Source organism: Leucopleurus acutus (genome assembly GCF_964270905.1).
Source record: "Leucopleurus acutus genome assembly, chromosome: 4".
NCBI classification, from domain to species: domain Eukaryota; kingdom Metazoa; phylum Chordata; class Mammalia; order Artiodactyla; family Delphinidae; genus Leucopleurus; species Leucopleurus acutus.
In genome coordinates, this window is record NC_139146.1 from 46101208 (window position 1) to 46173296 (window position 72089).

Below are 72089 nucleotides of genomic sequence, written 5' to 3' on the forward strand. Positions count from 1 at the left end.
ACAGGACTTCGAGACTGTGTTAATGGGGAGAAAATATAGGAGGGAGAGTTCAAGGTTATTCCCAGGTATATATTGGTGTAATCCATGCTGGTGGAAAAGAGGGGGAGGGCAAAAAATGAATAGTTCAGTTTTCTAGTACGACAGCCAAGGGCAGAAATCCAGAAGATATTTGAATGTGAAAGTGTGGAGCTCAGAAAAAATTCTTGAAAGCAACTAATGTTTCTTGGAGTCAGCTTCAGCTTGGTGTGGGAAATAGTTGAAGCAAAAGCAAAGAGAAGATCCCACAGGGGAGATGGGTAGAATGAGAAAACAAGAGAAAAAAAAGAACAGATTCTTGCGCTAATGACCTCTCCAAGTCCTGAAATAAAGAGGACAAATGGCCATAACTGGATGGTTTCAACTATTCAGCGGTACAATAGTTCCACTGGTTTTTAATTGATATTTTACCCATAAAATGGTCTATGGTCAAATATAATTGAACACAGGCTTAGACGTACATAAAATAATTTTCATTGCAGAAGAATTTTGACAGATGCTAACATGCTTTGAGAAATTTCAAAAAGGGAGATATATGTGGCTTTTCTTAGCATTATTTGTAGTTTTCTTCTTGAAGAACCCCAGCAAATATTATTTGGCAAACATTAGCTTAGTTGCACTTGAAGGTTCTTTCTAGTTATAGTATCCGATAATTACATTGTCTATAGTTTCAATGATCTTTAAGAATAGTCTTTTCCTGACCCCCTAAACAGTGAACCTCCAGAATTCAGGGATCCTATAAATTATAATAAATATAAAGAAAGCAGAACTTAATTTTGTCAGAACAAGCCATTACATTAAAACATTATTAGCAAAGTGTAAAGCCTATGGGGAACATGAGAAAATATTCAGGAGTTCAAAGATGTGGTAGGTAAATTTAATAACAAATTGTCACATCCTGGATATCCCTTCAGATTGTGTGGTAAAAACATGGCAGTGGTCTTATCCAGACTCTTACAAGGTGGCGAATGCCAATCCCTGATTATCCCAGCTCCAGGGAGATTCAGCTCCTGCAGGTGCCCAGGCATGCAGAGTTGATCCCATTCAGTGCTTAAACCTAGTGGTCAGATGAAATCTTAAAGTGGTGATCTGAGTCCAGCAGGCAGTGTTCAAACCCCTCATGAGGATATGCTTGACGAGATGTAGCCTGACTCCCTGGTCCTGGCTCTGATTGCTCTCTCTGGCTGGTTGTGCCATTCTGTGATTGACATTTCCATTCTTATCTAGGTGAGGAGCCTTGCCCTTCGTTCTATCCTGTTTTCTTGTGGCTCTAACAACCTGAAAAACTCCTGTTAGTCTCTGTCGAGGGTAAGAATAGAGTATGTGAAAACTGTTCCTATACTTTAGCTTCTGAAGTGGTTAAAGCCAGATGGATTCTCCTGTACCCAAGACATTCTATTCCATTGAGTGTAACTATACTACTGCTCTGCTCATCAGCTATGAAGAGTTACTCCAAAAGAAGTATGAGACAAGACTGATTACCAGTTCTTTCAAGGGCATTGTGATGTGGATGCTATTACCTAGGAGGCATAAAAGCTATATAAATATATAAACATATATACTGCTATAGTGTATTCTCATCATAGCTGAATCTCCTATCCAGATTTTACTAATTGAAACAGAGAGAAAGAGGCAGAGGGAGAGGGGAAAAAACTTGAGAGCATATTGTTCAAAACTTAAGACTGAAAGAGGGTAAGCAAACCAAAGACACATGTTCACTCATTGATTCATTCAACAGATATTCTCTGAGAACAGCTATGTGTCAGACACTACTCTATATTATATTTCACTGGTAATATAGTTATAAATATAGACATAAAATTATCTCCCTTCATGGATGTTAAGTCAGTACATTCACAGCACATCTGCTCTTAAAGTAAATTCAGCTTATTTGGAAAGACCCAATTAAGGACAGTCCATTTGTTCAAGTACCGGATTTGAAACTTGTCTTTCTATAGTAGATAAGAAGGATAAATAAGCCAAGGGTAGTTTTTTTAGGCATAAGAGCTATGATCGCATGATCAGTTTTATTTACCTCTATTCATATTTAATAAACAAAAATTGAATAGAGTTTTTAATGTGGGAATTCCAGAGACAAAGAAAAACAATGAAACAACTGTAAAGTATTACATTTTCTAAAGAATTAGTTTGTTCACAAGCATGATTCATTATCATATAAATAATCACAAATAGCTTTTATTAATCACCAATTTCAGTCTACCAGAAATTGAAATAAAGAGAGAATAATCAACTCAGGTGGGTGTAGGAAATGTTTTAAGCACAAATTTGGGGCTTGTCTATATTTTCTTATCCTTTTCTCTGCTATTTCACTTTTTTCCTTTTCAGATACTCCTCAGTATCTGGAAGGCTTTCTCATTCTATTAAAATTTACTCTCTGCAAAACTCTCAGATTCTTGTGGCACAAACCTCACTCTAACTGCTTAGAGAGGAAATTCACCCATGACCTGATTCTGTTAATGGTCATCTAACCTAATTGATATGTCTCTGGTACTTGATGATGTTTACCACTTTCTCTTTCATAAAATTATTATCTTATTTTGCTTTAACAACACCATTATTTCCTGTTCTCCCTTTACTCATATTTCTTCTCAACTTATTCTTTAATTCTTTATTTAACCACATCTTAAGTATTTATATTACCATGCTCTTTAATTTAGTCCCTTTTTTACTCATCAATGCAACATGATTTCAAGATGTGTAGCTGCATAAGGGAATATATAGTCTATAGCTATGGAATCCACTCTGTCATTAATTAATTAACTCATTAATTGACTAAATCTTTAATGAAATTGTCCTTTTCTATACATGATAATTTCTGGTCCAACATGTGACCTCATTATTCTACCATTACATCTGGAAAGATAATTATGATTAAAGTATCTCAGCAGAATTTTAAGCCTAATAAATTTCAATGGGCAACAAATAACAGAAACTACTCTACTTTGCTTAAGAAAAACAAAGAAAAGAAAAAAGGACTAATTGCAGTAATATTGTGGCAGCTCAGAGAATCAACGGGCTTGCTTCAGACTGAGGCTTGCCTGGGTTTGGCTAGGATTTTCTCCAGGCTGTGGATTGGGTATAGGTATTTTTCCATGAGCTTTGTCATTCTCCTTGGAGCCAAAGCTTCCTGGAACGTCTACTTCTCCTAGTGCATCCTTGGAAAACACAAGTCTGAGCAGAATTGTTATTCTCATTAAAGCCTCAGCCTGCAACTGGCATATTGACACTTCGATCCAAATTTCATTGGCCACAGCAGTTCATTTGGCCAAGCCCAACATCAATGAGACAAGGAAAAATACTCCATCTCCAGTTGGAGGTACTACAAAGTCACCTGGCAAAGGTTTTGGATAGATGCAGAATGATGATAAAGAATTAGAGATTAATGATCCAATACACCATGCTCCTTCATTCTGTCTATTCATTGTGAATTATGTATAATGATTAAGGGGATCACAAATCACTCAGTCTCCCAGGGTAAAAGCCTCAGAAATGTCTTTGACATATCCAGATTCATAATTCCCTACATCCAGTCAATCATAAAGTTTCCTCTAATCTTATCTCTCACTTCTAACCCTTCTTTCATTTTTATTATCACTGTTTGACTTTAGGTTTTATTGCTTTTACACTATTATATAAGTATAGGTTTTGTTGTATTTATATTATCACATAAATTTAAATTATCGTATGGCCATATAAACATAATTTAAGCATAAAGGAATATAACCTAAATATAAATATTATATATAAATAATTGTTATATCCTCTGAACTGGTTTTTCTGTCTCCAGTCTCTTCTTACTGTTATCCACTATCTACATACCACCTAGAATTCCACGTTTCACTTTTTAAAGTGCAATTCTGAGATTTTGTTTCTCTTCTGATAAATTTGTAACTATTTCTTATTTTGAGACTAAAATTCCTTAGCGTGGAATAGAAGTCCATTCACAGTCTTCTCCTAACTCATTTTTCACATCTCATTTTCTTCTTTCACTCAGCATGAACCCACACTCCAATCACAAATAATTACCTGTCATTCTTGTATAGTTCTGTGTACTTAATGGATTTCACTTTAGGACTTCCTGTTACCTACCCCTTAAACCTCTGTCTGTGATTTCCTTTTTAGACCTTACCTCAAATTTCCCAACTTCTGGGGAGCCTTAGCTGAGTTAGTGCTTCCTTCCTATGTCTCACCACAATACTTCATTTATCTAACATATTTTTTGTACATTACCGGAATGTTTACTATTATGCATTTTATATACCATATTTATTCTCATCACTGCTTTGACTCCTTTGATGTGAGCATTTTCTCCACCTTAGTGATGAAGAAGTAATGTTTCAGAAAACTTAAGTAACTTAACCAAGGTCAGTATACTTAGTAAGTGAAAAGGATAGTGTCCAAAGCCAGGTGCATCTCATCTCATGGATCCTGTATTCTTCTCTCTCATTTCCATTCCTTCTTTCATTTTTATTATCAATATTTGACTTTAGATTTTATTGCTTTTATATTTATATAAATATAGTTTTTATTGCTTTTATATTTATAATGTTTCCAAATGCTACATTATAATGCTACACAGTATATAATTGCAGATTGTATGTCAAGGGGCCTAGTTGTCTTGTTTTTTGTGTAGCTACCAGCCCCCAGGTTTTGTCCCCAGGTATCTGTTGGACAAATTTATAGCATGAACAAATAAACACCAAAGTGTAGTAAAACAACTGATTGCCCATCAGCAGGTACCTAGGAACTGTGGTAGAAAAGCAAGGGAGAAATATACAGAAAAGACCTGGAATTGATTAGAGTTGAGAGAGAACTTGGAGGGGGGAAGAATTGTAAGCTTTTTACTATCCAATACCAAAGGAAATTGCCTTATGGCTCCGTACATATGCCTTTCAGAATTTCCCACAGGCTAAAGAAGGCAATCTCCATGTATTATAGTGCATGTTTTATTTCATTTTCTTCCTGTTATAAAAATGAGTCAGTTCTGCTTGGAGAAGGAAAGTGTTTACTTTTGCTTTTTGAATAATTTCCTGGGGAGAACTGTTCTGTTTATGGGGGAGGGGGATGGGAAACTTCAAAATTGGTTTTATTATGCAGAGCATTTTGAAAGCACTGTAAAGACATCATAAAATAACTTTCTTTATAGAGGTCTCATTCTTACCCCTCAGACTGTAATTATTAACATAACCCTCTAGGCACTCTTGTCATCTCCACCTGAATGTCCTATCTTGTTTTATCTGTGATCTTTCTCCTGCTTTATTAGTTTAAAGAGCCCTTGGCTACTCTCTAATGAGAAGAAACTGAATTTCTGTAGCTTAGGTCACCCTCTATTGCTTGAAGGGAGAAAGAAGAAAGTTCACTGGAAGGTAAAGAGGGAAAAAAAAAACCTACAGGCAGACCTAATCTCCTTAACATCCTTTTGTAACTACTAAGAACAACCGGCCTGATAACTGAATTTTTGTTTTTGCTTGACCAAAGTTAAAAAAAAAGAAAAGAAAAGAAATTACATCACAAGCCTACAATATTTCCCCTTGGGGGAATTAGCCTTATCTTGCTGTTCTCTATCTCTCCTGTGATCTCTAAATGCTGACAAATCTGCTGAACAAAAAGCACTGGTGTTTCCTTCTGGACCCCCAAGTCCTCTCTTACAGCAGTTGGCCCTGGGTGAGGTTTTTCAATCAGTGTCAGCTTCAAGCCAGCAGCTTGCATCCTACTGCAAAATTTATGAAGCATGCTGATGAGAACAACGTGGCTCCCTGGGAAGATGACTGGGAATTGGCAGAGGAGTTTTTGTAAGTCTGAGCACTGCAGCTGGGCCATCGATTGTTCCTTCATCTGGTTGGACTTCAAAAGGTTACATGCCTTGTTATGTTTTGCACCCCTAACCAGAAGCTACTTTGGGAGCATGAGGTGCTTCTTAGAATATATTAAAGCCCTTTCCACAACCTCATCTCCCGTTTAGCTGAGACCACTCATCCAATCTTCAAGTTTCTAGGGTGGTAGGGGAGAGAAAAAGAAAGTGATGTGTTTGGTTGGTCAGTTACCTAATCTATCTCAAACACAAGTGTTTAGGAGGGAAAACAAAACAAAACAAGAATGGGTTGTATTAAATGGTGGTGAAATCATCTGGCATAGAGCCTGCTATATAGTATGCACCAAGTGGAGAGGAAATCAGGGGTAGACTCTGAAGCCAGACTGCCTGAATTTAAATCCTGGTTCTGTTCCTTATCAGCTACATGAACACAGGAAGTTACTTACCCTTTTAATGCCTCAGTTTTCTCATCTACAGCATGGGGACAATATTAGTGTCTCCTAGGGTTGGTCTAAGGAAAGTGTGACAAAATACATGCATATTCTTGTACGTATATTTGGCTTATAGCACATGCTTAATTAATGTTAGTTATTTTTTTAAAAAGAGCAATAAATAACAATAAATAGAGAAAATGGATCTCAACCACTTTCAAGGTCTACTGTCTCTCATTCTTCAAATAATATCTGAGCTATGACTGAAAACATCCATACTTTTCCATAGCTATTGCATTTCTGAAAGTGACCTAAGGAGGAGAAAGCTCTGTCTGATATAAAATGTATACAGTATACAATATAGTATATGGTATATATACTATATATTTATGTGTTTATACATAAATTATATATTTATGTGTTTATACATAAATCTTTCTATTTTTATATACAGTACATGCAAATCTGATTTATATATGTATAGGTGTATCACATTATATCATTTTATATTATATATAATCTTATTTTTGAGCTCATTTTTCATATTACTGCTAAATTTCAAATCAGTGTGTTTGTAAAGAGGAGAATGACTATTTTGAAATCTGAGTGTCTAAATTGTGACTATATTTGTATTTGCTGCCTGAGAACTGATGTGATGATATTATTTGGTTTAGAGAGTATTTGTTTTATCAGCTTTTTGGGGTACTATTTCACTTGGGCCAAAAAAGTCTCTTTGAGAAGCACTTTTTTTTTTTTTTTTTTTTGGCCCTGCTGCGCGGCTTGCGGGATCTTAGCTCCTCGGCCAGGGATTGAACCTGGGCCCCGGCAGTGAGAGCACAGAGTCCTAACCACTGGCCCACCAGGGAATTCCCCAGGAGAAGCACATTTTGACCTGCTAATATAACATGGGGAGGCAAATACCATTGGATTCTAAATGTAAAATAGATGGGATGATGTTGGAGGAGATTTACTTTGTATTTGTCCTGGCTTATACTGTCATTCAGTGTGAACTTCATTTCATTTTCTGGTTGGTTTTCTTAAATGCAGTTCTTCCCCAAAAGAAGCTGATGAAAAGCCGTGAGAATTATTGATCATCCTCAGTAATATATACAAGAAAGCAGACCAAAGGACTCTTAGATATGTCTAGATGCACTCAGTTCCTATTAGGGACAGGCTTTGGCCAAATTATACATCAAAAGAGGCACCCAGGTGTGATAGAAAGGACATAGGGTGGGGAATCTGATAGAGATGGGTTCGATTCTTAACTCCATCACTTGCTAGCTCATAACTCCGAAGGTTTAGATTTCAGAGTTTCCTCATTTATGCTTAGAGACTTCCATATTATCCCTCTGAGCCTCACTTTCTATACAGGGGTAATTATACCTCCTTATTGTTAAGTATTATATGAAGTACTGCTGGAGAATTCAGTCAACCAACTTGGCTGAGATTTTTTATAAAAATTTCATATTTTTGAGTGGTATGGATTCTTTCCCTAATATAGTGTCAATTAGAATCGTCAAATTCTAACCCAAGTTTTGATGAAGTCAAAATAGTATATATTTTAGAGATAAGATTAAGTGGACCTGAGTTTTAGACTTTTTTAAAATTTGAGTTTATTATTTTTTAAAGCAATTTTAGGTTCACAACAAAATTGAGGGGGAGGTACAGAGAATTCCCATGTAGCCCTTGCCCCCCACGCAGGCAAAGCCTTCCTCATTATTAACAGCTCCTATGGAGTGGTATATTTGTTACAGTTGATGAACCCACATTGACACATCATAATCACCCGAAGTCCATACGTTACATTTCACTCTTGATACTGTACATTCTATGGGTTTGAACAAATGTATAATAACATGCAACCATCATAATGGTATCATAGAGAGTATTTTCACTGCCCTAAAAATCCTCTGTGCTCTGCCTATTCATACCCCACCCCTACCAACCTGTGGAAACCACTGATCTTTTTACTGTCTCCACAGTTTTGCCTTTTTTAGAAAGTAATAGTTGGAATCATATAGTATATAGCCTTTTTCAGATCGGCTTCTTTCACCTAGTAATATGCATTTAAGGCTCCTCTATATCTTTTCATGGCTTGACAGATCATTTCTTTTTAGCACTGAATACTATTCCATTATCTGGATATACAACAGCTCACTTATTTATTCACCTACTGCAGGACATCTTGGTTGCGTCCAAGTTTTGGCAACTATGAATAAAGCAGCTATAAACCCGTGTGTGGACTCTTTGGAGTGGACGTAAGTTTCTAACTCATCTGGATAAATATTAAGGAGTATAAGTGTTGGATTATAAGCGTGTGTTTAGTTTAGTATGAAACCACCAAACTGTATTCCAAAGTGATTGTACCATTTTGCATTCCCACGATCAATGAATGAGAGTTTCAACAGAAACTCCACATCCTCACTGGCATTTGGTGTCATCAATATCCCGTAGGCTTTATTTTTCAGTCTCATAATCTAGAGCAAATTAATTCATATAATAGCATCTCAGTTTCTTCATTGGTAAAATAGGATGTACTGAACCTGAGGATTTACTAAGTTATCTAGATGGTGTTCAATGTACATTAGTTTTTTTACATTTTCTTCTTAAAATATAAATAAATAGAAATTTGCTGTTTTTTTTTCTTCTTGAGGTAAAGAAAATGGAACTCTAAGTCAATGATCTTGTGGTGTCACAGCTTTGTGCTTTTGCATCTTTTTCTTCTGCCCTGGAATATTCTTATTCCCTTTCTTTTTACCTAGTAAACATTTATTTATTTTTTTAAGGCCCATCAAAAATATCATAGGTCTGGAATATTACCCATATCCTCTAATATTAATATAGTAAAGAACTAACATCTTGGGGAATATGCTTTACCAGATGTCATTTCAGACACATGCATGGATTGTTCTTTTTAATTCTCACAACACCTTATATTTTGATTATCTCCATGAGATTGGAGAAGGAAGGTGATGAACTCAAGATCACATCATTCATAGGTAGAGAAGTGGAGGGTCTGGGATTCTAACTGATTTACTTGCATAACCCTAAACTTCCAAGTAAATTTCTTTTTTTCTCTTATCTTCCTCTGCTCCCAGAGGACTTTGTACTCATCTTTCTTCTCATTATGCAAATTCAGTAGACTCTTTTTCACACACTCATTTTCCTATTAAGATATGAATATCTCAAAGTCAAGGGCTTTAGTCTGTTGATCATTACATCCCAGCTCGCAGCACTCTGTGGCAGATATTAGAAATATAGCCAGTGCTTGGGTTAACATATGTGTGAATATTGACATCCAGTTTCCAGATAATCAATTAGTCTTACAATGGAATTATTAGCAAAATGGTGCTTAGAACAATGCAATCCTTCCTGTGTCATTCAGAAGATTCTACAGACCAAAGGAGAACGTTAGGAGAAATACATCATTATGAATACCACTATCAACATCCAGTAAGAATAAACAGGTTTGTTTAAGGTGATACCTTTTCTGTAACTATCTGTAAATTTCCAAGTAATCTAGTGTTAGTCACATTTCTTGACAGCTGTCAGTATTTAAAATCTCAGTCTGGACAACATAGACTTATACACCTTATTCATGAATCTCCCCAGTGCAGTATTTGTAGAGAGATCACCGAAAAGATGGTTTGTGGGATTTACATAAATAAGTTTTAAAAGATTCTACATGTTTTAGTATCTTATTACTATATAGAAAATTAATTCAATGAAATTAATAAGGAGCCATACTTTTCCATTAATGTTAGCAACTTAAAACTTTAAAAATAACACCTCTTCAACCAAATACAGAAGAAGCAAAAATTACTGATCTTGTTTGATTGGTTATCTATTTTCATAAGTCCCTGAAGTAGCAAACAATTGCTCTTGTCAGTTTTTGTTATAGTCTTGGGAAGATCTAGGGCAACCACCCTTTTTCATTCTTTCTTTCTTCATCATGGTTAAATGCAAACAACAAGGACACTTCACAAGCATATGCCAAAGACATCAATAGTTTTTTAATGAGGCCATAACCCTGAGTAGGTCATGGAATATTAAAAATAAATGAACATATTGCTGTCACTGGGGATTGAACTCTGTCAGCTGAAGGGTATCGATGAGGAAGCACAATACTAGGACACAATACACTGCACTGCCTACATTTCAAAAGGCAGTTGATTATAGAAGCTATATGAATGACCCTTGCCCATGTCCTTGGTGCTCAAGTTATGTGTGTGTCAATGAGAGAACTGTGCACTGCCCTTCTCAATAGAGAGCCAATTCGCTGAGACACATGACCAGGCTTTATCTACACAGTCAATTGTGAGAATTAAAAGGTCATTCAATAGGAAAGATTTCCCTTTTAGTGACCCTGTCTAGCAAGGAGATTATCCTCTTGAATGAGCAAGGAAGAAAACAATAATTTGTGAAGACCTAGACCCAATCAATGAAAATTCTGAGGGGAAGAGGAGTTGAATGAGAAGATAGGGTGTTGCTATAATGACATTTAGGCTCTTCATCTTCAGCTCTTCATCTATCCCTCTAAACTCATCCTCCACTACTCACTACCACACAATTAGTGCAGAAGCAAAATGGGACTCCCTTCTTGTCCTGTTTACATCTGCTCTATCTAACCTACAAACATTGCACATGTTTTCACTTCACCTGGGACATCCTTTTTGCCTGTCCTCCTGGATAATGCCTATTCTAGTCTCAGATCATGTGGCATCACTTCTCCGTAGGCCTCTAGACTCTTTTATGATTTTCTGGAAAAAATAGATATTAATACTTATAATACAATTGTAGAGTAAAGGAGATAAATGATGTATGTTACTTTGCAGAGAAGGTGCTCATTAAAGAGTACTTTTGAGATTATTATTCATTCATCTTATTTTATGGTGTTCCTGTTATTGTGTGGCCAGTTTACTCAGCAGCAAAGCTAGAAAGGTGACAAAACATTTTTCCAAAGTCCACTTGTAAAGGAGATGTGCAAACAAACAGTGATTACATCCTATGCTAATTAGTTTTTAAATGTAAGTTCTACAGCACAGTGTCAACATATTAAACTATCCCTGGATAAGTCATTATTAAGGGAAATCTTAGTTGGTAAAATTAATGAATTCCAAATTTCAATGCAGCTGTTCTATATGGCCCATTGTGGGCATCTGTGGCACAAATAGTTATAACAGTCCATGAAATTTCCCTAGCAAGAAGCTGTCTCTGAGAAGCACCTTCTCAGGCAGGGGTTCCATTTTCCAGATTCCCTATCATCTAGGTAAAATCCTTTATCTAGCTTGCTGTGGTCTATGGACAGAAATGGTATGGATCACTTTCAAGTTAAGATGTTTAAGAAATGGTTGTGTCCTCTTCTGGCTCTCTTCCCACATCCTGAAGATGAATACAGAGATTTAAAGACCCTAGAGGATGACTGAGGAAAAAGGTGGCTGAATAACACATGGAATAAAACCACTTTCTGCCATATAGAACAGCTGCATTGAAATTTGGAATTCATTAATTTTACCAACTAAGATTTCCCTTAATAATGACTTATCCAGGAATAGTTTAATATGTTGACACTGTACTGTAGAACTTACATTTTAAAACTCTAATTATCATAGAATGTAATCACTGTTTGTTTGCACATCTCCTTTACAAGTGGACTTCGGAAAAATGTCTTGTCACCTTTCTAGCTATGCTGCTGAGTAAACTGGTCACACAATAACAGGAACACAATAAAACAAGATGAATGAATAATAATCTCAAAAGTACTCTTTAATGAGCACCTTCTCTGCAAAGTAATATATGTCATTTATCTCCTTTACTCTATAACTGTATTATAAGTATTAATATCTATTTTTTCCAGAAAATCATAAGCTTTTATTCGTTCAATGAGTATATGTTGATTCCTGATTCTGTACCATAAATTTTGCAAGGAACTAGAGACAATACTGTGAAAAGAGACTTGTTTTTTGTTCTTTAAAGACTATAGCTAGTGTAGTGTATTTATTTCCAAATGTTTTATCTTCAATGTCACTGAGGATGCTTTTAAGAAACACAGATCCCTATTGGTCTGAAGGTTTAAAGTCACACGGTTAGACACACAACAGAGTAGTGCTGGATTGTGGACCAGGTTTTTCTACCCCCAAACCAGCACTCTTTCTGAATTAAAAGAATTATCAGATTGGTTTTTGTCCCATCAAGAGTATGGATAGTGAGATCAGTGGACTTGGCTTGCTGGCCATCATAATTTGGTTAACTGTTAAGAGAAGATAGTATTACCTTTCAGTCCACTGAGATTTGACAGGAAATTGAATCGCAATGGTGTTAGCTGTTTGGCTACTTTAGAAGAAGAACCAGATGCTCTTTACCAATGATCTAGCCCTCTCTCCACAGTCACTGTTGGAGATAATTTACGGTCCTAGATAAAGAGGTTAAATAATTTCTCCAAGTACAGATCAAGGATTTGAACCCTGGACTCTTCAGTTCTAGTTCACTATACAATAAAATAAACCACATTTACTCCTTTTAAATGATGGAAAAGCTATCTTTTCCTATTGCTTTACACTGAGGATTTTTTATTCTTCAGAATATATTAAGCTCTTATGGTAAAGAACAGTCTAAAAAACACAATCTCTTTACAATTAATTAAAAAATTTAACTTTTCCAGTTCAATATTAAGGACGCCAAATTGCCAGATGTCTTATGAACAGGGAGAAATTTCTGGCCAATGTGACAGGGTAAGTTAGAGGATAGTTGCTGTATTAGTTTGTTAGTGCTGACATAACAGAATGCTACAGACTGGATGGCTTAAACTATAACATTTTATTTTCTCACATTTTTGGAAGCTAGCCATGCATGATCAAAGTGTTGGCAGGTTTAGTTTCTTCTGAGGCCTGAGCTCTTCTTGGTTTGCAGATCACTGACCCTCTTTTCACTATGTCCTCAAATAGTCTTTTTTCTGTGTGTGTGCATCTGTGGTGTCTTTTTGTGGGTCCAAATTTCCTCTTTTTATATGGCACTGGTCATGTTGGATTAAGACACGCCCTAATCTTCTCATTTTAACTTAATCACTCTTTTAAATGTCCTATCTCCAAATACAGTCACATTCTGAGGTACTGGGAGTTAGGGTTCAACATATGAATTTGAGAGAGGGTCACAATCATCGCATAACAGTTTCTGAGTAGTATTGAATAACATCAATAAAGATGTCATAATAAAGGCCATATCTAACAAACCTACAGCTAACATCATACTCAATGGTGAAAAGCTAAAGGCATTTCCTCTAAGATCAGGAGTAAGACAAGGATGTCCACTCTCGCCACTTTTATTCAACATAGATTTGGAAGACCTATCTACGGCAATCAGAGAAGAGAAAGAAATAAAAGGAATCCAAATGGGCAAAGAAGAAGTTAAACTGTCACTCTTTGCCGATGACATGGTACTATACATAGAAGATCCTAAAGACATTACCAGAAAACTACTAGAGCTCATCAGTGAATTTGGTAAAGTTGCAGGTTACAAAATTAATACACAGAAATGTGTTGGTGCTTCTAAACACTAGATCAGTAAGAGAAATTCAGGAAACAGTTCCACTTACCATTGCATCAAAAAGAATAAAATATCTGGGAATAAACCTACCTAAGAAGACAAAAGACCTGTACTCCAAAAACTATAAGATGCTGATGAAAGAAATTAACAATGACACAAACAGATGAAAAGATATACCATGTACTTGGATTGGAAGAATCAATATTGTCAAAATGACTATACTACTCAATGCAATATATAGATTCCATGCAATCCCTATCAAATCACCAATGGTATTTTTCACAGAACTAGAACAAAAAAATCCTTAAAATTTGTATGGAGACACATAAGACCACAAATAGCCAAAGCAGTCTTGAGGAAGAAAAACGGAGTTGGAGGAATCAGGCTCCCTGACTTCAGACTGTACTATAAAGCTATAATCATTGAAACAGTATGGTACTGGCACAAAAATAGAAATATAGATCAATGGAACAGGATAGAAAGCCCAGAAATAAACTCACACACCTATGGTCAATAAATCTACGACAAAGGAGGCAAGAATATACAATGGAGGAGAGATGGTCTCTTTAATAAATTGTGCTGGGAAGACTGGACAACTACATGTAAAAAAATGAAATTAGAACATTCTTTAACTCCAAACACAAAAATAAACACAAAATGGATTAAAGACCTAAAAGTAAGAATAGACACCATACAAATTTTAGAGGAAAACATAGGCAGAACAATCTATGACATAAATCACAGCAATATCTTTTTCAATCCATCTCCTAGAGTAATGGAAATAAAAACAAAAATAACAAATGGAAGCTAATTAAACTCAAAAGCTTTTGCATAGCAAAGGAAGCCATAAACAAAATGAAAAGACAACCCACAGAATGGGAGAAAATATTTGAAAATGACGTGACTGACAAGAAATTAGTCTCCAAAATTTACAAACAGCTCATGTGGCTTAATATCATCAAAACAATGACCCAATCAAAAATTGGGCAGAAGACCTAAATAGACATTTCTCCAAATAAGACATACAGATGGCCAAGAGGCACATGAAGAGATGTTCAACATTGCCAATTATTAGAGAAATGCAAATCAAAACTACAATAAGATATCACCTCACACCAGTGAGAATGGCTATCATAAAAAATCCACAAAAAATAAATGCTGGAGAGGGTGTGGAGAAAAGGGAACACTAGTACACTGTTGGTGAGAACATAAATTGGTGCAGCCACTATGGAGAAGAGTATGGAGGTTCCTTAAGAAACTAAAAATAGGGCTACCATATGATCCTGTAATCCCACTCCTGGACATATACCTGGAGAAAAACATCTTCTGAAAGGACACCTGCACCCCAATGTTCATTGCAGTACTGTTTACAATAGCAAAGACATGGAAGAATGGATAAAAAAAATGTGGTACATATATACAATGGAATATTACTCAGCTATTAAAAGGAGTGAAATATTGCCATTTGCGGCAACATGGATGGACCTAGAGATTGTCATAATGAGTGAAGTCAGACAGAGAAAGAGAAATATTGTATGATATCGCTTATATGTGGAAACTAAAAAAAAGATACAAATGAACTTATTTACAAAACAGAAACAGACTCACAGACTTAGAGAAAGAAATTAAGTTTACCGGGGGGGAAGGGTGGGGGAGAGGGATAGTTTGGGAGATTGGGATTGACATGTACACACTGCTATATTTAAAATTGATAACCGGAGAGGAGCTTCAAGATGGCGAAAGACTAAGATGCGGATATCACCTTCCTCCCCACAAATACATCAGAAATACATCGAGATGTGGAACAACTCCTACAGAAAACCTACTGAACGCTGACAGAATACCTCAGACCTCCCAAAAGGCAAGAAACTCCCCATGTACCTGATGTAAAAGAAAAAAGAAAAAACAGAGACAAAAGAATAGGGACGGGACCTGCAACAGTGGGAGGGAGCTGTGAAGAAGGAAAGGTTTACACTCGTGAGGAAGCTCGTTTGCAGGCAGAGACTGTGGGTGGCTGAGGGGGGAAGTTTCAGAGCCACAGAAGAGACAGCAGCAACAGTGGTACGGAGGGCAAAGCGGAGAGATTCCTGCACAGAGGAGTGGTGCTGACCTGTGCTCACCAGCCCGAGAGGCTTGTCTGCTCACCCGCCGGGATGGGTGGGGGCTGGGAGTTGAAGCTCGGGCTTTGGAGGTTGGATCGCAGGGAGAGGACTGGGGTTGGTGGCGTGAACACAGCCTGAAGGGGGCTAGTGCGCCACAGCTAGCCCAGAGGGAGTCCGGGAAAAAGTCTGGAACTGCTGAAGAGGCAAGAGACTTTTTCTTGCCTCTTTGTTTCCTGGTGGTCGAGGAGAGGGGATTAAGAGAGCCGCTTAAAGGAGCTCCAGAGACGTGCGTGAGCCACAGCTATCAGCGCGGACCTCAGAGACAGGCATGAGATGCTAAGTCGGCTGCTGCCGCCTATGTGCGAGCACAGGTCACTCTCCACACCTCCCCTCCTGGGAGCCTGTGCATCCCACCACTGCCAGTGTCTCGTGATCCAGGGACAACTTCCCCAGGAGAACGCACGGTGCACCTCAGGTTGGTGCAACATCACACTGGCTTCTGCCGCCGCAGGCCTGCCCCGCATCCGTACCGCTCCCTCCCCCAAGCCTGAGTGAGCCAGAGACCCCGAATCAGCGGCTCCTTTAACCCCGTCCTGTCTGAGCGAAGAATAGATGCCCTCAGGTGACCTACATGCAGAGGCGGGGCCAAATACAAAGCTGAATCCCAGGAGCTGTGCAAAGAAGAGAAAGGGAAATCACACCCAGCAGCCTCAGGAGCAGAAGATTAAATCTCCACAATCAACTTGATGTACCCTGCATTGGTGGAATACCTGAATAGACAATGAATCATGCCAAATTGAGGAGGTGGACTTTGGGAGCAACAATATATATACTTTTTTCCCTTTTTCTCTTTTTGTGAGTGTGTATGTGTATGCTTCTGTGTGTGATTTTGTCTGTATAGCTTTGCTTTTACCATTTGTCCTAGGGTTCCTTCTGTCCGTTTTATTATTTTATTATTTTTTATTATAATATCAGCACTTATTACCATTGATGGATTTGTTTTTTCATTTGGTTGTTCTCTTCATTCTTTCTTTCTTTTTTTTAATTGCATAAATTTTTTTAAAATTAATTTTTGCTTTTTATTTTAATAACTTTTTAAAATCTTATTTTATTTTATATTTTTATTTCTTCCTTTTTTTCTCCCTTTTATTCTGAGCCATGTGGATGACAGGCTCTTGGTGCTCCAGCCAGGCATCAGGGCTGTGCCTCTGAGGTGGGAGAGCCAAGTTCAGGACATTGGTCCACCAGAGACACCCCAGCTCCAAGTAATATCACATGGGGAAAATTTCCCAGAGATCTCCATCTCAATGCCAAGACCCAGTTCCACTCAACGACCAGCAAACTACAGTGCTGGACACCCTATGCCAAATAACTGGCAAGACAGGAACACAATCCCACCCATTAGCAGAGAGGCTGCCTAAAATCAAAATAAGGTCACAAACATCCCAAAACATACCACCAGACCTGGACCTGCCCACCAGAAAGACAAGATCCAGCCTCATCCACCAGAACACAGGCATGAGTCCCCTCCACCAGGAAGCCTACACAACCAACTGAACCAACATTAGCCACTGGGGGCAGACACCAAAAAGAATGGGAACAACGAACCTGCAGCCTATGAAAAGGAGACGCCAAACACAGTAAGTTAAGCAAAATGAGAAGACAAAGAAACACAGCTGGTGAAGGAGCAAGGTAAAAAACAAACAGACCTAAAAAATGAAGAGGAAATAGGCAGTCTACCTGGAAAATAATTCAGAATAATGATAGTAAAGATGATCCAAAATCTTGGGAATAGAATGGAGAAAATACAAGAAGCTTTTAACAAGGACCTAGAAGAACTAAAGAGCAAACAAACAATGATGAACAACAAAATAAATGAAATTAAAAATTCTCTAGTTGAAATCAATAGAAGAATAACTGGCAGAAGGATGGATAAGTGACCTGGAACATAAAATAGTGGAAATAACTACTGCAGAGCACAATAAGAAAGAGGAATGAAAAGAATTGAAGACAGTCTCAGAGACCTCTGGGACAACATTAAATGCACCAATATTTGAATTATTGGGGTCCCAGAAGAAGAAGAGGAAAAGAAAGTGACTGAGAAAATATTTGATCAGATTATAGTTGAAAACTTCCCTAATATGGGAAAGGAAATAGTTAATCAAGTCCAGGTAGCACAGAGAATCCCATACAGGATAAATCCAAGGAGAAACAGGCCAGGACACATATTAATCAAACTATCAAAAAATAAATACAAAGAAAAAATATTAAAAGCAACGAGGGAAAAACAACAAACAACATACAAGGGAATCCCCATAAGGTTAACAGCTGATGATTCAGCAGAAAATCTGCAAGCCAGAAGGGAGTGGCAGTACCTATTTAAACTGATGAAAGAGAAAAACCTACAGCCAAGATTACTCTATCCAACAAGGATCTCATTCAGCTTTGACAGAGAAATTAAAAACTTTACAGAGAAGCAAAAGCTAAGAGAATTCAGCACCACCAAACCAGCTTTACAACAAATGTTAAAGGAACTTCTCTAGGCAGGAAACACAAAAGAAGGAAAAGACCTACAATAACAAACCCCACAAAATTAAGAAAATGGTAATAGAAACATACATATCAATAACTACCTTAAATATAAATGGATTAAATTCTCCAACCAAAAGACATAAAATGGCTGAATGGATACAAAAACAACACCCATCTATATGCTGTCTACAAGAGACCCACTTCAGATCTAGGGACACATACAGACTGAAAGTAGGGGGATGGATAAAGATATTCCATGCAAATGGAAATGAAAAGAACCTGGGGTAGCAATTCTCATATCAGACAAACTAGACTTAAAAACAAAGATTATTACAAGAGACAAAGAATGGCACTACATAATGATCAAGGGCTCAATCCAAGAAAAAGATATAACAAATGTGAATAGTTATGCACCCAGCATAGGAGCACCACAATACATAAGGCAAATACTAACAGCCATAAAAGGGGAAATCGACAGTAACACAATCATACTAGGGGACTTTAACATTCCACTGTCAACAATGGACAGATCATCCAAAATGGAAATAAATAAGGAAACACAAGCTTTACATGATACATTAAATAAGATGGACTTAATTGATATTTATAGGACATTCCAGCCAAAAACAACAGAATACATGTTCTTCTCAAGCGCTCATGGAGAATTCTCCAGGATAGATCATATCTTGGGACACATGTCAAGCCTTGGTAAATTTAAGAAAATTGAAATCGTATCAAATATCCTTTCTGACCACAACGCTGTGAGACTAGATATCAATTACAGGAAAAAATCTGTAAAAAATACTAACACATGGAGGCTAAACAATACACTACTTAATAACCAAGAGATCACTGAAGAAATCAAAGAGGAAATCAAAAAATACCTAGAAACAAATGACAATGAAAACACGACGACCCAAAACCTATGCTATTGAGCAAAAGCAGTTCTGAAAAGGAAGATTGCAGCAAAAAAATCCTACCTTAAGAAAAAAACAAACGTCTCAAATAAACAACCTAACCTTGGAGGCTTCCCTGGTGGCACAGTGGTTGAGAATCTGCCCGCTAATGCAGGGGACACGGGTTCGAGCCCTGGTCTGGGGAGATCCCACATGCCGTGGAGCAACTAGGCCCGTGAGCCACAACTGCTGAGCCTGCGCATCTGGAGCCTGTGCTCCGCAACAAGAGAGGCCACGATAGTGAGAGGCCCATGAACCACGATGAAGAGTGACCCCTGCTTGCTGCAACTAGAGAGAGCCCTCACACAGAGACAAAGACTCAATGCAGCCAAAAATAAATAATTAAATTAATTAATTAAAACAAAATCAAGAAAACCAACCAAACCTTACACCTAAAGCAATTACGGAAGAAGAACAAAAAAACCCCTAAAGTTAGCAGAAGGAAAGAAATCAAAAAGATCAGATCACAAATAAATTAAAAAGACATGAAGGAAACGACAGCAAAGATCAATAAAACTAAAAGCTGGTTCTTTGAGAATATAAACAAAATTGATAAACCATTAGCCAGACTCATCAAGAAAAAAAGGGAGAAGACTCAAATCAATAAAATAAAAATGAAAAAGGGGAAGTAACAACTGTCACTGCAGAAATACAAAGGATCATGAGAGATTACTACAAGCAACCATATGCCAATAAAATGGACAACCCGGAAGAAATGGACAAATTCTTAGAAATGCACAACCTTCCAAGACTGAACCAAGAATAAATAGAAAATATAAACAGACCAATCACAAGGACTGAAATTGAAACTGTGATTAAAAATCTTCCAACAAACAAAAGCCCAGGACCAAATGGCTTCACAGGTGAATTCTATCATACATTTAGAGAAGAGCTGACATCTATCCTTCTCAAACTCTTCCAATATATAAAAGAGGGAAGAACACTCCCAAACTCATTCTACAAGGCCACCTTCATCCTGATAGCAAAACCAGACAAAGATGTCACAAAGGAAGAAAACTACAGGTTAATATCACTGATGAACAGAGATGCAAAAATCCTCAACAAAATACTAGCAAACAGAATCCAACAGCACATTAAAAAGATCAGACACTATGATCAACTGGGGTTTATCCCAGGAATGCAAGGATTCTTCAATATACGCAAATTAACCAATGTGATGTACCATATTTACAAATTGAAAGAGAAAAAGCATATGATCATCCCAATAGATCCAGAGAAAGGTTTGGACAAAATTCAACACCCCTTTATAATAAAAACTCTCCAGGAAGTAGGCATAGAGGGAACTTTCCTCAAAATAATAAAGGCCATATATGAAAACCCACAGCCAACATCGTCCTCAATGGTGAAAAACTGAAACCATTTCCACTAAGATCAGGAAAAAGCCAAGGTTGCCCACTCTCACCACTCTTATTCAACATAGTTTTGGAAGTTTTAGCCACAGCAATGAGAGATGAAAAAGAAATAAAAGGAATCCAAATAGGAAAAGAAGAAGTAAAGCTGTCACTCTTTGCAGATGACATGATACTCTACATAGAGAATCCTAAAGATGCTACCAGAAAACTACTAGAGATAATCAATGAATTCAGTAAATTAGCAGGATACAAAGTTAATGCACAGAAATCTCTTGCATTCTTATACACTAATGAAGAAAAATCTGAAAGTGTAATTAAAAAAACACTCCCATTTACCATTACAACAAAGAGAATAAAACACCTAGGAATAAACCTACCTAAGGAGACAGACCTGTATGCAGAAAATTATGACACTGATGAGAGAAATTAAAGATGATACAAATAGATGGAGAGATATACCATGTTCTTGGATTGGAAGTATCAACTTGTGAAAATGATTCTACTACCCAAAGCAATCTATAGATTCAATGCAATCCCTATCAAACTACCAATGACATTTTTCACAGAACTAGAACAAAAAATTTTACAATTTGTATGGAAACACAAAAGACCCTGAATAGCCAAAGCAATCTTGAGAAAGAAAAACGGAGCTGGAGGAGTAACACTCCTGGACACCAGACTATACTACAAAGCCACAGTAATCAAGACAGTATGGCACTGGCACAAAAACAGAAATATAGATCAATGGAACAGGAGAGAAAGAATAGAGATAAACCCATGCACATATGGTCACCTTATCTTTGATAAAGTAGGCAAGAATATACAATGGAGAAAAGACAGCCTCTTCAATAAGTGGTGCTGGGAAAACTGGACAGCTACATGTAAAAGAATGAAATTAGAACACTTTCTAACACCATACACAAAAATAAGCTCAAAATGGATTAAAGACCTAAATGTAAGGCCAGACACTATCAAACTCTTAGAGGAAAACATAGGCAGAACACTCTAGGACATAAGTCACAGCCAGATCCTTTTTGACCCACCTCCTAGAGAAATGGAAATAAAAACAAAAATAAATAAATTGGACCTAATGAAACTTAAAAGCTTTTGCACAGAAAAGGAAACCATAAACAAGATGAAAAGACAACCCTCAGAATGGGAGAAAATATTTGCAAACGAAGCAACTGACAGAGGATTAATCTCCAAAATTTACAAGCAGCTCATTCAGCTCAGTACCAAGAAAACAAAAAACCCAATCCACAAATGGGCAGAAGCCCTAAATAGACATTTCTACAAAGAAGATATATAGATTGCCAACAAACACATCAAAGAATGCTCAACATCATTAATCATTAGAGCAATGCAAATCGAAACTAAAATGCGATATTATCTCACACCGGTGAGAATGGCCATCATCAAAAAATATACAAACAATAAATGCTGGAGAAGGTGTGGAGAAAAGGGAATCCTCATATACTGTTGGTGGGAATGTAAATTGATACAGTCACTATGGACAACAGCATGGAAGTTCCTTAAAAAACTAAAAATAGAGCTACCATATGACACAGCATTCCCACTACTGGGCATATACCCTGAGAAAACCTTAATTCAAAAAGAGTCATGTATCACAGTGTTCATTGCAGCTCTATTTACAACAGCCAGGGCATGGAAGCAACCTAAGTGTCCATCGACATATGAATGGATAAAGAAGATGTGGCACATATATATAATCAGATATTACTCAGCCATAAAAAGGAACAAAATTGAGTTATTTGTAGTTAGGTGGATGGACCTATAGTCTGTCGTACAGAGTGAAGTAAGTCAGAAAGAGAAAAACAAATACCGTATGCTAACACATATATATGGAATCCAAAAAAAAAATAAAAAGGTTATGAAGAACCTAGGGGTAAGACGAGAATAAAGATGCAAACCTACTAGAGAATGGACTTGAGAACATGGGGAGGGGGAAGGGTAAGCTGGGACAAAGTGAGAGAGTGGTAGTGTATATATGGACATATATACACTACCAAATGTAAAATAGATAGCTAGTGGGAAGCAGTCGCATAGCACAGGGAGATCAGCTTGGTGCTTTGTGACCAGCTAGAAGGGTGGGAGGGAGGGAGATGCAAGAGAGAAGAGATATGGGGATATATGTATATATATAACTGATTCACTTCGTTATAAAGCAGAAACTAACACACCATTGTAAAGCAATTATACTCCAATAAAAACATTCAAAAAATAAATAAATAAAATTGATAACTAAGATGGACCCACTATATAGCACAGGGAACTCTACTCAATACTCTGTAATAATCAAAATGCGAAAAGAATTTGAAAAGAATAGTACATGTATATGCATAACTGAATCACTTTGTTGTGTACCTAAAACTAACAGAACATTGTTAATCAACTGTACTCCAATATTAAATAAAAAGTGAAAAGAAAGGTACCATAAAGAGTCTTTCACATGACATCTACTAAATAAACATGACATTTTTCTGAAAAAGAAAGAAAAGGGAACACTCTTGCACTGTTGGTGGGAATGCAAATTGATATAGCCACTAAGGAGAACAGTATGGAGGTTCCTTAAAAAACAAAAAATAGAACTACCATACGACCCAGCAATCCCACTACTGGGCATATACCCTGAGAAAACCATAATTCAAAAAGAGTCATGTACCACAATGTTCATTACAACTTTATTTACAATAGCCAGGACATGGAAGCAACCTAAGTGTCCATCAATAGATGAATGGATAAAGAAGATGTGGCACATATATACAATGAAATATTACTCAGCCATAAAAAGAAATGAAATTGAGTTATTTGTAGTGAGGTGGATGGACCTAGAGTCTGTCATACAGAGTTAAGTAAGTCAGAAAGAGAAAAACAAATACCGTATGCTAACACATATATATGGAATCTAAGAATAAAAAAAAAGGGTCATGAAGAACCTAGAGGCAAGATGGGAATAAAGACACAGACCTACTAGAGAATGGACTTGAGGATATGGGAGGATAAGCTGGGAGAAAGTGAGGGAGTGGCATGGACATATATACACTACTAAATGTAAAATAGCTAGTGGGAAGCAGCCACATAGCACAGGGAGATCAGCTCAGTGCTTTGTGACCACCTAGAGGGGTGGGATAGAGAGGGTGGGAGGGAGGGAGACGCAAGAGGGGAGAGATATGGGAACATATGTATATGTATAACTGATTCACTTTGCTATAAAGCAGAAACTAACACACCATTGTAAAGCAATTATACTCCAGTAAAGATGTTAAAAAAAAAAAAAGAAATTGATGTGACGTTTCAGACTTTATTTAGCTCCCACACACAAAAACATGTAATATCCTTGATGATGCCGTAGCATTATTATCTTTGAAAGGAACGATATTTTTATGCTAGAGGCTCCAAAATGTATGAAGTCATTGCTGTATATTGATATATTGAAATGAGTCCTTGGTGCTTTTGTCTTGGTGTCTGTTGAAACAGTTTATTATCTGAGTTCTAATTGCATTCTTTCTGGGTAAATGAACTTTTGCAGATGACCTACATGCCTAGAAAAGTAATGATGGTATGAAGTCGGATTTCTTTCTTGCCCAGGTATATGTAGCCTCATAACACTATGCTTATACCCATGTAACAATCTTACTCTTGCTTGGAATCTGAAATTCAGTTGCTCAACAGTTAAAATTCACAGTATAAGGTCAATCATTATGGATGATACTAGCTTAGAGCTAAGCCTCCTCCTTGTCTTTGTTTGTATGTCAGTGGGATTTCTCTGTGAGCGTAAAACCCATCAATATCCATCCAAGGAAACTAGCTTGAAGAATAATTGAGAGTGCATGCGCGCAATGATCAAACAAAGGTTTTTGTACTCTCAGAATAAATTTCAGGGAATGTAAAGTAAATATCCCATTTCAGCAACTAAATGCAAATGTTTATATAGTAGGGTAGACTACAAATATGGACTCTTTCATCAAATGTCAGTAACGGTGGTTATAATAGCTGTCGTTCCCCAGGAGAAGCAATATAGTATAGTTGTTATAAGCATAGGTAGCTCAGTGGTTTCTCTCACAATCCTGCTTCTGCTATTTTTTGGGGGGGGGGTGGGACAAGTTTTCTTAACCTCTTTCTGACTCAGTTTACTTTCCTAATGAATGCAGATGATGAAAATCATGCATGATCGTAATGAGACTTAAATATGAAAATGGATTTAAATGTCTTAGCCACAGTGAACAGCGTATATTGAGTTCTCAGTAAATATTAAGTTTAAATCTTATCCTGTAATGCATTGTAAAATGCAGTTTTCTAGCAGATCTGAAATATATCATAGAGGTCAAGTAATATTCCAGACTCTTTGTATTGAACACCAAGTTTCACGTTATCCTGAGTCTTATTACAAGAGTCCTAAGTTTTACTTCATTCATATGTTATTGTCATGCATGGAAATTTCCCCCAGGGGCATTATGGTTGAGCAATACTTGAACATCCACAGCACAGAAAAGCAGGGGAGATACGCTTTTCCACAGATTTCATTCCATTTATCATTTTCATTAATTTACAAGAAAAATTACTTGGCATATTTTCTATTTGCTCTTTTTTCCTTTACCAATCTTACCTATAGATAGCTGCTTGAAAAGGAAACAAAAAAATTAGTTCTTGTTAATTATTGTCAAATTATTCACAGATGTGCTCAATACTATTGATGACATCTTAATAGTATCTAAATGAGATGTGCTTTTGACTTAAAAAATGGTGCCCAACAATTTGTAATAATAATAATGAGAGAGAGAAGCAGATAGAGAGTGGAAGAAGAGGAGGAAGGGGTGGAAAAGAAGAAGAAGAAGAAAACAAGGGAGAAGAGGTGGAGGAGCAGGGGAAGAAGAACAATAAGAAAGAGGAAGAGAAAAGGAGGGGAAGAGAGATAAGAGAAGATAAATGCCCCAAGTCTGATACTTGGAAGTTCAAAGTAAGAATATGTTTAAACATCTTTTCCTCTCACCTGAAATCATCATCTTCTTCAGGAAGCTATTATGTTAAAAATGCTTATATAAGTAGAAAAGATTCAATTAAATTCCATTCTACAGATAATTAATGAAACATATGTATTCAATTTCCTGTGAGATTTAAAGAAAAAATGTATTTTTGTTTATTGTAAAATTAAAGTGGGTTTTGAGTCACATTTAGGTTCAAATCCCAGCTCCAACATATGTGACTTTCCCTTGGGAAAGTGTCTGTTTCTTCTTGTACATAATGGAGGTAAAGTATTCTATTTTAAAGACTTGTTTTAAAAAAAAGTCAATGTATTTGAAGTACTGAGAAGACCAAATACACACCAGATTTGTAATATATTTTAGTTTTCTGTCTGCCTGCCTTTAAGAAACTTGGATTTTCCTTGATGTGATACAGCATGAGTATCTGATACTTTTAATCCACTACCAGGTTGTATGTGGTTATGGAGCAAGATAAGCCACTCAGTAAGGCATGCAGAGAATTTAGGAAAAGGACCATGCTGGAGCCTCAGGGACCAGAAGGGACTGGGGTTGGTGGCTGAAAGGAAAAGAGGGGGAGTCTTTGCAGAAAGGGAGATTGGTGTTTAAGCAGGGCAATGAAATCAGAGGCAGCTAGGAAAGATGAAGAAGAGGCTAACATTTCTTAATCTCCTGTGGTTGAAAAGTATCATACACAGCTTCTTTGGCAGAATTGTTGGTTCAGATGATGACAAGAAGACAATGCTCCTCTGATGCAGTAAAATCGCCAAATACGAACCTAGGAAAACAATGCCATTGTCGATAGCTCCTGCAGGAGGCTTTCTTCCTGGGACCAGATCATGACATCTATAATTGGGGAATCTGGAAAAAGGGCAAAGGAAGCTATGTTAATTTTCCTTTTAAGACAATGAACAGTATTCATAACCATTTATTGAGTGTTTCTATTTTTCAGCCATGGTACTGAGCACCTCAGAGAATTTACCATTAATTCTTACATTTTTAATTAATTGTTAATTAAAGAGAGAAAACTGAAGCTGTAAGAGTTTAAGCAACTTGATCAAGGATCCACAGTTGTAAGTGGAGTGACCAAGTCTTGAATCATGACTCTTCTTTCCCCCACGAGTACTAAAATTTTATTTTTTAAGTATGATAGTACAGTAAAATTGACTTTTTCACTTTTATAAAATTAATTGACTTTACATTTTTAAAGATGTACAGATTTGTGTGACTACCACTATAATCAAGATTCAGAACAATTCCATCACCCTCAAAAATTCACTTGACCTACATCCTTATAGTAATCCACTAGTCCTACACTTAACCTCTGGTACAAAATCATACAGTAAATAACTGTTTGACACTGGTTTCTTTTACTACATACAGTTCCCTTGTGACTCATACAAATTGTTGTGTGTATCAATAGTTTGTCCTTTTTTGTTACTGAATGGTATTCCAAAGTATGGATATACCACTGGCTTTTTTTGTTGTTTTTTTTTAATCCAGTCACTGAGCAGGATGAATTCAGATTTATTTGATATTTTCTATCACAAATCTAAGGGGACTTTTCTATAAGCCCTTAGGAAAGTTTTATATCTCATTAATAATTCAGAATGTTGATTTTTCTTAATCTTACTTCCTTTGATAACACTCTATCTCTTCTTTCTCGTCTTACGTACATAAGTCAGTAATAGTGTAATGGTTGGAAGTATATATTCTCTAGCCAGAATTCTCAGGTTTAAATATGTGCTCTGCAATTTACTTGCTATGCAACATTGGTAAGTTAATTAATCTTTATGGGCCTCAGTTTCTCTATCTGTAATTTAGGAATAATAATGCCTATGTCATCAGGGTCTTGTTAAGATTAAAAGAAATGATACACACAAAATTCTTTGAAAACTGCCTGCCACAAAGTTATTACTGTAAAATGTCAGCTGTCTCCAGACACCTGTACTTGGGTGTAGTGAAAATATTACACCAACAAATTTTAAAAGTTTTTTATATGTGTATGCATATAGGGAATTAATAGGTTTAAGTTGAATTTCCAATGTTAAGTACTGACCATGAGGCTAAAAAATTAGACATGATACCATATAACAAGCTTTTAGAGTAGATAGAGTATATGAAAATTCATCAACACTACCTATGTCTTTTGGAGAACAGCTCTGAAAACTGACAGTGAGAAATGGATCAGATTTTATGATGGAATTATGTTTCTAAATTCAATTGCATTTCAAGCAGCAAAATAAATGTGCTGTTCTTTGCTGCAGGTTGACAAAATGGCATTGACTCTACTTCCATTTCTTATGTTATCCCCATTCCTTAATTTCTTAAAAGAGAATAGCAAAGAGAGAAGACTGTAAAAGCAAAGACCTCCTTTTCCTTTGTTCTTTGTTGTAAAAAAAAATTTTTTTGGCATCGATCTTTTAAAAGTGGTTATATTTCCTTTCTTCCTAATTCAGAAAGCTAAAGGTGGGCTTGTGTTCTGTATACAAAGAATATTCACTTTTTGTATTTAACTAAAGCTTATATAAATCTATTTGGATCACTAATATATCGTAATTACATTGAAAATCTGTTAAAATATGGATTTTCCTTGAATGTTCAAGTGCCTCTGGTTTACAAATAAAGCCAAAACATTTAACCTGAATACTTTTGGACTAGGACAGAACATGACATATTTACTTTCCTCCTGAAAACAAACAAAACCAAAACTATCTTTCATCATATCCATAAATAAAGAAAATAAATACAGACAAAAAATAGAGTGACACATGCTTACAACACAAAAATCATAATCCATGCTGGTTCTTCCCCATAAAAGGAAATGTATACATGTTCTTTTCTCCTTTATCCATTAATTACTAAAACCATTTACACAGCACTTTTCATATACTTTCACAAATTCCTCATTTCTGAAAAAGATCTCCATTTATCTGTCCCTGACTATAGAACACTTGACATTGTCTTTATGCCTAACTTCATAAACTATAACCATGTTTTCCAAATAATATGACTCTTTGACATTTGACTTGTGTCTTCTTTGAAGTTTTCTTTGATTTACACATGTTATTTTTCTGCCATCCATTCTGAAACTACTCTTAAGAAGGCCAGATTTATCTTATAAATGGATTCTAATCATAGTCTTTCAGTAATCTTCCTGTTTTTAATGTCTCCTGTTTGCTTATCCTACTTACAGCCCCAAATACGTTCCTAAATCTCTCCTTTCTCACCTCTCTGTTCAAAAGCTTATTCCTTCCCCATGCTTCCTCAAACTATAGTCATCCAACAATTCATTTGATAGCAATTCTCACCCACCTCTTTATTGTTTGGGTCAAACATTGTGTAGTCATACTTAAGTTTTGCCTTTTCTCAAGTTCACTTGCACGTCAGTCACTGAGATGATCCATTATGCTCTACGTCAATTGTATTGAGACTCCAAACTATTCTCTCTCCTCTACTGCTACTTCCCTATGGATTAAGCAATAGCTTATACTTTATTTATCTATAGCTTCATAGATTGCTCCAAATTACTTCAAAACTTTTTTTGTGATTTAAAGCAATATTTTACTTTTCTCCATTGTTCTCTGGGTTGAGTGGGCTCAGCAGAGTGATTCTCACTTGAGGTCTTTCATGCATTCACAGCCTGATAACACAGGAAGACTGGATGTCCAAGACGGTTTTTTCACTTGCCAGGCTGTTGATCCTGGCTATTGACTAGAGCTCATCTGGGTCTGTCAACTGGATGATCTACATATGGATTTCCCATGTAGTCTCTGTTTCTCACAGGATGGAGACTAAGCTCTAAGCTGGAGCTTCTCGATAGTGAGATTTAAGAAAATTATTTCAAAGCTGTGGGACTTATGAAGACCTTCTATTACTCCCATATCATTTAATTACTCAGACAAGTTATTAAGTCTGCCCCAGATTCAAGAGAAGGGGGATGAGTGAGCCCCCAGCTCTTAAAGTTGAGAAGCAGCAAGTGCATAAATCAGGGAGGGAAGGAATTAATCTAGATTACCTTGGGGACTCCTGATCATAGCTTCTTACTTGTCTTTGTTTCCATCTTTGCTCCCCTTCACTTAATGGTTGCTGACTCATCAAGAGTAGTTCTAAATGTTTGTCAGAACATATTAGTCCTCTGCTCAAAACCCTGTAATGGTTCCCAATATAAGTCAGAGTAAAAGCCAAAGTCCTTACAATGACCAACAAAACCCTACACATTGGCTCTCTGTTACCTCTTTAAACTTAGATTCTACAACCATTCTATTGCTACTTTTCTTTAGTCACACTGGTTTCCTTATAGTTTTTCTTAAACACTCCAGGCATTTTCCTGACTTAGGGCATTTGCACTGGCTATTCCCACTGCCCAAAATATTCTTCACTTACATACCTACATGGTTACATCCCTCATGTGTTTCCAATCTTTGTTTAAACCTCAGTTTCTCAGTGAGGTCAAAGTGAATATCTAATTTAGAATTACAACTCCATCCCAGTTTAGGGCTCCTCAGTAAGGTAAGCGTCTTCACTAATTTCTGTTTTGATAGGGATCTTGATTTGTTAAACAGTTTGGTGCACTCTTACTTCTATACAATCTATAGGAAATTAGTTTTGGAGAACATTTTTCTTATTTGGAAGTATATATATCTGGTATGTATCCTCAAGTATCTATACATGTCTTAGACGTGCTGCATCAGCATTACCACACTTGAAGAGGCCAGGGTCTTCTAGAACAAGTATTTTAGTCAAGTACTTTCTTTCTACCTTAGTCAAGTACTTTCTTTTCTCCATTCATTTTCTCTTTCTTTTCCTGGTATAAGAAATGTCTTTGACCATTTTCATCAACTTACCCATTTTCAAATATCAGCTTCTAACCCTGCTTTAACTCTTCCATATATATCCATGCTCCAAACTCTTATTGTAAACATAGTTAGTTTCAGGAGAATATCTTTTAATTCGATGGTTTTCAAAGCATGGTCCCTGGTGGTTTCTGAAGCTCTTTCAACAGGTCTTTTGGATCAAAACACTTCAAAATAAAACTAAAATCTTATTTGTCTGTTTCACCCTCTTGCTCTGCAATAAGGCAGCATTAAACCCATACCAATTGATGAATTAGGTTCTGCAATACAGCTCAGAATATCATATCCTGTGGCTTTAAATGGGGTAGAAAAAAGAGAAAAAACCACACATCCATGTTTTCCAAATAGAATGAGCAGAAGAAGAAAAAGTTTAATTGTAAAACTGGTTTAATAAAGTGTAATTTCAAAGTCAGATAAAAATGTAAATTGATACAGCCACTATGGAGAACAGTATGGAGGTTCCTTAAAAAACTAAAAATAGAAGTACCATATGACCCAGCAATCCCACTACTGGGCATATACGCTGAGAAAACCATAATTCAAAAAGAATCATGTACCACAATGTTCATTGCAGCTTTATTTACAATAGCCAGGACATGGAAGCAACCTAAGTGCGCATCAACAGGGGAATGGATAAAGAAGATGTGGCACATATATACAATGGAATATTACTCAGCCATAAAAAGAAATGAAACTGAGTTATCTGTAGTGAGGTGGATGGACCTAGAGTCTGTCATACAGAGTGAAGTAAGTCAGAAAGAGAAAAACAAATACCGTATGCTAACACATATATATGGAATCTAAGAAAAAAAAAAGGGTCATGAAGAACCTAGGGGCAAGACAGGAATAAAGACACAGACCTACTAGAGAATGGACTTGAGGATACAAGGAGGGGGAAGGGTGAGCTGGGAGAAAGTGAGAGAGTGGCATGGACATATATACACTACCAAATGTAAAATAGATAGCTTCTGGGAAGCAGCCACATAGCACAGGGAGATCAGCTTGGTGCTTTGTGACCAGCTAGAGGGGTGGGAGGGAGGGAGACGCAAGAGGGAAGAGACATGGGGACATATGTATATGTAAAACTGATTCACTTTATTATAAAGCAGAAACTAACACACCATTGTAAAGCAATTATACTCCAATAAGGATGTTTTAAAAAAAATTCAGATTAAAAAAAGATCTTGTGTAAAACTTTGAGAAATAGATTGCCAAAATGTTTGTTTCAGTCAGAGGAGTTCCTGTCCTAATTATTAACACCTAATCGTGGTACTTCAGTCTTTGACTATGTTTCCTGATTGCCCCATTGTCAACGATACTTGGGGTGTTAGAATGAGAACAAAGTTAAGACAAGGTGTCAACTACCACATCTGGTATGGATTGAACCCGCCTTCTACCCCTACTGTTAACACCCTCTTTACACCTTTCTTTTGATACTGCCTAGGCCATGAAGGGGTAAATTGGTGGACAGGTAAGATTGTACAGCTGGAAGTACTTGTCTACTGTATTTATAACCTTCTTGATGGGAAGAATTATTCTATACTATGGATAGAATTGATTTCTGCTTCTGTGGACAGTTTCATCTACTTAATTGTCAGCCCACTCTCCTTTGCTGCATGTATCCCCAAATAATTCAATGGGACAACTGAATCAAATAAAATACATTGAGTCCCTGTTTTATAGATAAAATGAGAGATGTTTTATCAGAAAACATATTGAGAGATTAAACAAACACAGGGAGTAGATTTTGAACAGCTTTCCAGAAAGATAATGGGATTATACTGAGTCACATTTTCTTTTAAAGTTCTCCTTATACATCACCTGTTCATACTTGCAAGGCAGCTTGAGTGGTGTAAGAGGGAGACTGTAATCTAAAAAGAAAACAACCTCTACTCATACCAAGGATGTACCTAAGATTCCAGCTGTCCTGGTCCAGAGCTGTAAAAAATGTAACATTAAGGGACTATGGAGAGAGCCTTGTTTCTATCGGTACTGAGAGCCAGCAGATATAAGTTGTCCAAGTCATGACATTTACCAGGCAAAAGTGCCCCTTCATTTCTGTAGGTGCCATTTTCTTCGAGTGTAAAGTAAGAAGGATTCTAAGCTCCTATGCAGATCTGAAAATCCTATAACTTTAAGTAAATATGTACTTTTAAGCCCATGGATATGGTGGAAGTGCCAGCTACAGGCACTTGTCCTCTGAAGCACATCAGTCTGTGATGATGTGTCTGTTTTGAGCTAAGCTGTCACTCTGATTTCTGTCTCCCAGTCCCTGTCCCTGCAGCCACTCAAAGGACAGACCCACTCAACTGTGCAACGTAAACCAAAGAGAAGTGACAGTCATGCAGAGGTCTCAGCCACCAACACGTGTCTTGCAGGGCGTTGCCATAAGCATTCAACCCTTGGAGCCACAAGGGCAATAAACTAAGTCAAAGGAGGCAAATGCATCTGCTTAAAAATATGGCTGGCTGACACTTCATAGTGTATCTTGAAAGGAAAAGAGAAATTCAGTGATCTAAAATGATGGCAAAATGGATACCTAAAAGATCATATAATCTTTGGATACTTTTGGTTTCACTGTAGGACACTAATATTTCCAAATAAGAGGAATATAATTGGTATTTACTTCCTTTGTCATTCACTGGATTCATATTAATCAAATAAATTCATCAGAATGCATTTTGATATAACCTGACTCCATAGAAACTTTATTGCAACTTAGCCTTCCTTTAAATGTTTGCATGCAATATGTGACTGATATTTTTAATCAAAACCACATTCGTGTACCCTAAATCCCCTACAGCCCTCATTAAAAATGAAAAGTCTTCTGTCTTATAACTTCTGAGGTCATTGAATTTCCCAAACTCACCCTTACCCCTTCCTGAATTTTATTTTACTACTTGGTCAACAGGAACTGTTTGCTGCGTTTGGAGATTTTAGGTCTTATTTGTCCGGTGTAAAAGTTGGCACTGAATCCTAAACTAGATTTGCCACATGGGCTTTATGGGGAGATTCTAGGTGAAATGAAATATTTTGCAAAGATAGTAATACTCTCATAGTCTCCATGTAGTAAATTGTCAAGTGTAGTGACAGTCTTTAATAGCATTTTCTCCTTTTATTTTTTTAGCAGTGAGCAATAACTATTTTCTCCTACGCCCAACACACACATAAGTTGACCATTATTTTCTGATGAGAGGGATTTGTTTTGCTTAGACACATAAAGCCTTTTAAAAATAAATATATATATATATACACACACACAAGGCATATGAAAAGGCATATCTCTATGTGATGGTATAAATTGGCTGACTGTTTAATCGTCTGTATTTTCCAATTTTCTCTTATTATACATTATTTACAAAGTTTCTCTAGAGAAGATTCTTCAGATGTTGTACACATTTATACACATCTATTGCTGAAAATTTCTCCAAATAACAATGGACGATGCTAGGATATTTTTGATTGTTGGCATAGATCTTCACAAGAAGCTGAGAGGGGATGGAAGCATTTGGGATTCAGAGGTAGAAGAATTGGCATCTAAAAGCAACACAGAGGATTTTTTCTTAGATGCCCATGATTAGGAACATTTTCTCCCTTCTTTTACCTTCCAAATCATAGCAGGTTAATGACATTGCCTCCATAGGGAAGCATGAGCCTGCCATCTCAACAGTTGGAAGAATTAACTTGACTTCCAAGGGAAGCTGCACAGTAGTACCAAGCAATAAAGAGCCTGGAGCCCAGGAATGAGAAACAATTAGACATCACTTTATTAATGCTTAATGATGCAGAGCAGGCATACAGCAGAGCTGATTTGTGTTCTGTCTTGGCCAATGATTCTCACATAATGCCAGTGTGCTATTATAAATGTCTCTGTTCTGTTGGCTAGAGATCAAAGAAGCCAGGAGATGAAATTATCCGGGGAACCTTAGTATGACATATTGGAGAAAAACCAGAAAATGAGCAGTGTGGATACCACTGTCGATCTCAGTGCAGGTTGGGGAAATGTTATATACTTTTTATATTTGGTTTCCTAAGCCTAATTCTTAATAGGCATGGTTAAATCCCACTGAGAATTTCTGTTCCTAATAATGCATTAAGCATCTCAGTTGGAAGTTTCCATAAAACATTTTCCCCTCCTTTTTTCCCTATCATACTGCAGTGAAAAAGGATTAAGAATATACTGCACAGGTGCAAGTTGCAGCTGTTGAGGGTAAACTCTGTTCTACTATATTAATTCATATCCCACCAGGGGAATTGAAGAATAGTTTAGTTCCCATAAAAAGAAAAAAAAGTTGTCTTCATCAAGGAAGAAAGAAATTTCTTATCCAGAGTAAAACACTGTTTGTGGCCAGAGGGGTCTTTATAAATACAATTTCCTAACCCAGTCAAACAATCATAGAAATAAAAACTCCTTGGTTTTGGTTAAAAATTATTTATTTAAAGTTATATATGTGTGTGTGTGTGTGTATGGGTGTACGTGTACACATATACAGTATGCTGTACATATATGGTATAATGACACATACACAGAAAACCTCAAGAAGCTACATTTTAATAAAATGTTTAGTGATCAAGGCCAAATAAGCAGAATCACATAGTCAGAGCCTTTTATTGTGCTTAATTCCTGGGTCAAAAAAAATCAATGACAAAATATACATTTATATTACATATTCATTTCAAAAGTAGATCATATATCAAGGCATCCTTGCCATAAAAATATGGTTCCATCTTCTTTATTTCCTGTAGTCTCATGTATAACTGTGTATGTTTATTGCTTGTGTTCACAGCCATGACCTCCAATGTATAAGCTTTGAACTATTAAATGAAGGTTCACATATGCTCAGTCTGGTAGGAAAGAAAGAAAGAGAAAGAGGGAGGGACGGAGGAGAGAGAGGAAGGAAGGAAGGAAGGAAGGAAGGAAGGAAGGAAGGAAGGAAGGAAAGGAAAGGAAATAAAGGGAAAAAGAGAAGAGGAAGAGGAGAAGGGAAGGGGAGGGGAAACGGAAAAGGAGAGGTCTTGCAGCACATTCTCCTTCCCAGACTCTCTGGCTCCAGGGTGATTTTTAACTTCTAGGAGCCTCAGTTACTTCAGAATGGATAATAGTTCCTGACCTGCTTGTCTTCCAGAATAGTCATAAGAATCCAACAAAATCATGATCAAAGATCTACTGTAATCTATAAAGATGTATATAATCATATTATGCTCTTTGTAACCCATATCACCCTGTGCTGTGATATTTTCATAAAGTCTTCTTGGCTTTCCTATAATGTTTCAGAAGAATCCATTGCCTCTCCAAGAATTGTGTAACTTTTACATTGCTATGGTCACTTCCAGCTCTATTTTCCTCACAACTACACTAAACTCTCTAACCTACGGGAGCCATTTTATCTTGTGACTATTCTCTTCTCTCACCTGACTCAGATTTTAGTTGAAATCCCTTGAGTTCATGAAACAGCAGTCACACAGGGCAGGTTTGCCACAGAAGTTGACATTCAGTGTCTGTACATCCTTTGACCTTCTCTGTCAGGGACAGTTCTCACACTTCATATTTCTTTGTCCATCTCCACTAAGTCATCTTTCATTCCCCCTCTCTTTCCCTTTTCTCTTTTCTCATCTTTCAACAACTCCCAAGTTCATGTTTATTTTTAAAGAGCCATATATCTGCCACTGATTTCTTATCTCATCTAAATAAGGACATGTGAGAAGATGAAGGACATCTCAATTTTAGCACCCAACATAGCAAATAGAAAAAAGACCATGCGTTCTAGGAAGAAATGGTGACAGTCCATTTTGGATAGGAAAACTGATTTAAAGAACTGTTTTATATAATGTTTTATTTTATTTTCATATTTTATATTCCGAAGGCTAAAAATCACAAGTATGTGGTGCATATGTCCTCATTTCCTCTTTACTAAACCATGACAGACGTTCCTAAACAAACATGACCTTCTGTCTAGAATTCAGAAATGACATTAGAATTCTTGTGAATAGAGAGCTTCTGACCAACTCTGGTACTCTATAGATTGTACCTTTTCCATCCATACCTTAGAACATCTGTACCAAGGCAGGAATGAGAAGTACTGCATTAATTTCTTCAATAAGTATATACTTATATGTTGGGTACTTTGATAATTGCTGAGAATACACAGGTAATGTTTTCACAGAGATGATAGTCTAGTGGAGGAAACACCAATGCCAATAAATAAGTGGCAGGAAATTTAACAGATGATGTGACTGAAGTATGGTTGAGGCCTTGTAAAGGCACATAAGAAGGGGTGATCAGTGTACAACTGAGATTAGCAAAAAACTCACAATGGAAGAAGTACTTTATAGCTGCCTTGAGAGTAAATGGAAGTTTAAAAGATGAATAAGTTAAGAGACCAGGAAAGGCATTCTGGGAAAGAGAAATAATATGAAAAGTGTACACACACACACACATACACAAACACACACACATATATGTATATTACCTCTACATATATAAACAAATGCAATGATAGTGATTTTAAAAATAGGTATTTTACAAATAAAACTCGAACAGTATTTTTGCTATTCAATATTTTAATTAAATTATATGGTAGGTATGCTCACACCATATTCTTCTCAATGATAGTGATTTTTTTATATTGTGTACCAATGCATCTTTAACGTCAAAAAGAGTAATTGGCACAGAGAGGGTGCTTAATAAATATCTGATTAATTTAATTGAGAGATATATGAAGAAATGTCCTCTTTCTTTGTAGGCTCTATTTACCTAGTTCTTATACCACTCCAATGGGAAACTATTTTGGGTTCTATGTATATCCTCACAGAACTTTTAGGTAGCCAAATGCAAAGTATAATGCTTTTTGATCTGTTTGATTTTTTGCCAGCTTTATTAAGGTATAATTGGCATATAGTAAATGACAAGTGTTTAACATGCATAATTTCATAACTTACAGACACACCCACGAAACCATCTTCAAATCAAGGGAGAGAAAATATTTATCACCTTCAAAAGCTTCATTGCAGCCCTCTGTTATTTCTCTTTCCCCCAATCCCTGCCACCCCTACCTCTATCCCCAGGCAACCACTGATCTACTTTCACTATAGATTAGTTTGTATTTTCCAGAGTTTTATATAAATGGACATACAACATATATTCTTTTTTTTTCTGGCTTCTTCCATTCAGCATAATTGTTTGAGCTTCATCCATGGTGGTACATGTTCCTTTAACTGCTGAGTAGTGTTCTGTAGTACTGTAGACCCATTTGTGAATTTTAAGCAATTGGATGAAATTGTCATTTTACATGCATTGAATTCAAAATGAGCTAAATCTAATCCTATTGCTAGGCTAGTTTTCTACTACTCTCTGCTCTTCTTTGTAGGAATACTATATTATTTTTTTCCCATGAACTGACTATTTTGGTTAAAGGCCTTTAATCTTTCCATGTGCTAATCACTAGCTTAGAAAAACATCCCCTTGGCTGTTCATGTAGTGAATGCCTATTTATCATTAGGAGCTCTGCATTTGAACATCTCTAAAATACACTCTATCTGATGGGAGTGTTCAACTTCTGTTCTTTGTTATTTCAGAAACTTGTGACGATGCTGGAATTACCCAAGTTATCCAGTTCTGTGGGTATGCCACTTAGGAATTTCTGTGCATTTCTTTCTTACAGAGCTGCAGCAATGCTAAGGTTTTATAGCGCTCCAGAGATTTTGGCAAGAAAGAGAACTACTGAATTTTAATTTTAAGATATATTTTAAATATATATTTTAAAATATTTCTTTCAGTATTTTGTATTTACACTTATGGAGTAGTATTTCTTTCCCTTGCCAAAATATTTTAAAAAGTTATCACTGAATTTATATTTGTCATAAAATGGGTTGCATTTGAGAATTAGAGAACTTCACTACATCAGGATCAAGTACTGCTTATAAGAACATTCCTTTTAACCTTAGGACTTCGGATGCAGTGCCTTGAATGTCATCTATAGCAGATATGATTCAAAACTGTGCACTTGGGCTTCCCTGGTGGCGCAGTGGTTGAGAGTCTGCCTGCTGATGCAGGGGACACGGGTTCGTGCCCCAGTCCGCGAAGATCCCACATGCCGCAGAGCGGCTGGGCCCGTGAGCCATGGTCGCTGAGCCTGCTCGTCTGGATCCTGTGCTCCGCAGTGGGAGAGGCCACAACAGTGAGAGGCCCACATACCACAAAAAAAAAACCAAACCAAACCAAACCAAAACAAACTGTGCACTTAGTATTTGCAGAGACTTTGCTGTTTTAAATATTTTTGAGTGTAAACCCCACGTGATAATTTTATGAGCATTGATTTTGTAGACAGACAGACTTAGGTTCTAATTTCCAGCTTCAAGATTTACCAGTCATGTGTCACCACATATCTGACATGTATGTATATATGCAAGTATGTACATGTGTATGTATGTACAATATGTATGTGTGTGTCCAAGGGTTAGTTTAGTACCTGCTATATATTAGGTACTCCATACTTGATAACTATTATTAAGTGTATCCGGGTTTTGCCCTCGCATCCTCCTTCTGTCAAGCATACTTATGTATGTAAGCAGAGGGTTTAGACCAATTGACACTTTGGAGAGCTTCCCCAGTGCTGTGTCTTTCTGCTCCTCTCCTAGCTCTGACTCTACCTATGCTCTTGGACCATTCAGCACCACGGGGAACTCAGACAAATATATCTAATGCATGCAATGACAGCAGAGTCTCCACAGAAACCACCAGGAGACAAAGCTGGAAATGTCTTCCTTCCCCCTGGCATCTTTTCCCTTCCTTCTCCCCAAGCCAAAACACCAGCTGTACAAAGTATAGACAGAATTACATACTGAAAGTTCGGGCTATGGTATTCAAAAAACCCGAAACCAAAACAAAAAACAGTGAAGGATTTTGTGTACAGTGGAGATGGAATTCAGGAAAACTTCCAGCTTAGGCATAGATTCCTCCACTATGATTTTTTGTTCACTGGTTCTCAAATGGACTGGTTCCATTATTACAGATGTCATAACAAGAGATCTGTAGTCCAAATCCAGTCTGAAAAATAAAGAGCTTGAACAAAAATTGAATTACTGATAACTATTCCTTTTAAGATTAGAAGAACTGACATAAAATCTGAAATTCTAGTCTATGTTTAGATATCAGGAGACCTGGTACTCATGAGCTTTATTGTTGCTTGACAAGAATCACCTATAGCTTAGTAGGGACTGCTGTGTTTTAATTAGCTACATTCCTCATCAGTGCCTATGGTTTTATATCAGGTATGTTTCATTTGTTTACATCATCACTTATCTGCTTGCTCCTCTCAATAGAAGGTGACAGTGAATAGTCCAGACTAAAACCTGTTTTTGGAAAGGAAATGTTTCTTAATTAGTAAGGTAACTCAGCTTTCTTCAGATTCAGTGCTCCCATTATCCATTCTTTTTTTATATTTTTATTTAATATTGGAGTATAGTTGATGAACAATGTGTTACATTGTTACAGTGTACAGTAAAATGATTCAGCTATACGTATACATGTACCTATTCTTTTTCAAATTCTTTTCCCATTTAGATTATAACAATGTTGAGCAGAGTTCCTGCTATATTATCCATTCTTAAGAGCAGTATTTCCCATGGGGCAGCACATAACTGCATCAAAAGTACCTGGAATGCTTATTAAAATGCTATTTCCTTGGCTCCTAACTGGGCCTACTAAATCAAAATAACTGAGATTAAGGCCCAGGAATATGAATGTTTAATAAATTCCTAAGATAATCGTACATAAATTTAAAGACTGCTGTCATCCCCAAAACTTTAGAAAATTGATTCTTCTGGGCTGACATTAGGCATGAGTAGTCTGTTATGTTGGAAAGACTCTGGAATTAACATATTTCTGGGCTCTCTGGTGTAAGAGCATTTCAAGGTCTTTTAGGTAAATTATTATAAATCATTTTATTTGCATCATGATTACCATTATCAATTTCATCATCATCTTTATCATAACATGTACTCTGAGTTGGCACACTCAGTACTTTAGAAGAATTCCCTGTACAACCTGAGCACCAAGGACATAGGTGAGAACAACCCCAGGGATCAAATGACAGAGTATATATTTTAGTTTAGAAATATTTTAGTACAGTGGTTCTCAACCGGGGACAATGTTGTCCCTCAGAAAACATTTGGCAATGTCTGGCGATATTTTTGATTGTCTTATATTATGTAAGTGATGTTAGTGGCATTTGGTGAGTAGAGAGGCCAGGGATACTGTTGAATATCCTACAGGGATGCTGTTAAACATCCTAACACACAGAGGAAAGCTTCCCAAAGCAAAGAATTATCAAGCCTTGAAATGTCAAAATTGTTGCGCTTGAGACATCCTGCTTTAGAATTTTCTCTCAGATTGTAATGCACTAAATGCCAAGAGTATTTACTTTGGATCATAGTTCCACTTCGGCTCATAATTCCACTTCTAAGTGACGGCAGCAGAAATTTATCCTGGCTCTTGGGGCACAGGAGCATGGGAACTTAAGGGGGGTCTAGGATTGGAAAATACCTACAGTGGTACTTAATTACATAGAGTGTATAATCCAAACTGTTTGGCCTTGTGGTTCAAAATCATTAGCACACATCAGAACTGCCTAGAGGATCATTAAAACCCAGATTTCTTAGCCTCATCCCCAGAGGTTCCAATTGAGTAGGTCTGCAGTGTTGCCAGTAATTTGCATTTCTTACATGCTCCCTGGAAGTGCTGATGCTTCTGGTCCAGGGACCACCCTTTGGGTACCACCGTGTGTCACTCTCTGTCTGTCTGGTCCCAGTCTGTCTTTGGAACCTTATTAACTGTCTCCAGTCAAGCATTTGCAGCAAAATGAGGTGGAAATCCTCTTTGATTCCTCTTACATATGCCGCTTATTTCTTTATTTGCTCATTTTTACATAGGTACTTTAATTCTGTTTTTATTTTTCTCAGAATGGCCTTTATTGTCATGTTTCACAGCATCTCCTTTTAAGAAAATAGTGCCAGGAAAAAAACAAAGCACAAATCAATAAGCAGCTAACAAAACAATCCTTTTCCTTCCCATTTAGCAGACTTAGTAATTATTGATATAATAACTGACAGTATTTTTCTCTTCATTTGGTTAGAGGCAAATTTACATCCAACCTCCTAAACAAAAATTAACTGAATACTGTGAATTACAATTTGCTAATGTTATACCTTTCTTACTTCCTTTTTCACTCATTTTCCCCTAACTCCTGTTTTCTGCTCCTTGCTATTTTTAAATTTTGTTTTATAACATGTTTATAAGAATTTTATATCTTTTGAAAAACAGGGCAAGGTATAAATTATGAATAATACAGCCTTCATGGTGTCTTAAAATGCTACCACATGCAAGAATTTCCCTGCTTTCACGATCTTAAAATAATATTGTAATGATGCTCTCTTCTGAATGCTCATAGAATGTTATTTATACCCCTTGTATGTCATGTTTTTTAATGTTTTAATGTGTTATATTATTCAGTATTTGATAACTTAGTAGAAAATATGTAACATAAACATAAGTCAAGTTACAGCAATAGGACAGAAGCCCCTGAACTCACCTTGTAACTTAGGTAATCTAGTGGTACAAACACTTCTGGGATCAACCTTGACATGTGACCTTGTCCTGTAAGCAGGTGCTTCTCTAGGACTGATTTTAACTTTATAGCTGAATAGAACTGCCATATTACAGTGTATGTGTATGATCAATTTTGTGACATACTCTGGATTGTTTTCCAAAATGGTTGTGCCACTTTCCACATCTCACGGCACCAGATGAGAGTTATTCTTTCTTTAAGGCTTTAGCAATACATTGGTAGGGTCATATTTCTTAAATTTTGCTAATTCATTCAGAAGGAGTAAAATATTGATAGTATTTCATTATGGTCTTGGGTTGTCTTTCTGTGATTGAAATTGGAAATTAATTTATCTTTATTTTATTTTTATTTTTTGCCTATCTCATTTCTTTCTTTTAAAGAGATTATAAAACAGTTATTATTTTTTTGTGATAACTTAAGTACAACAAATACAACATTTGTTTCATAAGACATTAAATGATGTCACCAACATACTCTCTTTTGCTCTGGTCCAGGCTACTGGTTTCAGAGAAAATAAGCAACACTTATTGCACAATCATTTTATTGCAGGGGAATGATTTTAAAAATGGCAGAATTAGAAGGGCAAGACATTCTTTTAAGCCCTGGTTTCCCAATCTCAGTTGGCCATCTCCTACATTCTCTTAAGATTATAAACACCAGATACAACTCTAATTGTCATGGACATAAAGTGAAAATAATTTTATTTCCAAGGCCAATTTTTGTTAAAATTATCTTCTAATTAAGAGGGATCTGCCAAGCCGATTTCTTCTTTCTTAACCCTGTTTTGTAAGAGATCTTGGGCCTCACAACCATGTTTCTACTACGGGAGCCTGTTTAACCTGTTTCTAAATCTGATTGTATCTGAATGACCCAAGATTTATAATCAGACTATCTCTTCCTGATATTTGGGAGTGGGTTTGAGGGACACTGAAGCGTCTGGACAGGTTGCATGAACAGAGGACACAGAAGCTCAAGAGAGACAGGGCAGCAAAGTAAGACATGCATTCAGAAGGAGGGCAAACCATTCTGCAAAGTCAGGGGGAAGATTAAAGTAGACACACAGAGACAAGCTGAGAGGAAGATAGGGAGCAGTTGCCTGGGTTCATAATGGTTTTCCTTGGGTTGAAAATAATCGCTATTGGGCTTCCCTGGTGGCGCAGTGTTTGAGAGTCTGCCTGCTGATGCAGGGGACACGGGTTTGTGCCCCGGTCTGGGAGGATCCCACATGCTGCGGAGCGGCTGGGCCGGTGAGCCATGGCCACTGAGCCTGCGCGTCTGGAGCCTGTGCTCCGCAACGGGAGAGGCCACAACAATGAGAGGCCCGCGTAGAGAGAAAAAAAAAAAAAAAAAAAAGAAAATAATCACTATTAGTAATGATACTTTTTGAGAATTTACTATATGCTGGCAACCGTTCCAACCATTTTACCCATGATATACTGACTCTTTCAACGCTTACAGCAGTAAGATGACTAAATACTCGTAGCAACCCTAAAAATGGAACGGGAGTTTATCTATCTATGGTCTCAGAGCTTGCAATGAGAAGAGCAACAATCTGAACTTAGGCTGAATGACTCCAGAGCCTAAGTTTGCTCTCTTTCCCTCTCTCTTTTAACTTTTATTTTAACTCTGTTTCTTTTTTCCCAACAAGTTTTATTTTGAAAAGTCCTTCTTGGTCCCTAATATTTTTTTTTCTTTTTACATCTTTATTGGAGTATAATTGCTTTACAATGGTGTGTTAGTTTCTGCTTTATAACAAAGTGAATCAGCCATACATATACATATATCCCTATATGCCCTCCCTATTGAGCCTCCCTCCCACCCTCCCTAACCCACCCCTCTGGGTGGACACAAAGCACTGAGCTGATCTCCCTGTGCTATGCGGCTACTTCCCACTAGCTATCTATTTTACATTAGGTAGTGTATATATGTCCATGCCACTCTCTCACTTCGTCCCAGCTTCCCCTCCCCCTCCCATGTCCTCAGTCCCTCCTCTACATCTACATCTTTATTCCTGTCCTGCCCCTAGGTTCATTAGAACCATTTTTTTTTTAAGATTCCATATATATATGTGTTAGCATACGGTACTTGTTTTTCTCTTTCTGACTTACTTCACTCTGTTTGAAACTCTCTAGGTCAATCCACCTCACTACAAATAATTCAATTTCTTTTTATGGCTGAGTAATATTCTAATGCATATATGTGCACATCTTTATCCATTCATCTGTCAATGGACACTTAGGTTGCTTCCCAGTCTGGCTATTGTAAATAGTGCTGCAATGAACATTGTGGTACATGACTCTTTTAGAATTATGGTTTTATCAGGGTATATGCCCAGTAGTGGGATTGCTGGTTCATATGGTAGTTCTATTTTTAGTTTTTTAAGGAAACTCTATAATGTTCTCCATAGTGGCTGTATCAACTTACATTTCCACCAACAGTGCAGGGTTACCTTTTCTCGACACCCTCCCCAGAATTTATTGCTTGTAGATTTTTTGATGATGACCATTCTGACTGGTGTGAGGTGATACCTCATTGTGGTTTTGATTTGCATTTCTCCAATAATTAGTGATATTGAGCATCATTTCATGTGTTTGTTGGCAATCTGTATATTTTCCTTGGAGAAATGTCTACTTAGGTTGTCTGCCCATTTTTGGATGGGTTGTTTGCTTTTTTGATATTGAGCTGAATGAACTGCTTGTATATTTTGGAGATTAATCCTTTGTCAGTTGGTTCGTTGGCAAACATTTTCTACCATTCTGAGGGTTCTCTTTTCATTTTGTTTATGTTCTCCTTTGCTGTGCAAAAGCTTTTAAGTTTCATTAGGTCCCATTTCTTTATTTTTGTTTTTATTTCCATTTCTCTAGGAGGTGGGTCAAAAAGGATCTGGCTGTGATTTATATCAGAAAGTTCTGCCTATGTTTTGCTCTAACAGTTTTATAGTGTCTGGCCTTGCATTTAGGCCTTTAATTCATTTTGAGTTTATTTTTGTGTATGGTGTAAGGAAGTGTTCTAATTTCATTCTTTTCAAAATGAATTTCAAAAGAATTTCATTCTTTTACATGTAGCTGTACAGTTTTCCCAACACCGCTTACTGAAGAGACTGTCTTTACTCCATTATATATTCTTGCCTTCTTTATCAAAGATAAGGTGGCCATATGTGCGTAGGTTTATCTCTGGGCTTTCTATCCTGTTCCATTGATCTATATTTCTGTTTTTGTGCCAGCACCATACCGTCTTGATTACTGTAGCTTTGCAGGATAGTCTGAAGTCAGGGAGCGTGATTCCTCCAGCTCCGTTTTTCTTTCTCAATATTGCTTTGGTTATTTGCGGTATTTTATGTTTCCACACAAATTGTAAACATTTTTGTTCTAGTTCTGTGAAAAATGCCATTGGTAGTTTGATAGGGATTGCACTTAATCTGTAGATTGCTTTGGGTAATATAGTCATTTTCACAAAGTTGATTCTTCCAATCCAAGAACATGGTATATCTCTCCATCTGTTGGTATAATCTTTAATTTCTTTCATCAGTGTCTTATAGTTTTCTGCATATAGGTCTTTTGTCTTCTTAGGTAGGTTTATTACTAGATATTTTATTCTTTTTGTTGCAATGGTAAATGGGAGTATTTCCTGAATCTCTCTTTCAGATTTTTCATCATTAGTGTATAGGAATGCAAGAGATTTCTGTGCATTAATTTTGTATCCTGCTACTTTGCCAAATTCATTGATTAGCTCTGGTATTTTCCTGGTAACATCTCTAGGATTCTCTATGTATAGTATCATGTCATCTGCAAACAGTGACAGTTTTACTTCTTCTTTTCCAGTTTAGATTCCTTTTATTTCTTTTTTTTCTCTGATTGCCGTGGCTAAAACTTCCAAAATTATGTTGGATAATAGTGGTGAGAGTGGGCCTTGTTCCTGATCTTAGAGGAAATGTTTTCAGTTTTTCACCACTGGCAATGTTGGCTCTGGGTTTATCATATATGGTCTTTACTAGGTTGAGATAGTTTCCCTCTATGCCTACTTTCTGGAGGGTTTTTATCATAGACAGGTGTTGAATTTTGTTGAAAGCATTTTCTGCATCTATTGAGAAGATCATATGGTTTTTATCCTTCAAATTGTTACTCTGATATATCACATTGATTGATTTGTGTATATTGAAGAATCCTTGCATTCCTGGGATAAACCCCACTTGGTCATGGTGTATGATCCTTTTAATGTGCTGTTGGATTGTGTCTGCTAGTATTTTGTTGAGGATTTTTGCATCTATGTTCATCAGGGAAATTGGTCTGCAGCTTTCTGTTTTTGTGACATCTTTGTCTGCTTTTGGTATAGGGGTGATGGTGACCTCATAGGATGAGTTTGGGAGTGTTCCTCGCTCTGTTATATTTTGGAAGAGTTTGAGAAGGATAGGTTTCAGGTCTTCTCTAAGTGTTTGATAGAATTCACCTGTGAAACCATCTGGTCCTGGGCTTTTGTTTGCTGGAAGATTTTTAATCACAGTTTCAATTTCAGTGTTTGTGATTTGTCTGTTTATATTTTCTATTTCTTCCTGGTTCAGTCTTGGAAGGTTGTGCTTTTTTAAGAACTTGTCGATTTCTTCCAGGTTGTCCATTTTACTGGCATAGAGTTGCTTGTTGTAGTCTCTCATAATCTTTTGTATTTCTGCTGTGTCAGCTGTTACTTCTCCTTTTTCATTTCTAATTCTGTTGATTTGAGTCTTCTCCCTCTTTTTTCCTGATGACTCTGGCTAATGGTTTATCAATTTTGTTTATCTTCTCAAACAACAAGCTTTTAGTTTTTTTTGTTTTTTTTTTTTCAGTACGTGGGCCTCTCACTGTTGTGGCCTCTCCCATTGTGGAACACAGGCTCTGCACGCGCAGGCTCAGCGGTCATGGCTCATGGACCCAGCTACTCCGCAGCATGTGGGATCTTCCCAGACCGGGGCATGAACCCGTGTCCCCTGCATCGGCTGGCGAACTCTCAACCACTGCACCACCAGGGAAGCCCCCAGCTTTTAGTTTTATTGATCTTTGCCATTGTTTCCTTCATTTCTTTTTCATTTATTTCTGATCTGATCTTTATGATTTCCTTCTGCTAACTTTAGGTTTTTTTTTATTCTTCTTTCTCTAATTGCTTTAGGTGTAAGTTTAGGTTGTTTATTTGAGATTTTTCTTATTTCTTGAGGTAGGATTGTATTGCTATTAACTACCCTCTCAGAACTGCTTTTGCTGCATCCCATAGGTTTTGCGTCATTGTGTTTTCATTGTCATTTGTTTCTAGGCATTTTTTGATTTCCTGTTTGATTTCTTCAGTGATCTCTTGGTTACCTAGTAGCATATTGTTTAGCCTCCATGTGTTTGTGTTTTTTACAGTTTTTTCCCCCTATAATTGATATCTAGTCTCATAGCATTGTGGTCAGAAAAAATATTTGATATGATATCAATTTTCTTATATTTACCAAGGCTTGATTTGTGACACATGATATGATGTATCCTGGAGAATGTTCCATGTGCATGTGAGATGAAAGTATATTCTGTTGTTTTGGGGTGGATTGTCCTATAAATATCAATTAAGTCCATCTGCTCTAATGTGTCATTTAAAGTTTGTGTTTCCTTATTTATTTGCATTTTGAATAATCTGTCCATTGGTGTAAGTGTGGTGTTTAAGTCCCTTACTATGATTGTGTTACTGTTGATTTCCCCTTTTACAGCTGTTATGGCTGTTAAAATTTGCCTTATGTATTGAGTTGCTCCTATGTTAGTTGCATAAATATTTACAATTGTTATAGCTTCTTCTTGGATTGATCCCTTTATCTTTTTGTAGTGTCCCTCTTTGTCTCTTGTAATAGTCTTTATTTTAAAGTCTATTTTGTCTGATATGAGAATTGCTACTCCAGCTCTCTTTGATTTCCATTTGCATGGAATATCTTTTTCCATTCCCTCACTTTCAGTCTGTATGTGTCCCTAGGTCTGCAGTGGGTCTCTTATAGAGAGCATATATATGGGTCTTGTTTTTGTGTCCATTCAGCCAGTCTGTGTCTTTTGGTTGGAGAATTTAATCCATTTACCTTTAAGATAATTATCGATATGTAAGTTTCTATTATCATTTTCTTAATTTTGGGGGGTTTGTTATTGTAGGTCTTTTCCTTCTCTTGTGTTTCCTTCCTAGAGAAGTTCCTTTAGCATTTGTTGTAAAGTTGCTTTGGTGGTGCTGCATTCTCTTAGCTTTTGCTTGCCTGTAAAAGTTTTAATTTCTCTGTCAAATCTGAATGAGATCCTTGCTGTGAAGAGTAATCTTGGTTGTAGATTTTTCTCCTTCATTGCTTTAAATATGTCCTGCCACTCCCTTCTGGCTTGCAGATTTTCTGCTGAAAGTTCAGCTGTTAACCTTATGGGGATTCCCTTGTGTGTTATTTGTTGTTTTTCCCTTGTTGCTTTTAATATTTTTTCTTTGTATTTAATTTTTGATAGTTTGATTAATATGTGTCTTGGCATGTTTCTCACTGGATTTAACCTGGATGGGACTCTCTGTGCTCCTGGACTTGCTTGACTATTTCCTTTCCCATGTTAAGGGAGTTTTCGTCTATAATCTCTTCAAATATTTTTTCAGTCCCTTCCTTTTTCTCTTCATCTTCTGGGAACCCTATAATTCGAATATTGGTGCATTTAATATTGTCCCAGAGGTCTCTGAGACTGTCCTCAATTGTTTTCATCTTTTTTCTTTATTCTGCTCTGTGGCAGTTATTTCCAGTTTTCTCTCTTCTGGGTCACTTAACCATTCTTCTGCTATTGATTCCTCCTAGAGAATTTTTAATTTCATTTATTGTGTTGTTCATCACTGTTTGTTTGCTTTAGTTCTTCTAGGTCGTTGTTTAACGTTTCTTGTATTTTCTCCATTCTATTTCCAAGATTTTGATCATCTTTACTATCATTACTCTGAATTCCTTTTCAGGTAGACTGCCTATTTCCTCTTCAATTTTTTGGTCTGGTGGGTTTTTACTTTGCTCCTTCATCTGCTGCGTATTTCTCTCTCTTCTCATTTTGTTTAACTTACTGTGTTTGGGGTCTCCTTTTCGCAGGCTGCAGGTTTGTAGTTCCTCTTATTTCTGGTTTCTGCCCCCAGTGGGTGAGTTTGGTTCAGTGAGTTGTTAAAGCTTCCTGGTTGCAGGGAGGGGGGGGGGGGGAACTGGTGCCTGTGTTGTGGTGGATGGGGCTGGACATTGTCCCTGTGGTGGGCAGGGTGCATCCAGTGGTTTGTTTGGGGGAGTCTGTGAACTTAGTATGACTTTAGACTGCCCATCTGCTAATGAGTGAGGTTGTGTTCCTGTCTTGCTAGTTGTTTGGCATGGGGCATCCAGCACTGGTGTTTCGTGGCCTTTCGGTGGAGCTGGTTCTTAGTGTTGAGACGGAGATCTCTGGGAGAGCTCCCAGCAATTAATATTACCTAGGGCTGGGAGGTTTCTGGTGGTCCAGTGTCCTGGACTCAGCTCTCCCACCTCAGAGGCTCAGGCCCGACACCTGGTCAGAGCACCTAAACCCTACCAGCCACATGGCTAAGAAGAAAAGGAAGAAAAAATAATGAACAGACAGAACCCCAAGACAAATGGTAAAAGCAACACTAAGCAGACAAAATCACAAAAAGCAAAATATACACACACAGTCACAAAAAGAGGAAAAAAAGAAAGGAAGAGAGCAACGAAACCAATAAACAAACCACAAATGAAAACAATCACTAAAAGGTAAACTAATATAAACATGAATCCAAAACCAAATCAAACACAGAAGGCAAACCCCAAGTCTACAGTTACTCCCAAAGTCCACTGCCTCAATTTTGGGAACACTCGTTGTATTCAGGTATTCCACGCATGCAAGGTTTATCAAGCAGATTGTGGGATTTAGTCCACTGCTCCTGAGGCTGCACAGAGAAACTTCCCTTTTTCTTCTTTATTCACACGGCTCCTGGAGTTCAGCTTTGGTTTTGCCCCTACCTCTGCCTGTAGGTAACCCTCAGGCATCTGTTACCCACCCAGACAGGAGTGGGTTAAAGCAGCAGCTGATTAGGGCTCTCTTGCTCACTCAGCCCAGGGAGAAGGAGGGGTAGGGTAGTCACAATTGTGATGCGGGGACAGCCTGCGGTGGCAGATGTCAGCGTGTAGTTGCAACAGCCTGAGCTATGCCCTGTGTTCTCCCACGGAATTTGGCCTTAGATCATGAGACCCTGGCAGTGGCATGCTGCACAGGTTCTTGGTAGGGTGTGGGTAGTGACCTGCGTTTGCACACAAGACTCTTGGTGGCAGCGGCAGCAGTAGTAGCTCTCCTTTGCCCACCTCTGGGGTCCAAGATGATAGCTGCAGCTCACGCCCATCTCTGGAGCTCACTTAGGCAGTGCTCTGCCATTTGTGAGCACATGGAGCAAGAAACCCCTCTCCTTGTGCACCTGAAACGATGGTCTCTTGCCTCTCGGCAGGTTCAGACATTTTCCCGGACTCCCTCCCGTCTAGCTGTGGCGCACTAGCCCCCTTCAGGCTCTCTTCATGCAGCCAACCCCAGTCCCCTCCCTGGGGTCTGACCTCTGAAACCTGAGCCTCAGCTCCCAGCCCCCACCAGCCCCGGCGGGTGAGCAGACAAGTGTCTCAGGCTGGTGAGTGCTGGTCAGTGCCGATCCTCTGTGCGGGACTCTCTTCACTTTGCCCTCTGCACCCCTATTGCTGCACTTTCCTCTGTGGCTCTGAAGTTCCCTACTTGGCTGACTCCAAATCTGATAAATTTTTCTGGCTTTCTGCTGGTTGTGTTCAATTTTCTGCTTATGGCATACCTTGATCCCGACTTTTATGCTTCAGTACCAGGTCACAAGCATGTACCTGATTGGGTTTGGATTGTAGTGGGCATCCTCAACTTCATAGCCTGCACTCTAGATGGTGTGGATGGAAAGCAAGCCTGTAGAACCAATTCCAGCACCCCATTAGGGGAGCTTTTTGACCATGGCCTGGATAGTTGGTCATGTGTTTACTTTGTTGTAACTGTGTATTCCATTTTTGGACGAGGATCATCTGGTGTCAGTGTTTTTGTTCTTTATCTCCTGCTCTGGGTAGTTTTATTTTCTTTCATCCTGTACCACTGGGAAAAGTATAACACAGGGATTCTTTTCCTGCCGTGGGGATATGACGTTAGCCAGGTGACTATTTCTTTTGTCTACATAGTGACTGCGATTGTGGGAGTTGAGGCCTGGTATGAACCTTTCCTTTTTAATTTCTTTTATAGAGACCTATTCACTGCAATGATCATTGGTTGTGCATTATGCATGACTCTTCCAATGAGTTTATTAAACTTTTCTAGAAGCTATAAAAATAACACCTTGAAACACAATTCAGTCTATGAAGCTGATGCTAGTGACCCAAGCCTAGCTGATAAAAAAGGACCATGTTGGTTTTGTTTTTGTTGTTAAAAGGAATATGTATGTAATCTAAGTTGGCCAAATGAAGTTCAATTTTATGATTTTCTTAGCACTATTAAGATATAAAACTCTTCTTGTAAATTTGAAGGTAATTTGAAAGGAGTTCAGCATAAGAAATCTGAAAACTCTAACCAACCTACTAGAAAGCATAACTGAGAAAAGTAGAGAGAAAAAGGAAGGAAGGAAGGAAGGAAGGAAGGAAGGAAGGAATGAAGGAAGGAAGGAAGGAAGGGAGGGAGGGAGGAAGGAAGGGAGGGAGGGAAAGAAAGGGCTAGATGGGATGATATTGAGTAATACATGATTATATACTTTTGGCACCTAGATACCCCCATTCCCAAAGGAAGCTATATCTCCTAGGCTTTTCATTTATAAGTGTCATTGACTTTCTTGTTTTATTAAGGCTGTTTCTTTAATTTGCATTTTAAGGAATCTCAATTTCTTGGAAAAGACTGGAAAACTGAGATGAAACTGGAATGCATTTGTTTGAGACAGGGAAATATTCCAAAGTGAAACAGATAATAACTGATAGGAAGAGATTTTACCAACAATGTTCTCATGCTGAAACCCATTACACTTTGGAATTTGGGGTCAAACAAAAGTGTGTGCAAATCTTAAATCCATTACTTACAGGCTATGCAGTCCAGCTCAGAGTCTAGCAGCACATAGAAGGTGCTTAATTCATTATATTGAATAAACTAATAAATAAGTGGGTGAATAAACTTGGCAAGGTTACCTAACTCTCTTGTAGAAAAAAGGCTATGGGACTATAATTTTGCATTGTAATCTAAATGTTAAGTTCCGTGCAATTCCTGAGCACAATACAAAATCTACAATAGCTTCCCTTCGCTACTTCTTAGTGATAAAATTGAATGAAAATGAACATATCCAGGACAAACTTAAAGAAAAAAAGAGAGAGAACGAAAGAGAAAGAGAGAAGGGGAGAAATAGAAAAAGAAAGAAAGAAGAGAGGGAGGAAGGGAGGGGAGAGAGAGAGAGAGAGAGAAGGAGAGAGAGAGAGAAGTAAATCCTTTGCAATTTAACTAAATTTCTGAAAGAGGTTTGCATATAACCCTTACCTTGGGTTTAACAACCTTCTAGAAATGCCTTTTACCCACTTTATCTTCAGTCACTGACTACTTCTGGGCATTGGTTTCTATAGGTAGTATTCAGAAAAGAAACCACTTTATGATATGAGTAAGATTCATATCCTTTGCCATAAGGGAAGTTGATATGATATTTTGTCAAAAGAATTCATCTGTATGCACCATCACTATTCTCCAAGGGAGTGATTGCTGTGCCGCATAGCAAATTATACTGACTGACAAGATCAGAAGGAAAGTGCCAAAATGGAAAAGGTTACCAAAGGTATCAAATAAGATGTCACCCTGATTAACATATACACAGGTTTGTGATACATTTATAGAAAATATTGCACTTGGGGAGTTGCTTTGTGTGAAGATTTCTGCAACAACCTGGTTTCATCATTTTCTGCTGGCAACCCATATTTATAAATGATTTTTCACAGAACAGTTGTAATATTGCAAAGTATACATGTCTCAATTGTGCTCTTAAAATAACTAGTCTTAGAATTAGAAATATACAATTAAAAATAAAACTAGGATTTTAATAGAGTGGAGTTAATTTAGAAGATTTTTAACCAGCAGCCTGGGATAGGCAAGAATTGGCCACATTTCACTTCTTATAATTGACATAAAGGAAGAATAAAGAACTTCCTTCCTGAAGTGGCAGGCCAAGTCTTGATGCATTCCTTTGCTTTCTGGAAGTTTATGTATGCGTGTGTGTGTGTGTATATGCTTTTTGAAGAGTTGGGAGGAGTCCAGGGGCTTTGTAGGACCCCAGGTTCAGCACTTATATATATACATGTGATTCTCCCTGCAACAGCAATAAGTGTCACTAAAACTCATCACAGTAGCTTTGCATTCCCACAAGTGGCCATTCTATGCTTTAGCAGAGTGTTTCTTCAAGTATAATCCCAGGACAGCCCTCTTCACTATCACTTGGAGTGTCTGTTTAAATTGTGTTTCCTGAGCCCCACCATAAACCCATGTCATTTCTGGTAGGGCACTGGAAGAATGTGCAGTGGGAAATTTGCAATTTGAAAACCCCTACCATAAACAACACAAAGTAGTATACTGCAGTGACTAAGGGAAGATATTAGAACCCAATTGCCTGGTTTCAAATTTATTTTCCACCAGCTAGTTATCAGTTGCGAAACACTGAGCAAGTTACTTATCTTCCTTGTACTTCAATTTCTTCATCTTTAAAATAGGCACAGATACATATTATATAACAATACCTACATTACATATACATTGTTAAAATTAAATAAATTGATAGTGTAAACAGCTTAGAGAAATGCTAAGCTCCAATGTTAATCAATATTATTTTAGAGGTTACCAGGTATAGAAATGATCTTAACTCATAAGGGTTTTCCCAAATTCCCCCACTATTTCATAGTATTGCCTTTGTTTTGATTTCTCAGCTCCATGAATGTGAAGATTATGTTAATTTGCTCACCTCTTTGCCCAGTGCCTACGATATTGTACTCTGAATAATTTTTAAAATTTGAGTTAATTTAACACTGCCCGCTGTTTCCTTATTAGAACCAATGGCAAAAGAATAATGGTTAACAGCTTACTGTCTCATAGGAAATTAAACTTAATATTTTAGGATTGAGAAAAGTGTGTGGACTCTTCAAACCCAGAAAGTTTCTGGACTTTAGCAAAACTTTCCTCATAAAAGACTGGCTTGCACCCCTTTATCTTGTTGCTTTTGTTTTTTCCTTCTCCTTTTCTCATAAAAGGCCCTCCATAGTCTTTTGCTTGACTCCCACCTTCATCTACTCTTATTTTCCCCGGTCTCTTGCTCAGCTCTGGGTCTGGACACATGATTTACCTGTTTTACCAAGGACCAAAACTCTTTTAGCTCGGAGTTACCACACCTGCTGCACTTTCTGCCTGAAAAGTTTCTCGAAACCTTCACCATCTCTATTCAAAATTGTTTGTCAATGGATCTCTGTCTCCCTCTGTTCAGTGAGTATCTAGTGGTGAGGAACCTTGTCTCATTCATCCTTACATCACTAGGGCCTGACACTGGGCATCAAACACACTCCCACTGAAAAAAGGAAGGAACCCAGAACACGACAGCATAAGATTCTTCCATTTGCTTATGTTCTCCTCTCAATCATCTTCATGGACATCAATCTAGGTTATGATTATCTTAGGAGAAACTTGGCATTGAACCTGTTAGGGGCCAGACTGGCCAGCGAGAAAGAGAATGATCAGGCTGAGGAACCCTCAGAGGAACCATTCCATAAAGCCCTTTTGACACTGCAAGCCTTCTCCTAAGCTGGTCTCAGAAGTCACCCAACCCAATTCTGTTGTGTTTTCTTAGTCACAGGCTAATGGTAGGGGTCTTCTCAGATTCGAGGAAAGAGGACTAACAAGAACATGCATTCCTATGGGGGGCTTGATTCATCTATTGGAAGGCTGAAGTTCTTTCAAGGCAAGCCTGATCTTTTTCTGCCTCCTCAGATAAATTATGAATAAATATGTTATCATGAACACTGCAGAAACATTTAGATCTGCTACACTTGGTTTCAAAGCCCAAATCCATCATTTACCAGGCACCTGGTATTATCTATGAAAGGGAACTAAAAAATATCATACCTATATTATAGGGTTATTGTGAGAAGTAAGAAAATATGGGCACAACTTCTGCTGTAAAGTAGGCACTTAGTAAGTGGTAGCTGTTGTTAATATTATTTTGATAATTTAATAAATATGTATTTGTTAAACATTTGAAAGAGATAAAGTACAAGATTTATGTTTTTTCCTCTAAAAAATATCTCTAAATCAACCCCATTCTGAATGTCATTAAACAATATAAGATTATATATTTTCAGCTCAGTTTCAGTGTATTTTATATACAGGTCACCCTTAAATTTGAAATGAAATCAATAACATTTAAATGCTCTATTGATTTAAATCTCCCAATGACAGTGTGTAGTCCAAAGCTTGTAAATATTCTTTTACCCAGAAGAATTGTTGATAACACAGTGTTCCAAAATACTTGGCCTATTATTAAATTAATATCTTTTTCTAACTAATGAAAGTAACCTGCATATCAAGAACACGCAAACCTATCAATTTTCACAATTTCCTTATGAGAAAATATTGCTATTCCAACTTCTTCCTTTATTTTTTTAGGAAAGTCAGGCAGAGGGGTTAAGTGACATGACCAAATCCATTCCATAAGTTCATGATGGAGAGAGGATTGGTGTTGTGTCTCTAACTCTGAGTCTGTGGCATTGTTACTAAGTACAAACTGCTGTACTGGCTCCCTACCAGATGCTACCAAAAGTAAAAAAAGACTGCCTTGCAAAGCATTATTCCACTTGGACTGTCAAGGTGTTATATTTTGATTAGAGAAACAAAAGTAAAAACCTTTGTTTGAGAGAACAAATGGCAAGAGTGTGTTCTGATTAAAATCAGAAACACTGACCCCTGAAGATGATTCATTTTTAGAATTATAGCAAAATGAATTTCCAATAATTCAGTGTTCCTTATGACTTCAAGGCGGCCCAAGGTATTTAGAGGTCAATGAATTCAGCCACATATTGCTAAGCAAGACCCAAATACACTTCAATGCAACAAGAATGGACCTTTCCCTTCTTAAAATTGCCAGCCCCAAATTTCTCTTAGCTCTGTTCACAACATAGATAATAAAGCATCTGATCTTTTATCCAGAAAACACTTTCTCATCCATCTTTTCCACTTTTCTTATTCTGAAAATGGAGGAATAGAAGTTCAGAGTCCTTGTCCACTGCTCTTGTCCAGTGCCAACTTTGTCACTTCACCACACCTCCTGACTGTGCTATGGACAACATCTGACACTTCCTACATCTGCAATTTAGGCAACTTAAATTAATAACAGAACTTTAGGATTTATATTATCAATATGAAATATCAATTTCAAAAATAGCTGAGAGTTTCATAAGGACAAGGACCATCTTTTCTTTTCTTTTTTTTTTTTGGGCGGTATGCAGGCCTCTCACCGTTGTGGCCTCTCCTGTCGCACAGGCTCTGGACGCGCAGGCTCAGCGCCCATGGCTCACGGGCCCAGCCGCTCTGCGGCATGTGGGATCTTCCCGGACCGGGGCACAAACCCAGGTCCCCTGCATCGGCAGGCGGACCCTCAACCACTGCGCCACCAGGGAAGCCCCATCTTTTCATTTTTAATTCCCAGTTTTCCTCATATTGTTTGAGAGATAGAAGGCTTTCAAAATATACATGGTAAATGAAAGAATGGAGGGATATATGAATTAATTACCTCAATCTTACTACTATTCAGATAGGCAGATAGTACTATCTGTACCTCTCTAATTTTTGCATATTAAGTCATCACCTGAGGAACTGACTAGAATCTCAGACAGAATAAAGAAACCTTTTGGCAAAATAGGTCGTCACTAAGAAATTTCTCCTTTTATTCCAGCATTGTTTTTTCTGGAGCATGTCAACCTAGTGGTCTCTTCCATAACTCAGCTACCTTTTACTACATGTACAATGTGTGTCAAGGACTATGCAAAATCCCTTATATATTACTTAATTTAATCTTTACAACAACCTCATTGAATAGACTTTCAGAATAAGGCTTTCAGAAATGAGTCTTACTGACTTGTCTAACATGACATGAAAGGTAATGATGGGATTAGCTAGCGATTCTACATTTTCTGGCTCCAAAGCCCATGTCTTTATACATGATACTCTTCTGTCTTAAAGTAGTATTGAAAGATGCTTTTCCCTGTTTCTGAACTGGATCTGTATCTACTTTCTTACCAAGTCTTCTTAAGGGAGACAGTATTGCCAAACTGGTTGATCTAAACCAGAGACATCTGTGGGAACATATTAAATAAGTGGGCTGAGTTCCTGTGTCTTAAAGGTAGTAGAGCAGTGAGATTTCCTCCACTCTTCACCTTTGTGGTCATAGATCAGTGAGAGGCCTAGATTCATTTCTGTAAGAAAGGAAGAACCACATCTTCTCTCTGCTTCTCCTGAGGCATGCTCAGGCCTTAGTGGTCTGTCAAGGGTAATGCTTCACTTGGGTTTGCTCCACCTTACTCCTTTCCCTCTGGTACTGGTGAGTATGTTCTTATCGCATTACCATAGGAAGATTGTACCCTGAGGTCAGAGAGAAGAGAGAAAACAAGAAAGAAAGATCTTCCCTTTTGTCTTCTAATTTAAACCAGTGAGAAAGTGGAAAACAACCCTGTTAACAATCAGAGTGCAGTATTCCCAATAGAATATAAATAATGCTCAAACAAGGACAACACTTAGGCCACTCTGCCCATGTTTGGATAGATGTAAACAAGACTCCTCATGACCAAAGAAGTGACTAACCATCCTCATCTCCTGATATACACCGCCTTTCTTTGAGTGATTGCTGTGTCTTTACTATGGCAATTCTAACACTATTCTACTTGCCTCCAAATTTAAATTTATTATAATATCTAGTTGCCCTCACATTTTTTTTTTTTGGTTTGTTTGTTTTTTTGCGGTACACGGGCTTCTCACTGTTGTGGCCTCTCCCATTACGGAGCACAGGCTCCGGACGTGCAGGCTCAGTGACCACGGCTCACGGCCGCGGCACGTGGGATCTTCCCGGACTGGGGCATGAACCCATGTCCCCTGCATCGGCAGGCGGACTCCCAACCACTGCGCCACCAGGGAAGCCCTGCCCTCACATTTTAAATTTTGTTTTTTAATTGCTATTTACTATATTTTATTTATTTATTTATTTATGTTTTAAATTTTTCGCCGCACTGCACAGCACGTGGGATCTTAGTTCCCTGACCAGGGACTGAACCCATGCCCCCTGCATTGGAAGGCGGACTCTTAACCACTGGGGAAGTCCCTGCCCTCACTTTTTGATAACATCGGAACCCAAACTGGTTCCTGCTTAGAATTCTCTAACACAAACACAAATCCTCTAGTAAGCTACTCCTGATTCACTCTTCCCACCTAGGTTCCCCTTGAGTAAACCATTTCTCTCTGCAGCAAGCTAAATAACCTAACCATTCTTTTGACTGGAGAGATGTTCCTGGTGGGCTTCCACTATGTGTTCCTCAAGCCACACCACGTTCTCCAAATGTTATAGCAGCTCTGTATTGGGGGATTCTGGGTCCTTGCCTAGCTATAAATCAAAGTTATAAATGGTTTTCTATGAGATTACTGTGCTCCATGGTAAAGCTCCCTCAGTGAAGAAGTTGATCAGGAAAAAAAAAAAGTGAGTAATTTTCAAGAACAGAACAGCATTCTGAATCATACGAGTTGGTAGTTTCTTTCCATCTGCCTTGCCCTTTTTTGTCTGTCTTTGGTGGACAGGACCAGATTAAGATCTTTAAAGCTGGAAAGCTTTTAAAAATATTACTGTTTCCTTTTGTTTATTTTTGCCACTACTCAGTTCTTCCCATAAGCATTTACTTAGTCTGAGTATTAGTTAATTAGCCCATTCTGCTTTATGCAGTTGTGGAGGACCTTTGCTAGGACTGTTGTCATAAAGTCACACCCTCCAAACTAAGGGGAAAATCAACAGAAAGGAGAAAAAAGGCTCCACTTACCTTAAGCCTAAACTAATGTTTCCTTTTAACTGAAAAACACTGTTTGGGGTGAGATGTGTGTGTGTGTGTGTGTGTGTGTGTGTTTGTGTGTATGGGCGTGTGCAGGGGGAAGACGGATTATTTGTTACTTGTTTAGCCACAAATAAAAAAAATAAATTGTAAATAGAAGGGAAAAGGAGTTTAATATAAAATTCTAGAAATAAAACCTATGGTCTTGCAGCTAGATGCTGGAAAACACTTCTCAGAGGACTTTTTGTATATCAGCAAGGGCAAACATTAACCAAGTTTTTATAGTAACATGTGATTAGTGCTTTGATGGGAAAATACCAGAGGCTTGGGAGCTTAGAGAAAGGGGACTTAATTTAGGGTCCCCAAGAGACATTGCGGCTGAGATCTGAAGAATGGGTAGAAGCTTGCTGGGGAAAGAAGCTCAGGACACACACAGTCTACATGAAAGTCAGGAAGCAAGGAAGAACTTTGAGTGGAGGAACAGAAAGAAGTTCCATTGCATAAGGAATGAGGGGAGTGCTATGGAATGAGGGTGAGCCATGAAAAAGGGTGTGGACTCAGTGGCTATCTTCGTTGTTCCAGCCTAAATATGACGACCTTCTGGGGAGAGGAGGAGATTTTTTGTTCATCCTCATTTGTACCCTATCTTAAAAAGGTGTTTTACCTGAGGTCTCGCTCTCTTTATGCTAGTCAGCTTTCATATATCTGCTTTTCTTACCTACAGTGTTATTCTCGCTCTTCATTCCTGAGCTGCCCTCTGGCTGCTCAACAGCCAGCCTGCTGTGTCCCTGAATAATAGGTTTGCATTCTCACCTGGTAAGTCTTTCTGGTCTCATCTTGCTGGGCCACAATCATGCTCAGATGCTCAGAATATGTGAGCAAGGCAGTATTCCATTTGTGACTTGGGAGAAAGTTACTTAACTGCTCTGTGCCCCATAAAACATAATAATAGTTCTTTCATATAAGGTTGTTCTAAAGATTGCTGAATTATTTTATGTAAAGCAGTTACAAATAGCTAGTACATAGTAAGCACTCAATAACTATTGTATCTAGTTATCTGTGGAGCATATGCATTGTTTTGTGCCTGTTCAACATCCATTGCCACTTCTTCTAATAAGAGTACTGAAGTGTACTTTGGAGAATTATTTCTCCCCACTTTAAGTCCATGGCTTGGCTTCACACCCTGGCTCCAGGTGTGAGCACATGTTCTAGACCCAGGCCAATCCCAATCAGTGATTCGTTCATGAATGGATTTTGACCTACTCCAAGTTAACGAACCTTGATCCTATGGCTTTTTGCCAGAACTGCAAGGAAAGAGAATCTCTTTTTATACTGGGATTGCTAGATAGAATGGAAAATAAACCAGGAGTGCTCACTAAGATGGAATTTCCTTCCTGAGAAAGAAGCCAACACAGAGAAAAGCAGTCCCAAAAGATGGAGACCAACAGATTCCTCACAATAGTTTTTGAGCACTGGATTCAGATACAACTTGAGCAAACATCTTATTTACATTTTTTGTTAAATTAGTAAAATAATTGTATCTGATTCTACTGTCAGTTTGAACAAGGTGACTTCTGTCCAGAAGAGCTCTAACCTTCTGACTTCACCCAAACATTTTCTGATTTGCAAGCTGCTCAAGGAGGGATGGAAGTGCTGAGTTCACAAGCTGACCCAGGGGAACACTGCTGAGCGTAGTTATTACTAATGCATGTATTTCATATTCCTTCACAAATTTTAAATCTCTTTCTCTCCTCAAGTCAACTTGGATCTATGGACCCAAAAACTTAAAACACTTGCAACTTACCAGAGGTTTCCGATCCTGTTTTCCTTCACATCCTGGGCTCTTTTGCTTTTCTCGGTTATTTTAGACTCTCAAGTTTTTTTTTTTTTTGACCCCTCCTCTTCAAGTAAACAAATTTATACCATGTGTCCATTTGTACCCTTACTAAATTATCTTTCTTTCTCATTCTTCCTTGCTGCCCTACCCCCATTACAATCTTTCTCAGATCAGGGAAATGTTTTATCCAAACTTCAACTAAGACATCAGGAAGATGAGTGTTGGCTAACATACAGGTTCAGAATAGAACCAAAGGGCAAAGGGGAGCTTAAAGAAATGCTAAAATAGCCACCTGAATCTGTGAGAAGAAACAACTGATATTAAATGAAATGGGGATTGGGAAGGAGACGGAGGTCAGTGCCTCATTGAAAATTAAATGAGAAATCCACCCTATAGTTTTCTACTATAGCAGAAATAGAAGCGAATACAGCTAGCCTTTGTATCAAAGGGCAGGAGTACTTGAACATGAGCAGATGAGTCCAGAAGCTATGAGCACTGAAATCAGAATCAGTCAAATTAGTTATTATATTTTGGTCAGCTCTGTTAACAGACTAGTGGGGAGAAAGGACATGCTTTGTTTATATAATTTATAAAAATATGTACGCAAGTTATCTGTTTTTTCCTTCCTTAAGAGCTCCAGGTTTGATTCTCAGCTCTTCTACCTACGATTGCTTCACCTTGGAAAATGTTCTAAACCTCCCTGACCATCTATATCTATAACATAGAAATGATTATCATCATTTCCCCAACTCAGAGGACTATTGTCAGAACTAAACAAGACACTGAATATAAAGACATTTTACAAACAACAAAGTACTACAAAAATAATAATTATACCTATTAATAGTATTATAATCATTGCTATTATTTTGTGGATCAAAAGTTCAAGCAGAGACTCAAAAGAGTGCAATGGACCTCTAACATGCAGATTGTTTCATAACTCTCTGTATCAGTGGGCACATTCTTTTCAAAATGACAAAAGTGATACATCAGGAATTAGAATAATTCTTCTCCCAAGAGGAAGGTACTGAGTTTATGATGATTGATTGTGACATTGAAAATTAATTATTTCAATGATACTGAAAATGCAATTTATTCTTTTCTGTATTTAGATCAGGTGGAGGAATTTCACATTGACCTGTAGAAATGGTGGTAATGCTCTTGCAATTCAAAATACAAAAGGGAGCATTGTAGACTCATAGAACCAATCTTCAAATGATATTTTGCAAATGGGTTTGTTTATGCATTTTTAAAATCCCCATATTTTTAAACATATAGTTTATTTATTATTAAATATTGGCAATAAATAAAGTAAGAGGAAAAATCAAATCATAGGTATCAGCTATGCCTAAGTATTTCCAGCTAGGCTTGACGTGTTCTACAATAGATCTAGATTTCAGGCTCCAAGAGATTGAGAAAACATATGGAAATTCGCATTATTTACCCTGACTCTATAATATAAATACATGGTTTCAGACACTTTGGGATAGAAAGCTTAGATTCAATATTTACTACCTTTGTTTCCTCAAACTTAACAATTGCTTTGGGTCTCAGTTTTCTTAACTGTAACTTGGGGACTCTAATAGTCTTCTTTGAAGACTAATGTCTATACTGGATTCTATACAGAATAGATATTCAATACAGCAGCATGGTCTATCCTATCCTGACTAAATCATAGGAAGAGGGTAGAAACCAGCATTTCACTTCCTTCCTGAAGACACAATTGGAGGTTGAAACATGATAGGATCAGTTTTTTTAGAAAAACATATGCTATTATTAGAGTTATTATTACTAGCCCTCCCAAATTTGAAAAACGAAAGAGCAAATTATCTTATATTTTATACCTCTTGCCTTTCCCTATAGTAGAATAAGGTTCTCTTTCGTAATCTTGTGATGTGGAATGGTGATTTTCTGATTTTCTTAAAACCTTACATAATCTTCCTCTACTCAATTAAATACAACTTCGAAAGTCTTTGTGTATTACTTTTATTCAGATCTCTAAACTCTCATCCGTTCCATGCTCTGCATATTACTGACTCAATGACCTTTTCCTTGCAACTTCTCTAATGTCTTCCCATTTTAGTAATCTTCTCCATTCTTTCTACCCATCAATATTTTACACATCCTTTGACACTCTGATTCATTTTTTTACTGTAGCAAAGCCTTATTTCTCCTTTAGAGAAAGAAGGTAGTAGAATGAAAAGAATAGATTATTTAGGATATAGAGTAGGGATTAGTATTATAGGCAGAATAATAACATTCTGAAAATGTTCATATTCTAACCCATGGAAACTGTGACTATTTTACAATAGATTAAATGGCAAAGGGAAATTAAGGTTTCAGGAGAAAATAAGGTGATTAATCAGCTGACTTTAGGAGAGGGAGATTATACCGGTTTATCTAGGTGGGTCCAATATAATCACAAGAACCCTTAAGTGTAGAAGAAGGCAGAAGAGTCAGTGTCAGAATGATACATCATGAGAAAGGCTCCACCAACCACTGCTGCTTTTGTAGACTGAAGGGAACCACAAATCAAGGAGTGCAGGAGACTTCTAGAAGCTAAAAAATTCTAGGAAACTGATTCTGTCCTAGAGTTTCCACTAAGGGATGTAGTCCTGCTAACACCTTGACTTTAGCCCAGTAAGAGCCATTTGTGACATCTGACATTCAGCTATAAAAGTTCTATAATATAATGCTTTTGTGTTATTTTAAGCCACCAAGTTTGTGGCAATTTTTTAGAAAATAGAAAACCAATATAGCCAGTGGATGTTTTCTGTAAAGGGCCAGATAGAACATATTTGAGATTTTGCAGGCCATCCAAATTTTTTTTTATCACAACTACTCAAATCTGTCATTGTAGTATGAAAGCAATCACAGATAATACATAAGTAAAGGGCCATGCCTGTGTTCCAATAAAACTTTATCAGTAAAAACATGTGACAGGCCAGATTTGACTTTTGCTGAATGCTAGTGAAGTTTCTTCCAGAACCTTGAATCTTGGGCAAGTTATTCAATGTATTTATGCCTTGGTTTTCTTATATGACCAGTGGAGTCACTTATACTCACTTGTGTCAGAAATGAAGAGCTGTCCTCAAAAATTCATGTTTCCCTTTCCATAATGGAAGTTGTACCTGGGAAATAGTTACCCTGTCAAAACTACCCTTCCTGCATTCTTTATAGCTGGTATAGCTATGACTCGCTATTGGGATGTGAGCTATGATCAGCAGCATGTCCATGCTTGTCCTTATCAACCTGCCCCATGGCTCTCCTCCAGGGATTTTTTTCTTCTGGCTGGATGTAATGGAGATGACCTAAACAGTATTCTTGAATGACACATAGTGAAGATAGAAACCCTTGGTTTTGGGGTTCCTGAATGACTGCATGGAAGACAGCTGATCTGTATAACTATTAACTGACTTCAAAATATTGTGTGAGCAAGAAGTAAACTTCCAATCCTTTTGTGCCATGTAACTTCTGGAGTCTATTTGTATAATGGTTATTATACTCTAAATAATATCTTCATGTTTAAAGTTATAATAAAGATTAAATAAAATATTATGTAAAAAATTATACATAGCACATGGGATTTAGTAGTTACTTAACAATTAATAGTTAACCAGTGCCCTATTTCTTAATTCCTCCAACACTCTATTTTGCACTGCACAATGTAAGTTTAAACTAGGATACTAGTTTTGTCTCCCTAATTTGACAGGGAACATTGTTTTCTATTTTTGAGGTAACTTGACATAGTATTTAAAATATGAGCTTTGAAGTTTATTATACCAGGATCTACTCCCTCACATCCCTCCACTCCCACAACTGTTTATTCTTTGGCTTTAACGTCTCTTAACCTCTGTTTCATGTGTAAAAAATGACACATAGCTATTATGTTTAGCTCTTCTATACCATTCATATATGTCAGGATTTTAGTACATGACAATGCATACTCATTGAGTCATTCACTCATTTATCAATTATTCAATATTATGAAAGTTTATTTTGGAGAAGGTTGCTTAATTTCCTTAATTTATTTCTGATATACTATGGCATTGCCACAAGAAATGTGAGCTTTAAAGACAGATAAACACAAGATCAGTTTATATTCTTTACTGATACCTCTTTTGTTTCAGAGAGTGGAGACAAATAATAACTTTGGAGGGGTAAATCTTGTGTTGGAGTTTTACGCCCCTATCATTGCAGCCCAATGATCACATTTTCATATAGTTACTCTCATATAGTCTCCTAACTTCAATTTTCATACTATAATTAGAGAAACTTGAATAAGGTTTAAAAAGAATTAAAGCAAATGTATAAAAATGTCTAACATAGAACCTGGTGCATAGTAGGTACTCAATAAATTATTTTTATTATCATTATTATCACTATTATTTTTGGAGTAAATTACAAAATCTTAAGAATAATCACTTTTTTAAGATTGGTTCTTCATTTTCATTATAAACAAAATTATATTGAGTTTCTGATATTTTCTAAATACTGAGTTCAAAACCCAAAGTCCTTGTTCCAGGAGTTGATGTAATCTGACTGCAATATACTGAACTTTGCAAGGGAGTAACAGGCATGCACATGTATTGTCTAAGTCATGAAGATGATAAACGATTTTCATTAAAATTCACCCTACTCTATGTAAACCCAAATACTGTACACAGTTAAATCTTCTGATAAATCAAAAAAGTCTATGTGAAAGCTTATTACAAAAGAGAAGTCATTTGAAAAGTGAGAATGGTTAATCAATTCATTTGCATATATATTTAGACTTTCTATTTAGTTATCCATCAAGCAATCACAGAAATATAAATCACCATTTCAGGTTAGTGTCATATTATCAGACACTACACAACCCTGGGACTAGGAAAGCAATAGATCATCACCAACAATATTTACTGAACTGTCACAATCTGAATAGGAAAATAAAGAACCCACCATGCCAATAATGTCAAGAACCTCAAGAAAGTTCTGTCCTCTTTTTTCAATTGATCAAGGACATTGTTTTAACCTCTATTCCAATAGGGAGAGACAGTTGACAACTCCTTAGCCCCAGTTTTTTTTTGTTTCTACACAGCAGGTCTGAGTGTGCATTTGCTTTTTTCGTTCTGCACCTGGAGGTTCTAAGAAGTTAAATCATCTTCCTGATCTTCTGCTTTCAGTTTCCAGGGTTGTTATTCCTCTAGTCTCCAAACTCTAGTTTCATATATATATATATGTGTGTGTGTGTGTGTGTGTGTGTGTGTGTGTGTGTGTGTGTGTGTGGTGTGCAGGCCTCTCACTGTTGTGGTTTCTCCCGTTGCGGAGCACAGGCTCAGTGGCCATGGCTCATGGGCCCAGCCGCTCCGTGGCATGTGGGATCTTCCCGGATCGGAGCACAAACCCGTGTCCCCTGCATCGGCAGGTGGACTATCAACCACTGCACCACCAGGGAAGCCCTCATATATATATTTGACTTTGATTTTCTTCTTCTCCTTCATAACAATTAGCCATCATCCTTGGTAATTCCTTCTTCTAAACATTGATCATACTACTTCTTTATTGCCTCCATTAAGTTCCTCAGTAAGTTCTTTAACACTGTAACACAATTATTTTGAGATAGTCATATAATCTGTAGCTATGACACCTTATTTTCAGAAAATATGTATATGTGTAGCAAACTCAAATGCCTCTAGGGCCAGGCAAATAGCGAAACATGTGACATCAGTGATGGATACAAGCACATTTTGCATATTGTGCAAAAGGATATTATTCACTTGCACAAATACATAGTCTCCTATTTTTCTTGAGAATCTATGCTTTTGCAAATTTTTATTTATTACTTGCTGATTATGTTTTGTTTTTATTAAATTACATAGTCTAAAAAGTCAAATGCCACTAAAAGTGTCATAAAGAAAAACAATATGGGCAGGATCAAGATAACAGAGTATGAAGACTCTGATCTCACAACCTCACACAAACACACCATAATTACAATTATATGTAAAACAACTTTCTCTGAGAACAACCTGAGGATTCTCAGAAAGGATCTTCTACCTCCAAGGATATAGAGAAAAGATCACACTGAGGTGTGTAGGAGGGGAAAAGAGGACCTTTAGTTTGGACCCACATTCCTGGTGGGTGATTCAGAAAAGGAAATGCATATCACAAACTGGAGGATCATTCCTGGGGAGTGAGGAGTTTGAACCCCGCATTGGCCACACCAGCCCTAGGATCTGGCACCAGAAAAATGGTCAAGTGGAATTTACTGCAGGGATACAAGGATGGTTCAATATCTGCAATTAAATAAATGTGATAAACCATGTTAACAAATCAGATTATAAAATCATATGATCATCTCAATAGATGCAGAAAAAGCATTTGATAAAATTCAACATCCATTCATAACAAAAAATAAACAAGATGGGAGTAGAGGAAATATAACTCAACACTGTAAAGGTCATTTGTCACAAACCCACAGCTAACATCATACTCAATGGTGAAAAGCTTTCTGCTTTTCCTCTAAAAGCAGAAACAAGATGAGGATGTCCATTCTTGTCACTATTTAACACAGTATTGGAAGACCTAACCACAGCAGTCAGATAAGGCAGAGAAATAAAATTCATCAAAATTGGAAGGGAAGAAGTAAAACTACCAGTATTTGCAAATGACATGATATGGTATTTAGAAAACCTTAGAGGCACCACCAAAAATTATTAGAACTAATAGATAAATTCATTAAAGTTGCAGGATACAAAATTAACATAAAGAAATCTGTTGTGAGACTTCTCTGGTGGTGCAGTGGTTAAGAACATTCCTGCCAATGCAGGGGACACAGGTTTGAGCCTTGGTGCAGGAAGATCCCACATGCCATGGAACAACTAAGCCCGTGCACCAAAACTACTGAGCCTGCACTCTAGACACCACGAGCCACAACTACTGAGCCTGCATGCCACAACTACTGAAACACATGCACCTAGAACCCATGCTTCACAACAAGAGAAGTGACTGCAATGAGAAACCTGTGCATCACAATGAAGAGTAGCCCCTGCTCACCGCAACTACAGAAAGCCTGTGCAGCAACAAAGACCCAATGCAGCCATAAATAAATAAATAAATAAAATTAAAAAAAATGAATCTGTTGTATTTCTACATAGTCATAATGAACTTTCAGAAAGAGAAATCAAGAAAAAAATCTCATTTATAATTTCATCAAGAAGAATATAATACCTTGGAATAAATTTAACTCAAAAAACAATAAGACATTGGTGAAAGAAATTGAAGATGATAGAAATCAACAGAAAGTTATTCCGTGTTCATGGATAGGAATATTTAATATTGTTAAAATATTCATACTACAACAAACAATCTACAGATTTTATGAAATCCCTATCAAAATACCCATGCATTTTTCACAGAACTAGAAAAAAATTATTTAAAAATTTGTATGGAAACGTAAAAGACCCCAAATTGCCAAATCAACCTAGAGAAAGAAGAACAATGCTGGAAGTATTATGCTCCCTGATTTCAAACTATATTTCAAAAGTATAATAATTAAAATAGTATGCTACTGGCACAAAAGAGACACATATATCAATGGAGGAGTGTAGAGAGCCCTCAAATAAACCCACACACATAAGGTTAATTAGTCTTCAAGAAATGAAGAAAGAATATAACATGGGGTAAATATAGTCTCTTCAATAAGTGGTGTTGGAAAAACTGAATGATTACATGTAATAGAATGAAAGTAGAAAAATTTCTCACACCATATACAAAAATAAACTCATAATGGATTAAAGACTTAAATGTAATACCTGGAACTATAAAATTTGTAGAAGAAAACATAGGCAGCATATTCTTCAACATTGGTCTTATCAATATTTTTTAGATCTGTCTCCTCAGGCAAGGTCAACAAAAGCAAAAATAAACAGGACCAAATCAAACTAAAACTATTTTGCAAAGGGAAGGAAACCATAAACAAAATGAAAAGGCAACCTACTGAATTGGAGAAGATATTTGCAAATGATATGTCCAATATGGGGTTAATATCCAAAATATATAAAAAGCTCAAACATCTTAATGTTAAAAAAAACAAACAATTCAATTAAAAATGGGTAGAAGACCTGAATAGGCATTCTTCCTGAAAAGACATACAGATGGACAATAGGCACATGAAAAGATGCTCAACATCACTAACCATTACAGAAGTGCAAATCAAAACCATAATGAGATATCACCTCACACTTGTCAGGAGGACTACCATCAAAAAGATAAGAAATATGAAATACTGGTGAGGATGTAAAGAAAAGGGAACTCTAGCACACAGTTGGTAAGAATGTAAATCGGTACAGCCATTTTGTGCGGTTCCTAAAATAATTAAAAATAGAACTATGGTATGATCCAGCAATTCCACTCATGTATACTTACTGGAAGAAAACAGAACCACTATTTTTGGAAATATATACACACTCCAATATTTATACCAGCATTATTTACAATATCCAAGATATGGAAGCAACATAAGTGCCCATTGGCAGATGAATGGATAAACAAGAATTGATAAATATATACAATGGAATATTACTTAGCCATAAATAAGAATGAAATCTTTCCATTTGCAACAACATGGATGGTCCTGTCAGGGATTATGCTTAGTGAAGTAAGTAGGACAGAGAAAAACAAATATTGTATATCATTTATATGTGGAATCTAAAAAACAAAACAAGTGAGCAAATGTAAAAAAACAGGAACAGACTCACAGATACAGAGAAGAAAGTAGTGGTTACCAAAGGGTAGGTGGGTGGGGGAAGGAAAGAAATAGTTGAAGGTGATTAAGAGTTAGAAACTACCCGTTATAAAATAAGTAAATCTTGAGGATGCAAGGTACAGCACAGCCAATATGTTATGATAACTTTGTAGGGTGTGGAATCTACAAACTATTGAATAACTATGTTGTATACCTGAAAGTAACATGGTACTGTAAATGAAATATACTTCATAAATTTAAAGAAAAGAAAAAAATTCCTTGTCCTAAGCTTTCCACTCCTAATTTTTGGTTGCCCAAGGAAAATGCTTTTAGTAAATTTACCTGTTCCATGTGGTACTTATATTCATATTTCATAAGAATATTCTTATGTTATTGTTCTGATTATTTGGTTTTCCACTGATATTCTACTCTGGAAGATGAGTATTTAGCTTACATAATCTCTTCCTCAAAATCCTACACTTCTAATATAATTAGAGTAGTAGTTTTCAAATGTTAGCATGCATCAGAATTAGCTGAAAGGCTTGATGAAACAGATTGCTGGGCCTCATTGTCAGAGTTTTTGACTCAGTACTTCTGATATGGCACCCCATAATTTGCATTTCTAACAATTTCTCAGGTGATCCTGAAACTCATGGTCTAGGAAATATTTTGCAAACCACTGAATTTTATAGCATTATTATTTGTAAAATTAAAATTTGCTTTTTCATTTTCATGACCTAAATATTAGATCTGTGCCACTTAGTGTACTATAATTATATTTCTATTATTGTGCAACATTTTCTTATCCTAGAGTTATCAATAACACTTTTTCATACTCTTTTTTCCAAAGTTTCCAATAGAACAAATATTTTTTTCCTGGTCAGAGACATTCAGTAACATATCAATTTATTTAATTTTAGAAACATTTTTTTCTGCCATCCTCTGTTTTGAAAAAATCTGCCTCATTCCAACCGCTTGTACTTTACAGACCTCTATCATGGCTCTTTGCTCACAACATTCAGAATTTTTCCTCGCATCTCTCCTGGATTGGATTTTCTGTTTCCCAGACCCTGTTTCTTGCTCTTTCATATCTTTCACATTCATTTTGCAGAAGTACATCCTCTAGTAGCTTCTCTAAAATGAATTCTTGTATGAATGTATCATTATTTTATATACATGTTTGATTGTTAGTTTGGCTAGTTATAGATTTATAGGTTAGAAATTATTTTCTGTCAGAATTTTAAAAACTTTGCTTAATTTTTCTTTTTCAGTGCTGCTGTTGAGAAATCTGACATCATTTTTATTCTGGAAACTTTTTACATGGCGTGTGTGTGTGTGCAGGTAAATTGAAGGTGTAATATCACTGAAAAACTGTGACATTGTAAATCCAAGTAGACTAAGGCAGAAACTTATAGAGCTGTTAGATGTAAATAACACAAGCTAGCAAAGCTTCTAAGTGTCGTGAAAAGAAAATATATTTCCTTCAAGTTACCTCTTTTCTCCAGTAGCAGAATATAATTGGTATTTTGTGTGTGTGTGCTCTGCAGGGAGTCCTGTCTCCCATGTTTATGTTTCTTCAAGAAATTTGAAGACATTTTTCCTGACTCTATGTGGTCCCAAGTGGGCTATTGATGACAAAATTCTGTCATGACCTTTGGGATAGGACAGGGGAATGATTCTGGCTGGCTGATAAAGCAGTGTTCCTATACATCAGGTTTAGGAATGGGTACATAACCCAACAAGACCAATCTTGCTGGTGTGCTAAAATTAGGAGAAAGGTCCCCTTCTAACAGGCTTTCAGAAATGTGAGAATAAAAAGCTCTTGGTAGTCAATATGCTTACCAATTGGCAAGAACCTTTCAGAGAAGAAAGCCATATAAAGAAACTCAGTTTGATAATACAGTTGAGCCCAGAATCCACTTCTGCTCTTCCCTGACATAAGAAGCAATGTTTCCTTTTTACTTAAATATACAGTTCATTTTCTGACATTTAGAATGGATAAAGCCAGAAGAATACACTTTCTATCCATCCCCATGGATAAGCCATTTATGCCATTAAACAGAATATTTAACATGATACTTAGATTCCATACTTGCAAATGGAAAAATTTTAAAGGGATCAAATTGGCTCTCAGTAGT

At 37.1% G+C, this 72089-nt stretch overlaps 1 protein-coding gene across 1 annotated transcript; it reads left to right on the top strand.

The window, feature by feature from the left end:
* Window positions 1-5640: 5640 nt before the first annotated feature.
* LOC309961100 (ethanolaminephosphotransferase 1-like) lies at window positions 5641-55106 on the top strand (the record flags this gene model as incomplete). Its single annotated transcript, XM_082838134.1, has 4 exons — window positions 5641-5849; window positions 12962-13031; window positions 51019-51706; window positions 54967-55106. The coding sequence occupies 4 exons, from the start codon at window positions 5641-5643 to the stop codon at window positions 55104-55106; spliced, it is 1107 nt and encodes a 368-aa protein (XP_082694260.1).
* Window positions 55107-72089: the final 16983 nt, after the last annotated feature.